Source organism: Parasteatoda tepidariorum, chromosome 3 (genome assembly GCF_982258835.1).
Source record: "Parasteatoda tepidariorum strain Cologne lab strain chromosome 3, Ptep-v5.0, whole genome shotgun sequence".
Lineage (NCBI taxonomy): Eukaryota > Metazoa > Arthropoda > Arachnida > Araneae > Theridiidae > Parasteatoda > Parasteatoda tepidariorum.
In genome coordinates this window covers 114,458,753-114,513,125 of record NC_141757.1, presented here as the reverse complement: position 1 = coordinate 114,513,125, position 54,373 = coordinate 114,458,753, and the positions used below count along the sequence as shown (strand labels likewise).

The following is a 54,373-nucleotide window of genomic DNA, read 5'->3' as shown; positions in this document are numbered from 1 at the left end:
GGCGTAGAACTTTTGGCGGCAATTGTCGCAATGTCCCAATACTGGTGTGAACCCTACTGATCCTCAAATTTATTTTCATAGTTATTGTTTTTAAAAAATGAGCTGTCATTAAATTATCACTTTAAAGATCTAGATAAAACAATTAAAAAATATGCATTTATTAATATGCATTATGCAATAATTACAAAATAATGTTTTTTATCTAGTACTTAATCTAGTTCTTGTCTTTAAATTCCTCTCACATGGTATTTAGATCTACATTTTTAAATAACTGATCTTCTCAATTCTACCAATATTAAGTTGTTTTTAACTTATGTACTATTTGTTAAATTTTTTAATGGTGCATTTGGTTAAAAAAAATTAAACCATTAAAATTTAGTTTTCATGCTCTATTTCAATATAGTATCTGAAAAAGTTTCAGGAGTTACTAACATTTACTTTGGTATAGTTTTCAATAAAGAAGAGAATATTGAAAATAAAAATTATTTTGTGTGTTCCTTTTTTTTATGATTCGGTACTTTTTTCCCCCCAGTCAGATAACATGACTCATCCTTTGGAAAGCATTGTAATAGAGTATACAGTTTTCGAAAAATGTTCCTATTATGTTTTATTTTTCTAATGTCTTAAACGTGGATAATATTTTGTTCAACAAATACTGTATTTTAAAAAAAAAAAATTTATTTACATTCTTAGAGTGATTTATTTCATTTAAACAGTAAAAAAAAAATTTGAATAAAATATATTTGTTTATTCCAAATGAAGAGAACTTTATGAGACATAATTTTTAAAGGATTACAAACACACACTTTTAAAACACATTTATTCTTTACAAAGCTTTTGTGGCAAATATCAGTAATAAGTCAGTATATCTATTAATGACTGTTATTCTTTATTAAAAAAAAAAGTCTAAATATTTAATTGAGTGGTAATCAGTAATGTAAAAATCTGCATAATATGGTGGCTGAAACTTCAACTTTTGTAATGATACTTTTAACAAATGAGGTTTTCTATTATTATAGATCGATGTTTTAATTAATTTGATAACAGTGTTGCACATTGGCTATGAGACCTCTTCCTAAGAAGATATAACAGATAGATATATTTAATAGTTTGTTTTATAAGAACAACCTAATAATCTACGTCTTACAAATAATAATGACAATAGCACATACATGTTTCGTAATTGACTAACTCCAAAAAATCTTTAATTTTTGGTGATTTAGGGGTCCTTAAATTCTAAATTCCAAAAGGTATCCTAACTTTGTTCAGTGACCTTTAAATTTCACTCTCTCTACAAATGTTACAGATAAAATAAGAATGAAAAATAAACATAGATTGCACCAGTTAAAATGGGGATAAAACCCTGAAAAATCCCTATTGTTAATAATTCATTTTTATCCAGTTGAAATTAAGTCTAACCAGTCCTTGTTGGTTAAAGCCTTAAGTTATGGTATATCTATATATATAATAAAATAAAAAGAATTTGTGTGTGTTTATGTCTGCATACCGAATTGTGAGTATACCGTCGGCACTAAAAAATGCCACATTCAACATGAAGCTAAAGGACTACATTTGTAAACTAATTACAAAGCCCGATTTTCGAATTTAGATTTTTAAATGTGACATCTTCAAATGTTTTTTTTTATTTGTGTGCCCCCCCCCCCCGATATTTCTGCAATTTGAAGCCTATCTCGTTCAAATAAAACATCCTTGAATTATTATATTTTTTTTTCATTGTAAGTTCAAACTTTTTCTTTCAAATGAACCATCTCATTTGTTCTTAGGACAAATATTTCTATTTAAAAAAAAAGATTTAAGAAACATTTTTTGCACATAATTATTAAATTGTGGCATCCATGAATATGTTGCAGATTCTAACTTTGAAGTTAGAAAAACGTATGCAGTGAACTTTTCCCTTTCATTGAGAAACAAATTGGATGATTTTTAATTAAATTTTAAATGCATTAAAAATTTCTGATTCCCTTGGCAACCATTTCTGTCAGATTATTTCATCTCTTGAGTGACACCTGCGCTTAGGGTCAACTGCTGTATCTGCTTTTATTTGGTAGTATTAAGATAGCTTATAACTCTATTAAACCTAATACAAGCTTCACTGAGAGCATGTTAAATTAATTAAGGAAGGAATTATTCTGTAACATAACAGAGCAATCAATATAACTGAGAATAGTTGAAACTGTTCTTTTTTCAGCATGTTCTTTTTTCAGCACTGAAAAACTCATAATACTTTAGAAATTTGCAGCTAATTATTAATTATTGATAGGATTTTTATCATCTTCATGAAATTTGTGGAACCTAATTGATTTTTTCACAAAAATCATGAAAATTATAACAATATTCAATTTAAAAACATGATCTCCAAAATCATAATTTATTTTATTGTTGAAAACAAATTAGAATTGCCTTTCCTTAAAAGGTTTTTCTTTTTTAATAAATGGCTAAATTTACTTTTCCTGAATAAAAATTTTTCCCCAACTGCAATTAAAAGTATGCGCTCCCTTATATATAAGGCAACACAATTCATTTTAATAGTTTTGTCACTTCAAGAGTAACTTGATTTGCAATTAGTTTATTTTAACTTAGTTTATAGTAGATAATCCATTTTCAACAAATTTGAATCATGCAATATGTACAAAACAATCTTCATGAGGCAATACAGTTTCAAATATATGTTTCTGATAATATTTTTATTATATTTATAAAATTTAACTAATAAAAACAAAAGTTTTTAAAGTATATATGTAAAAATTCAAGAGAATTATTTTCAAATAAAAATAATTAATCTTTTTTTTTTCAAAGAAAGTCATTAAACTTTCATTAAAAGATGCTTTAATTTTACTATTTAAAAGTAAGAGATAAACAAATTTTAAAATTATGTGTAAAAAGTCAAGTGTGCAGTATCATAATTTAATAGAGAATATACGACAATATGACTAGATATGCAAAATACTGTCTAAATCCTCACAAAACAAAAAGAAATTTTAGGTTTTGTGAAACTCTTCTTAAATATTTATGAGCAAAATGCCTGAAAATATAACAGCTTAAGTTGAATAACAAAACCACAGATGTCAGAACGAAAACCTCAACAGCAGAAAGTGCTCCTGTGTCATACATCATAGAACAATCAAAGTCCATACTACCCATGGGTGCAAGTTGAAAAAAAGGCCAAGACTGAAAATTTTTTGAATGAAATACCTAACATACACAATACCCCCTCGACATATGCAAACTATCTACTGTTTGTCTACGATAGGTACTCTGACAGCCACAAAGTCTGCGACAGTCTGGTGCGATGGAAACAAGAAGAGGGTAGCTTCGATGATAGCTTGTATGGGAAGTATACCAGATTGGCTGACTCAGCCACCAGTAGGAGACTTATTTAATCTGATTTATCGTAGACAAACAGTAACAAAGCTTTACCATAATACATCAAGTTTAAATTTAAATACTGTACAAAAAATATTTATCTTCTTCTTCTTCCTTATCCCCAAAATTAGCAGGGCTAAACTATGTCCATGAAATTCATCACCCGGAGGAAGTCGGCCACCATAAGTGTGTTATTAAGAATGTCCCTTTTGTCCAGACCTAGACAGTCCAGTATATGTTGGGGGGAAGCCTGCATGTTGTGGCACCTGGGGCAGTTAGGGTAGATTTTAATACTACCCTCAAAAGAAAGGGACTTAAGGTGGCCGCTGATAAGCCTGGTAAGTGCAGTCTGGTCCTTGCGGTTGCACCGTATGTTGAGTGCACCTCCTGGACTGGTGCTCTGGTACCAGTGATGTTTGGGGGGTACGAGCCAGGAAGCGAGGTCTTCTTTTTTCTTTTTTGATGCCAGCTCCATGAAGGTGAGGGAATTTGGACTTATCAGATTTTCTTTCGTCCCCTCCTTAGCCAGAGTGTCAGCGATGGCATTGCCCAGAACCCCAACGTGAGAAGGGATCCATTGGAGGTGGACTTCACGCAATCGTGAGAGGATTTTAAATTTTAGTAGGATTGAAGCACCTGTTTTGTCTCTCACCTTCCTCCAATGCGTTAAGTATTGTATGGAGCTGAGGCTGTCAGAGAGGATCCAGATGTTATTTTGATCCTGTAGTGTTAGAAGAGAATCCAGGGCAGTATCAATAGCAATGAGTTCACTTCTAAACACCGAGCAGAAATCAGGATTCCTTTTGGAGATGTTGAGGGAGACATTACTTGATTTGATGTAGACACCACTGCCAGATGATGATGTTTCTGTCTTGCTTCCGTCTGTGTACACCAGTATTGATTGTTTGGGGATGGTATTAATAACCTCTAAAGCAAGTTGCTTAAGCAATTCCGGGTGATCCAGCTTCTTGTTAACTTGTGATGAAAGGTGTTGATGGAAATAAACACCAGGTAGTCCTTCAGTTGGGTCAATGAATTGTTTATTAATGCAATCCTCGACATTTCCAGCAAGTACATTGTTAACTACGGCCTGGCTAAGTGGGCTGTTCTTCTTTAGTCTTTGGTTGCTGCTCCGCCTTTGTAGATAATCTGCTGTTCTGTTTTGGTGTCCAAGGCTAGAGAGCTTGTTAAAGTATTTAGTAAGGAGATAATCTCTTCTGAGACCTAGAGGCTGGAGGTCGGCCTCAAACAAGACAATGTCATTTGGACAACTGTTTCTGAGTCCAGTAATAATGCGAGCAGCAGAAAGCTGGACTCGTTCAAGTCGTTGGAGGTTTGAAGCAGATGCACAACTATAGACTGGTGCTCCATATTCCAGGATTGGTCTGATGAGTGCAAGATATGTGGCTCTTAAGGTGGTAGCAAAAAAAAAAATATTTATTCATCTGTCTTTTGACAAAATAACAACAGGACATAAGAAAGTAGACCAATAACGTAGACCTAAAAATTATTTTTAAGGAGAGAAAAAAAAAATTCCGATTTTCCGTCTTCGAGTTAGTCTTGTTTCCGTCTATTAAATACGGTGATATGATCTCAGATCTCGGGGTTTCAATCATAACAAACGCCTTTTAACATAATATATATTTAATAACAAAAGGATGATGATAATGGTACCGTGTCATGGAGGAAACTGATTAGAAAACTAATGATTTTACATTACTGCGCAGAGCGCCATCTATTGAGTTTTAGAAATTATAATTAATATGGAGAAATATTATTAGCACCGTCTTACCTCCGTCCGCGGACATTTTCGATAGACGGAAATCCGTCCTGCGGACAGAAGACTTGCACCCATGATACTACCAAACAATTTACTTCCTTCCACTTCTGAGCAGAACAATTAATGATTGGGAAGAATCTTTCATATTTGCTGTTTACAGATTTCGTTTCATTATGCAATGCAGTCATTTATTTATACATATTTTTGATATTAAACTAGGTAGATTCTTTTTTTTTTTTTTTTTGATGAAACAGAATTATTTGTCATTAAAAAAATGGCATTAATTTACTAAGCAAAAGTCACTTCGTTTTGATAATTATCGCAGAAAATTTGCAATTATTAAATGTCTTATTATAAAATGGCTGTTATTATCAAATCTTGCTGCAGAACATTAGACATAATTCTGCTCTTGGAATGCTAATAAATTAAACAACTATGCACAGCACTAGAAAAGTGACAATTTGAAAACACTGAATTGCTAACAATATCTAAATCAATAGAAAGAAAAAAAACTGTAATGTGATATAGGGCTATTCCACCATTTAGAGGAATGTCATATTTACCAACTTTAAGAGCATATAACTCAGTTAAAAAAAATAATAAATCTAATAACTTTTGCTAAAATATATGTCATTTACATAATAACACTTAGCTGACCAGTAATTTTTGACAGAAATTAATTCATGTTACCAGCTATTATTTTGTAATTGAATATGGAAATTAAGTTGTTCTTAATGACAGACAAACTAAGATAGCAAGCTGTTGACCTTGCAATTAAGTCTAGAAGGATTTCCTTTTATTTGAGGAAGGAGCACTGCAAGAGTGAAAGTACATCTTAGCTCATTACCTCACGGATATATGGCAAAAGTACTCATTTGACAGACCACTACCACAATTTAGACATAGATCTAAAGAGAAAGGAAATTTTCTACTGTGGACAGCGACTGACCACTGTACTTTCAATTCCACAGATTTCATGAGCAGGTATATTGCACTTAGTGCAAAATCAAGGATTCAACCCCGGCCCAAAGTATGATGCTCTAACCACTAGGCTACCATTAAAATAAAGTAAAACATTCTATTTATAGTGATTCAAATGAAATTAAACTTAGGAATATTCGATTTCACCACGGGTTTCAAAAATTGAAATAGCTAATACCATTGTAATGATGAGTTAACTCATCATCCGTCAACAATGTGTTAATACTATATTTTGTAAATTTCATCAGTTTAAAAATCTTATAAAATTTAAATGTAATAGACATAACGAAATATATAACATTCACAAGTCAGTTTTTAATTTTTAAATTCTAAAATTTAAACAAAATTGTTATCTTAAATAGTACCAAATTAGAACTGCTTGATTTAAAAAATAAAAAAAAAAACACTTTGGTATATGCATAAAAAGTCTCAAAAATATGGCATTTGTAAATGAGGGAACTACATTAAAAGCTGATTTTACAAATTCACTAAAATGCCAGATAACATGTTCTTCCACTAGACATTATTTGTTAAGTTTGAAGCAGAATAAGTCAACTAACAATTTGAAGACAATTTTACAGATTAATTGTAATAAAGTATGCTTTAAACCTTGATGTATCCAGCAATGTTTTTAAATAAATGGAAATTTATTTAGAAACGAAACTTTTGCTTCTGAAGTGTTTTTAATGGATTCTAAAATGCAGATTTTCCAAAATTCACTAGACTCTTATTTATCAGGTTTAGTTTATCCTCTGAGGTATCAACTTTAAAAATTTACTCTTTAGCTCTCAAACTCCAGATTTCATTTATTTATTTTCATAAACTTAAAATCTTGTTATTACTTAGAAGTAAGAATGCAGATAATTCTGAGAGCCTAATATTTTTATCAAAATTCTTGGTTTAAAATTTCTCCCAAAATTATAAAGCTTTCTTTTTAAGTTACACTATTTCAAAATATTTTTTGGAACTAATTTTATCTAGTGCTAAAATTTTTTGATAATTTTTCCTTTACCAAAGAAAAAAAATTCATTTGAGTTCACACAATTGGATATCTGCAAATGACATCATAGTAGGTGAATCGTGCCATTTGTCGATAAAGCCAATTAGGTTCTATGCAAATATGTGATAACACTTAAAGCCAATTAAAACCACAAGGTTAGGCATAATTACTTCACAAGCTTCTCGCTTTTCAAGAACCCAATTCTGGAATAAACTAGTGTGTTAAAAATAATAGAAATCAAAATATATTATGCTACTAATAATTAATAAAACCAAATTTAAGGTGCCACTCATAAAAACTAATAACCATAAAATAATAAAAATGTAAAGCAATTTACGTTTGCTGTATTTAACGTAACAGAAAATATTATTTTTCTCAGTAGACATTAAATTATTATGACATAAGAAATAAAATAATCTTCAAAAATTTAAATTTTAACAATTAAATGGAAATCTTTTGCATTGCTCTTATGCCTTAGTAGAACAAATTAATTTTTAATTTAGCAACAAGATCTAACAATAATCAGGAAGTCAAGTAGCTAATTTATTTTAATTAAAAAAGAAAATGCAGAAATATTCTCAAGTTGTTCATTATGAATGCTTATTTCATCCAAATAGAACCTTTTCTTCTTATGAATGTAATCAACTACCCTAGATGCTTTATACACTTTTAAATAGGATGCTGATGAAAACCAAGTAAAATTGTATTTTTCATCATGGAAATGTCTAATTTTAGTAATTAAAAAAGTATTCTTCAATTTAATGACATGCAATAAAATTTAAAGACTAAGAAAAATACACAATGCATATTTACATTTTTTATTTTGTCCATTGCATATATTCAACTAAAAATGCAAGTAAAAAAGAAAAAGTCAAAATATAAGAATTGAATGACCATAATAATTTTGGCAACTAATCAAAGTTCTTTAAGAATAGATTTTGTTATACATATTTCATTACTACATAAAACATTGAAAATATGTATTTTAAAGTTACAATTCATACCATTTAATAACTGCGAGTATGGTGTATTGGACATGGTTTTGAAAGTTACACAAAAGTTAATAGTCACATCAAGTGCACATTCCCGTAAATGAGTTATAACTGACTTTTGTTTCAATTCGTCTGTCGATAATTAGCTGAAATCAGAAAAAATAGAGATTCATTTTAAATTTATATTTCTTAATAACTGTAAGAGTGATTCAGAGTTCTAATGGACAGTGCTTTAAGAGTTACTCAAATTGTAAACAAACGCAACTTTTTCTTTATTGTTCGCATCAAGCGAGCATTTCTGTAAATAAACTAGGTTCAATTGGCAGAAATCAGAACAGAAACAATAAGGATATTTATTCTAACGTTGATGAATTTTCAATTTATATTCGTTAATAACTGCAAAAATGGTTTAAAGTTTTAATGGACATTGTTTTGGGTGTTACATAAATAGAAAACAAGTGCAACTTTTTTTTAATAGTCACATTAAGCGGACATTTCTGTAAACAAACTAGTTTGAAATCAGATTAGCTCGAATCTGTCTTTAATTGGCAGACATCGGAACAAAACAAAAAAAATTAAGAAATAGTCATTTTGACAACTATTTTATGCCACATCAGAAGCCAATTTACTTTGAACAATAGAAGTCTTACGCGCTGGCAAATCATCAGGGGTCGGAATAGCATCCCCAGTAGGTAACTGTGGTACTACTGGAATAGTTGGTCTGATTTTCTGACCCTTGGCTTTGGCCATGTTGTAATCTCCTGAATCAAAGTATTTCTGTCCCTTCTGCAGTCGCTTCTGAAGAAACACTGAACCACCAGGTCTAAGAACTTGTGGATATTTTGCCCTTAATTTGGCCTCTTCACTTTTTTCAGCTTCTTTCATCTGATTTTCACTATTTTCATCCGATGTTTGTCCAACAGTATCACTAGCTTCTTTGTTATCGGACATCTCTCTAGATATTAGGAAAATTATTTAAGTTCAACCGGCCACCTTTGAAATGAAGAAGAAATTTCAAGTCGAAATGAATTATATAATTTTTAATACATCGATAATTATTTGAAATTGTTTAAACTATTAATTTATAAAATCGTTTACTAACGGAAGAATGATCAATAGGAAAAAAAATGTATACAGTAAATTCAAATAAACTCTCCTCCTGCGAAAACAAATTCCTGCCAATGACGTCACAAAATGTAAAGTTCGTTGCCAAACACCTGCATTAACTGGTAAAAACGAAAAAAAAAATATTTTCTCGTCTTTTCCAAATGGCGATCGAAATGGGCTGCAGGTGGCGTAGAGCAGTGGTGACTCTTTTCCTATGGCAACACTTCACATGCTTACCCCATTAGCGTGTGGAAAGTCATAGAGGAAGGAAGTACGTTAGTTTCTCTCTTGATTTTCATATAGATTAAAATCTTTTAACTTGAAAAACTATATGGAACTGAAAACTACATTAAACATAGTTCTAAAGAAAAGTATCACGGAAATTTTAGAAAATATTTTTATTAAGTAGAAAGGAAAAATATTAAGAAAGGGGAAAATATCGTAGTACATTCCTATGTAACTGAAAAGAGGAGGAGAGGGAAGGGAGAAGGGCTAAAGGCCTGAAACCGGTCTCTCCCCAGATGGCGTATTCGAGTGTTGCGATCGCGAAAACAAAACAAACAAACAAAACTTTTTAAATATTAATATATCTTTTTAATTTTATTAGAATGTTTTGCTTTATTTATTCATGCAAATCATTTCTAAATTAAAGTAAATTGTGAGTTACTTACTTGGTGACATTTGCGCAACGATTGACGCAAATGCAAGGACGCTAAAAATGCGTCGAGCAACCAAATCATGTCGTGGTGATGGTAGGTATCCATACATTCAGTTTCAACTGGATAAGTATTACCAGAGATGTATTATATCAGTCAGATTTTTAGTCACCACAAGAAAAATAAAACTTAACGGGTATAAAAGGCATTAATGCAAAAGTCTTCTGATAATAAACAGCGCATGGGCCTATGTAAATAAGCGATCACAAGGCTCGAATTCGCCATCTGGGGAGAAAACCGGTTCCATGCATTTGACCCTTTTCCTCCTCTTTTCAGTTGTTGTTGTTGTCAATATTTTTTCTTTCTTGATATTTTTCGTTTTTAATTAATAAAAATATTTTTTAAAATTTTCATGATACTTTCTTTTGGAACTATGTTTAATGTAGTTTTCAGTACCATATAGTTTCCTAACTTAAAAAAGGTTTTAATCTATATGGAAATCCAGACAGAAACTAACGTACTTCCGCCTTCTTTGATTCTCCACACGCTAATGGTGAAAGCATGTGAAGTGTTGCCATAGGTAGAGAGTTCTGCTCTACACCACCTGTAGCCCATTTCGATCGATAATAAATTGTCGTGGAGAATTACTCACACGAAGTTAGCAATTTCGCTTCTTATAGTATCTTAATTTTTTGGCGAAATGAAATGATAATTTTATTTGTACAGACACTTAAATTAATTCCTAACAGATAATGTACTGCTAACTTTAATAACTTGCTGTGCTGTCTCTGAATCAGAGGACAGGATAAAATTATAGTAGAGAAGCCTTAACTATTCTTAATTGTAGTAGTAGAAATTATAGTAGAGACGTCTGCTCTTAGCAGCATACTTTTCAATATTTCATTTCTTGGACAACCCTCATAGTCACTCGGTTCATCAAATGTCCTTGCAAATCCCGTGTTTAGAAAATCAATTTTATATCCAAAAACTCACTTTAAACAACAATTAATATTTAGATCTGAAGGTCCCCATCAAATTAAACTGAGCACATATTCGTTCTTTTTTAAAAGTAAACATGTTTTTCTCACAATTTGAAGCTTTGTTTATTCCGACTTCCTTTTAAATAACAAGTAATTACTTTTTTAAATGAAGGAATGTTAGAAAAATAATAACAATATTAGAGAATTATAGTGTTAAAGAAAAACTATTAATTTAATTTGCATTTCCTTTCTTGTTGACTTCTAATATATTGCATTATTTGTGCACAATTATTTCATTAATATAATAATGATTCTTTTAATTGCCTAGAGATTTTCAAAATCAATCCTATTTTCTTTTTCTTAACAAAATTATAATTTAGAGGCATTTTTTTCTTTTTTATGTTTATAACTGTAACAATCTTTGAAACTGCGAACACAACACTGCTGTTTTCAGAACACATACCTATCACAATTTAAAAGGGCAAGTTATAATTTGATTAAGAGTAAAATTAATTATATTTGTTTCAGCAATATTTAACATACTTTCACATCTAAATAGAAGTTAAGTATATAACATTAATAACTTGTAATTAAAATTTCTTAATTAAATTTACAATAAAATCTAAATGAAGAATTATTTGAACTAAAATATCTCGTGTGACTTAACAATTCACACTTTCTATAATTGACAAAATGGAGGAATCTAGAAATTCTCAGTGACAAAATTTCCCAGTAAAGAAATTGATCAGAGTACAGTATTCAATTTAAAATGTTGTAAGATGAGTAATTTCTTGTTTACTTGAATCAAAAACTAAGATAAAATTTTTATGCTGTCAGTTAAGAATTTCAGTAATGTTAATCAATCTGATTAATTACTGATAGTTAGGGCTGCAGGTTTGTCGCGGCGCGAATTTCCGCGAAATTGTCATCTTTTTTTTCTAAAATCCACGAATTTCTCAATATGTCTTGACTTGCGCGAAAATTGCTTACAATTTGATTTTTTTTTCATTTTTTATTTATTATTTTTATTAAACAGAATTTTTTATTTTCCTGAACCTTAAATTGAACATGTAAAATTGATTAGATATTTAGGGGAGTGAATCAATAGCAAAATGACATGAAAATAGTTCAGAGATAATCACAATCTTGTCAACTAAAGTGGTCTTTTTACACTTAGGGAGGGTAATTACCTTCCTGAAGTCAGTAAGAGTACAAAAGAAATTGGAATCACAAAAGAAGGAAAATGTTATAAATCAAATCTTTGACAGAAAAATTGTTATACATGCTATTGCACTGGGCAATAAAATTTCTACTGCCTTTCTACAAATCCAGTTAATTTTTACTAGGCGGCTTCTTGTGAATTCTTAAATATGGATCAGTTTCTTTGATGAAGGGGGGGGGGGCTAGTAGTTAGTAGGAACTTGTAACTAGTAGTTTGAATGTAGAATGTTTGAGTTTTCGCAGCAATTACTTCTTACAAAGCAACGGTCAAGGAATTGCGCGTTGGTGAAGGAAAATTGATCGAGTTTTGGAAATTAAAGACCGAACGCTCCAAAATTGGCATTGATGCAGAAAGATCGTTTTCTAAGTATAAAAATGTATTAAGTGATGAAAGACGAAGGATAAATGAGAATAATCTGACAATGTACAATACTTTGAACCAAAATTCTGTTCATTTAAAAAAATATATTAATATTGCTTGAAATTCAAAGAAATACTTTTGTTGTGTATTTTTAAGCTTTTTTTATTATTTGCGCAATTTCTGTCTTTTGCATCATTTATATAATAAATTTTTTTTATGTTTAGAATTTGTGTAATTTTCAAAATTTCCCGTGAATTTGGGGTCTTTTTTCCCGCCACAAACTTGCAGCCCTACTGATAGTGATTCAATGCTATACATTTATGTGTCCTAAATTTGTTTCAAATTTATAGTTATTCTAAGTTTTTATAATCTTTTAGGAATAGTTAGAATAATATATTTAAATTTTTGTAATTATTACAAATTTTTAATTAAAACGAAAACATTCAACTGATAGCTATGTGAATATACTAACAAGAGAAATATGTTCAAAACTCTTATGAAGAAAGTAAATTTTTTTTTATTCCTTAAAAGTGGAATTAGAAGATTAGGTTGCAAATAATATTACGTGGCATTAAATAGACAATCGCAGCGATGGGAAATAATAACAAACTGAAGCAATAAGATATTTATTTATTTAAAAAAAAAACTTAATTGATTTTAAAATTATGCAGGTGGATATGGAAGTAGAAGTTTCGAGCTGAAAAACAAATGCCCATTCCTAAGAGTTGCCAGACGTAAATGAGAAGAAACAAAAGTGATTTGAAATATGAAACAAGTTGCCAATGAAAAAAGGAATATTAAGGCTAGAGTGATTTTTATTGTTCTGCCTTTCATCTTTATACTTGTTTCACTCTCAGCTACAGTTTTTTTCTAATTTTGCTTCTCGCCTTCATTTGCAGTTTTTCGTTGGAAACTTGGCGTTTTATATTTCAAATTACTTTTATTTCTTCTCATTTACGTCTATTTTTGAGCACTTGAAACATGTAGACTTTTACTTCCTTCTGCATATTTTTGAAGCCAAAGAAATTTTTTGATAAGCAATAATAGGTGGTGCTTACTAATAGCAGTAAAAACTAACAAATATTTTTAAAATGTAAATATTACAGATTTGTTTCTAAATGAGATAGCTTTATTTCGAATACTTAAATGATGAGGTTGACATTTCACTCTTTCTTGGAGTAAGTGGGTAACTGATATTAAATTCGTGCTAGGAAAATTTCATTTTTTGTACGTAATTTGTTTCTAATAGCATGCACTTCATAAGGAAAATTGTTATTTTTGTATATTATTTTCAGAGTAGTTAGTACCTCCTAGATGTTTGTCAAATATCAAATTTTAAAAAAAATATATATATTTTAAGAAATCAATGATTTCTGAGTTATTTTATAGTTGCTGTAAACAAAGAATATTTTGTTCCGCAAAATGTGGTTCGTAGACTATTTCCTAACTTCTTATGAAGTTTGAAATAAATGTTCTCAAATTTACTAAAATTTTTAAATGCCTATTTTTATTAAGGGCATTAGGTTTTGTTTCAAAGCAAACTGTTCAGGTTACTTTTATACTGCAAAAGCTTGATACAACGAGTATAGCACATTACAAGAGGTCTGCTATTACAACAAATTTCTAACTCACCATCAAAATGTCAATATTAAAATTTTTAATAATAAAAAATTGTATGTTTATGATTAATTACTAGCCTTCTACTAAAATTTTCTTTTATGAGAACACATTATACAAAAAAAGTTTATTAACAGTTAAGGTTATTCAGCATTATATAATAAAAGGTTTAAATTGAAGATATTTTTATTTCTTGTATCATTTGAGAAAATGAAGAAATTTTCCTTCTTACTATTATACCTCTTATTTTTAAAAAACAATGTGTAGTCATATATCAATCCACTGCCCCTTTATTTTCAGTCTTGACAACTTACTAATAAAATCTACATTCACTGTTATCAATGACAAATTTCAAACACCATTGCAAAAACTTGTTCAGACATTCTTATCTCATTGTAGACAGTTCCTTCAAAAAGTACCAAGTAAAGCAGTTAACTTTAAATCGAAATAATTGTTCAAAATAAAAGTAACAGAGATATCGATAAATTTAGAACCTTTTTTATAATTATCTTAACATTAAATATGTATGTCAGCTTATAACAAGAAGCTCCATATAACAATAATTTCATTCACTATTATGAATGGTTGTTATAAGGAAGTTTTTTTGTATACCATTTTTATTGTGCAAGGTTGGAATTTTCTTTTACAATACTATATTATCCTGGTTAGGGACACCTTTACACATTACTAGCTTAACAAGTAGCCAAGATGTATATAAATTCTTGTTCACAACAATATAAATCATTCTTATCATTGTGAATGAAGCCAGAGTAGCTAACGTTTGAAGATTGTGTCAATCTCTTTTGGGACCTGGGTAAGTATTAGGATAATTTATATTAGTAGTACTTTATTTTTGAAGGAGGAGGATCCCATGGTAATTTAAAAAATACCTAAATCTTACAACTTTCAGTTCAGTAAATGTTTCATTTCATGACAAATAGCCATTATTTAATTGGTAAATAAAGAAGTTCATCTTTAAAATTTCCTGAAGTTATTATTTTTTTTAAAATTGGCCATTTAAGTACAAAAATATTAAATGATAATTGTAACATAGTTAGCAGGTAAGGAATATAAAGGTTGATAACATTTTTCACAGAAGCATGAACATAGCCTGAGGAAATGAAAAGTGAAAATAGATGTAGCTGAAATCATTCAAAAAATTTTTGATTTTTATACTGATTTATAATTACATATTTAAGTTATATTAAGTTTAAATAAAATATTATAAAACTTAAAAATATGTAAGTCTCATAACTGTGCAATTCTTTTCTTTTTTACATTTCAAGAAAGGTTATAACACTCAGTTTTATGGATGTTTATATTATTTTAATTATTAAAACAACACAGCAATATTTTGAAACATTTTAATGAAAAACTTTAAAGACAATAATGATGTAAAAAAAAAAAATAATAATGATGGTTTTCACTTTACCAATATAAATTGTAAAAAAATGTTTGTTTTTTCACACAATGAGAAAATGATATGAAAAGGATATACACAGTTAATAACATTTACAATGAACACATTTTTCAGATTTCTTCAATCTTTTTTCTCTTGCTATGATTAAGCTCAAAACCATTTTCATCATCGCTAAGCTTTCGCTTTGAATCTGAAATAGATTTCTTATACAGAGTTTGGATTTCTTCTGGTTCAATAATTTCCAAATCATCTTCTTCCTCAATTTCTAAAACAAAAACAGAAGCAACTAAAAACCATTGAACATGAAATTCCTGGTTATAATCACAATTGTTTTTCCAAAGCTTAATAGTTTTAAAAAAAAACAACTGAATATTCTGATTATCTTAAATTGAAAACACATTTTTATCTAAATACTCAAGAGTTAAAAATAAACATGAACATTAGTAGAATGCTTTTCAATTACAAAAGGAAATTTTTTAAAAAATTAATACGTATGGAACCTTCTTAACCACATGTATATATAATATATACATGACTATATATATGACTATACATATGTCCGTAACTGAACAAAGGAATATAATTATGGGGCTAGTTGGAATGTGGTTCAAGAATAGTTTTTAAGTACTAATAGTAAATATCAGTAATTAACAAATAGAGTAAGATTACTTCTGTAAAGCAATGCTCATTTGGGTTAAAGAAATATATATGGCCAAACTTCTTAAAAGAACAACTATGATAACAATTTACAAATGTTTAATTAGATCTACTTTAACTTATGGTGCAGAAACTGACATAGAGAGAGAAACCCTGGCAATTTCTGAGAGAAAAATCTCGACAAAATTTGCAAAAAAATCTAGACACACCTAAACTCAGGTGGTTGGACAGTCTCAAATGTGATTTAAAAAAAAAACATTGGATAATAACTATATGGAGAGTCAAAGATAAGGTAGAATGGAATCAAATTTTGAAGAAGACCAAAGCTCAACTTGACCTTTACTTATATTATCAATACTAGCAGTTCTTAAGCATACATTTTATAATTACATGTTTCTGATTCTTAGTGTACTTTTGAAATATAACCTTCTATTCTGCATCTCAGACGAAGCAAAGCCAAACTAACAAAATTTTATTATTTAAACTTTATTGTCATTATTTTGTGGTTTACAAGACTTTCATACTTTAAAAAAAAGAAAAAACTTTAAATTTACATCAAAATGAAAATTTATTAAGTTTTTCAAGTGATAATTTAATCCTTTTGTAGGCCGTTTAATAAAACAATAGCATTTAAGAAAATACATTTTATTTTCCTGAATTCTGCGTACACATTTAAACTTCCAAATGGGAAGTGTAGTTACAAAGGAACCAATTACGGTGATAAGGAAAATTAAATTTTAATGGTGATTATTTGCTGTGAAAAGATCCTTTGTGCTATAATTCCTTCATTGTCTACAATTGCAAACCATCTTTGGAAAAATAATATATGACACTGGAAAAACAAACATGCTAATTATATGTTATCGAATGAACAATAGATGGCATCACAAAACTGAAGCAGGAATAAGTGTTCTCATTGTTAATGTAGCAACGTAAAAATAAGAGTTTTGCATTTCCTACTAATGCATTTTGTAAGATCATGTAGATGGGAAGTAATCTTCCAAAGGCGTTTAAAAACTTCTGGAGGTTTGGTGATACAGACGAAGGATAATTAAGGATTAATGTTAATAATTAAGGATAATGTTACCCATATCATTCTTTTCATTTGTTTCATTTATCTCTTCTGTATGAGTTTCAGTTTTCTTTTCTTCCTTTGTACTCTCTCCAGCTTCTTTTTGCTGCTGTAAAAGGTCATCTACATTTGTTTCGATTTCAAATTCCTGATCTTTGAGATCTGGGCTAAAAAAAAGGAAGTATGTTAGGTTCAAACAAATTCAGAAAAATAACTTTAACAAGTAAATTAAACTAAATCTCCTTTCATTCCCACCCTGACCCTCCCCCCCCCAAAAAAATGTGCCTTTTCTTTACTCTGTTGAGAATAGTCTACCTATTTTGTGTTCACTATTTACCAAATATTATTTTCTGTAAAAAAGTTGCTCTCTAACAGAATAAAATACAATAACATTAACAATATAAACATACAATTTCTAATAAACAAAAGAATATCACTTACTCCCACTTTCCATGATTAAAACAACCTAAAATTTTATTTAAATAAGTCTAAAAACTAATGCTAACCTTTTGAGTTTTTACATATGGGAAAAACTGGTGTAGTTCTAGGTTTTTTCTATATATTATTAAGGAAACATATGATTTAATAAACCTGCCTTGAAAAAATGGTATAAATATTCTTTGTTGTATCTTATTTTCTATGTAATGTTATCTTACATTATATGCATTTCTCAATAATCTTCTTGGAGTTTAATAAACATTTTGACTGATTTTTTTTATAGTACACATACGTAAATTCATAAAAAAAAGCTTATTAGCTTTAATTTGATCAATTTTTACAAATTTTAAATAAATAATGAATTAAAAGATAACCAGAAGATCTTTATTATTAATTTAACTATCTAAGAAACAATTTCTTAAAAAAATATTTTTTTCAAAGTGAAAAAAAGAAAGGTACGTCAGCCTGATTCCTGATACTTCTTAGATTAAAAGGACTGAATTGTATAAACAAATAGAAGAAAGTGCTGATCACTGTTGATATGTTACTTAAGTACCAAGGGGGAGATTTTCTATCTGCTTACTTTTGCCGACAAAGCGGAATAGGAATCTACGTAAGTCCTTAATTATATTTTAATTGTCAAAAAAATATAAATTTGATAAGTAATTAAATTAATAATAATAAAAAAACACTTTAAAAATACCTTAAGGTTTTAACTACTTTCTGTGGTAAAAAATTTCTTCTTTCAAGTTTTAGTGTTTCCAGATCACAATTAGTTTACCTGCTTGTTACCTTTTACAATAAAACATCAGTGAATGGCAAAAATAAAAAATTTCTATAGAAGTTATGATTTTGAAACTTACTAGAACTATATAGACATAAATTCTCATATTTAGTTTATCATTGCTATAAATAAATCTTATGCAAGCATATGGAAAGGGAATTTGCAATCTTATGACAAAAAGGCTTAAAAATCACAAAAAATAAATAACACATATTATTCGAAAAACCTTTTGCAGCTAAGTTTAATTAACTGAAGGTGCAAAACTTACTCTGAAGCTAAAATGAGAAGAACATTATAATGCTGCAGAAAGTCTTCACATTGTAATCTACTAGAGGGAGCAAGACCAAAATCTGACAGGACTTTATCCAGCATAGCATCTAATAAAAATAATTCATTTTTAATGGAAAATATAAATTTTTTTAAAAAAATAGTTTAGAATATATGGTCCATAATTGCAAGATTAAAACTAGAAATTATACTTTAAAATTTTATAAGAATTTTAATTCATTTATTACTTTACGCCATTTATTAGAGAAACCGTAATAAATGGCATTCATGAATCGAACATATTCAATTGGATCCTTGATATAGCTTTTTTATAAAATTAGTTTGATAATACTTTTTATTATAAAAGAATAAAAGGTAAAATAAATAAGTTAGTAAAAAGGTGTTTAATAAATTTAAGACAGATAAAGAATTTGAAATTGTTTAATCTATCCAAGAAATGTATATGTGATAAGTGTCAAAATGTATTCACATTTATAGAAATGTATACAAAATAGAAATTACAGTATAAAGTTTAATTAAAATACTAAATGAATTTTGATAATTTTCCGATAATTAAACACAATTAACAACTTGTAAGAATTTGTAAAACATACTGCTGAAAAACTACAGAATAAATGATGAAACAAAATTTAAAAAAAAAAAAAAAATAATAAAAAAATAATAATAGTAATAAAATAATGTACATGTTGGTTATTTACTTATGTATAATATTTTATTAGAATTTATATTCTCAATGAAAAAGGTACTTAAGTATCATTTGAAATTTTTTTTTTCTTGCAATAATAAACTACTAATTTTACTTCTAAAATCATTCCTCCAACAACGCAGCTTTAAATACATTACTGATTTCAGCAGTTCACACATTGTGTGTCAGGTTGTTCATTGAAAAGTCCATATTGAAAGATTTGTCCATAAATAGTCTCACTTATTTGTTTTGAAAATTTAAAATATATATCTATTGAAACATAAAATTTTTAGATTGCAACAAGATTATTAAATTTAAAGACAGTAGTAGAAATAATACCTTCCATATCTTCTGGATCACTCGAAATAAGAATTTTTCCTAAAAAAGAAACGATATTAAAAATAAAAATTACCATATCAGAAAGAAAATAAATTTATTAGGATATTGAAAAAAAAAAAAAAAAACTGCCAAAATGAAATTCAGGTATAATTTGAAATTAGTGGGCTTTGTCAATCTTTCCTTAAATTATAAAAAGCATTTTTATAATGAAATCTCTTTCATTAGTATTCAAAACGGGATTATAGGATCTTTGTTATATTCATCACTTATCTTTAATAAAAAGTGAAAATCCTTGTGAGCATTATATATTGTTTAGTAAAATTACAAATTCCATACAATATTAATTTTATTTATTGCATTCGGTATTGGAATTTGAAGAAAAAAAAATAATAACTTAACAATATGCAAAGATTTGTAAAATAAATTACCTGATCCATCATTTATTACAACATCTGGTTGTGCCATGAGTAATTTTTCTTTCAAAACCTAAATAAATTAACGAATTTAAAAAAAACAAAGAAACTATATAACTAAAAAATACAAACAAGTTTTAAAAACCATAAATTCACCCTATTATTGGACAGACATCAAAACCAAATAAGCTCTTAATCCAAAGTTAGATAATACTATGCTGAATACACACACAAGAATTTTTACGTTTCGCATATACGATTTAAAATTAAATATCACAATCAAACTTCAAGCATTTCTAAAATCAAATAGTGTGATTTGTATAAACAGATTTTAAAAACAAATACAGTGAACCATAATCTGCGATTTCAAAACCAAACATTTACATTTCGATTTGTATTCACACGACTTCAGAAACATCACTTGAAGACTGTTCTGACTGGAAATTGTTGCAAATAAATGTGTTTAAATTAAATCCTTTGTTCTTTGTGTTTATTTTTTCGAAAGAAATTTTACTTTCTCACTGATTGCTTTTGAGGATACTATCATAATAATTTAAAAAGAGTAAAGGTGAAAGTAAATTGCTCAAAAAACTATTTTAAATATCTTTGGATAAACTAATTTCATGGTTGAGTGCAGAAAATATTTAATTTGCTTAAAAAGATGTGGCAAAATATGCACACAAAAAAAAAAAAAAAATCAAAGAGTCGAAACTTTGGATCGCTCTCTTGACCAAAGTATTGGGATCTCATTTCCTAGATTGCAGCTACACATTATATTTTGAGGGTCAGAAATCTGAATTCAGTTGAAAAAAGGTTTGTCTATTCAGAGGAAGTATGGTTTGTGTCTGATTTTGTAACTTAAAATATTATCTGCATTATATAATTAGCATATTTGAAGTCACTCTCATGAAACATTAAGATTGAGTCGAAACATTATGTGAATATTCAATCATTAGATCAAAATTTATTTAGGGTAGTTTTGTGGTGCACTATACATGTACAATATAGCCACTTCACATTATAACAGCCTGTTTAATTTGGATAGTAGTTTTTTTAAGCAATCTTTTTGTAATATTAATCTGTTTCAGTCTCCTAAACTTATTTCAGCAAAAAGATGAATTTTGAATAACAATAAATGTGATTATTACAAAAACCAGCACATATTTACCTTGTCATTCAAAGTACGAATGGTGAGAGTTTCCACATTTAACTTTACAATAACCTAAATTAAAATAAACGAAAGATATACAACAGTTTCATTCAAATAATATTTTATACAAGACTATGTAAATGAAACTATCAATATTGGTAAGTAGTTATGACGGGAGACTAACGAAAAACATTCTAGAGACATTAAACAGAAAATAAAGTAGAACTAATGTTTTCATTCTGCAGCACCTTTTTCTTTCTGGGCGATTTGTTTTTATTGCCAACCAGTTTTTGCACAAGACCTACTTAATTCAAGATTTACTTTTAAGATGAAGATAAACTTTCTTTATTGCCAAATATATGTTCCATAAATAAAAAATATGGCAGATCTACTTTCCCTGTGGCAGAATTTTTTTGAGCTATCAGTGACAAAACTTTAGCAATAATATCTTTCCGCAAGATATTTTTATTAATAACAAACATATGTTACTAATTCAAAATAACAAAAGCGCCGTGTTTACAAAACAAAAAACACTATAAATTTTTTTTAAAAATTAAACATGCAATAATTTTGTTTCTAACATTATGGTTGATATTCTCACATTTTGTATATAATCAAAATAAAAAATAAATGATCCTGAAATGCGTAGTAGTAATTGCCAGAAAAAAATAGACGAAATCACACGAATCGGACTCCTCAAAAAGGGATTACTTAATTGCGTGTTTCGTTTGGAGTTGTTGTAATAAATAATAATCTACGAAAAATATCAGATTTAAAATCTAGGGAGAAATCAATAGCAATAACAGTCAAAAAATCGTGGCCTTAAAAAGTAAATACACGAATGCAAGATTCGAATTCCCCATATTGTTTGAAGTATATCAGGATATTTAAAAACCATGTGAAAATGTATATAAATAATTGCCAAAAATACAATCAAAACACTATATCTATGTACGAAATGTCTATCGGCGTAAATTGAGAGTGCCAAAAAGTGATTATCATAAATCAAGTTTAATGTGCAAATTTCTGTAGAAAAGAAAACTTTTGCAAGAACTCTGCAACAATGTCGCTGTGCAATAGTTTTGTTACCACTCTGCTCACAATTTCATAAAATAGGACAATATGCATACACAAGACTATTACCGTAATTTCGCAGAGATATGCCATAGCGTTTATGATTTAAAACATTAAATTTTAATATGTGCAGGTTATCTAATGGGACATCCTATCAGTTTATCATTTTTTTTTACCACTATTTTGTTGACTTGATTCTCCAAAATTTCATTATTACTATTCATCTTTTGAAGTGATTTATTTTATAATTTACAATCAATATTAATTTAAAGAGTTATAATTCAGCTGAAAAACAGTTTGCAAGAATGCAACAATATTGCAACTGACGATCTCCCTTTCACCCAAACAAGGTGTGTACGAATTTCTACCCCGCGAATAGTCTCTTACAAGAATTAATGGCAGTACGATCCCATTTCTTCTGCTGCTGGTATGAAGAAAAAAACAGAGTGAAAGAAAAATATGCAAGTCATAAACAAATTATTGGAGTGAAATGCTTAAAAGATCTGTCTTGAAGGTCAAGTTTATTCCCAGTTTTAGCTGAAGGTCAACTTCCTTATTTTTACTTGTATTTTTATTGTATATATCTGAAACTCTGAAATATATGATTGCGAAATTTAGAGATGATTGAGTAAAAAGTAATATTATGATGAGCATGTGGATAAAAGAGGAATGCGTGAACTTAATTCTATATTTAACATTTATTTTAACAATTTTTATCATTTTACAGTCTGTTATCATTTTATAGTCTTATCATTATCATTTTATAGTCTAGCTTAAAATTTCAGAAATTTAATATTAGTAAAAAGAAACGAGATGCATACATAAATGTTTTGCGTATTACAATTTTGAGCTAAAAAAGGCTTATTTTGTTTTATTTAAATATTATTTTTGAATAATTGTAAGGATTTTTAGCATTTAAATCTTTAATTTAAAAACATTTAGGTATTTCAAATCAAATTATGATAAAGCGAAATGATGCGATCGAGATTGTTCTATATGGTACAATTTTGTGCCTAGTAAGATTCTTTTCCTCAATTTATTGTATTTTGATAACTTATTTTTATTACATTTAGGTTATTAATCACTTTGTTTACACATAATTTGAATATTTTAAATTGGCATTCATTAATATAACGTTTGTGTTGCATTTGAATTGCGCGCAAATGAAAAGTGAAGATTAAAATTATCGAAATACATAAATTTTGATTTTAAGTAAGATCACACATAATTATTTATCGTAAAATATTTATTTTAATTTTCAAACGCTTATTAGTTTATTTTGTATGTAACTTGTTTTTTGAAACAGATGTGTTAACTCTGTGATCATTCACGTAAAATTTTGTGCACATATTTGATAATGCGGTCTTTCTGATGAAAAACTTTTCCTTTTTAGTAAAATTTTATGGGTGCAGCAGAATAGTTTTTTGCTTTTTCTTTTATTTCCTAAGAAATTTATTGTTCGAAATATCATTTACAACACAGAAAGTGATTTGACAATAGTTTTTTCAGCTTATTATATGATATAATTTAGTATGATAAGAAAGGTAATGAAAAATAAATCAAACATTAAAAAAAAAAAAATCTTACTTCGGGTGTTTTCGAAGAGCACACCAGACAATTAGGATTAGGTTTTTCCAACTGAGAAGAGGGCAAAATTTTTCCGCCAATACCAGATTCCTTGAGCCATGCCTAGAAAGATTAAGTCTTAAAATTTATTCTGTGAATAGTGAAGACTTTTATAAAAATTAATTTTATAACAGAAAAAGGGGGAGTGGTCCCCTATTTAATCATAGAGAAAAAAATAAAGAAATCTTTTCAGATAAGTTTTTACAAAATTTTAGACACTTTTGCTACAGCACATATTTAAAATGTAACAAAATGAATTTTTAGTTTTCTAGAAAAAATAAAAGATTGCTAAATTACGGTAATCCAATCCCTACAATTAAGTAATGCAATTAAAAAGTAATAATTTTCTTTTCTTAAAAAAAGAAAAAAAAAAAACAATTACTGGGTCTGATGATCAGCATTCCCAAACTAAAAGAATGGTTATTTTGAGGCAAGAAATTTACAAGAATGTTAAACTTTATTCTGATTTGAGTTGACATTTAAACTGCATTAAATTTAAATATTTAAACAATAATTGTAACTGTTCTTAGAATTATTTCCCCAAGCAATAAGTGTTCATAACTGTGGTGAACAAAGCAGAATAAATTTATGTTTAGAGCAGAACTATTATTATTAACTGACATGCAATATAAATGTACAAGTTGCATGAGCTGTTTTATCACCAGCTGCTGTTGTTAACATTCTTTGCTAAAGAATGTATCATAAACTTTGTTATTTAATCATAATTTCATTTTTCACAGATTTAGTTAGCACAAAAAAATTATCAGTCATTAATAAAGATAGTAGCAGTTTATTTATTAAAAGTTACAAATACATGCATCAAGGAAAAATAACAATTTAATTCAATACTCAGAATTTTTAAATTTTCATCCTCAGATGTTAATAACAAAGGAAAAGAACTTTTTTAGATACATTTAAAATTTGGTTTTAATTTTGCTTACATTAATTTGTTGGTATCCTTTCCCCCCCCCCCACACACACACTCTGGGAAATTACATGCCTCAGGTGAAGCATCATAACTTATTATTCACATACCCTTTGCAATTTTTGGTGTATTTGATATGCTATAGAGTTTAAGCGGAATCACTGAAAATCCTGGATAGGTATGTTTTAAAAAGGAAAAAAAAAAAAAATAATCCATCAAAAAATAAAGGGCAATTCTCCAATATGTCAATACCTTTCAAGGCAAGATTTCCAACACTGGATAGAAACAAAATGTGTATTATACTATTTTTAAAAGATCAATAATACATTGTATATGTTAGGATGAATTCAATAAATATATACATACACCTAATGACGAAACATAAATTTAGAGAATACAGAAATCGCTTCCAAAGAAAACATTTGCAACTTACATTTTTACATTTTGTAAAATCTCTTTTCAAGACTTTAATAATTTGTAGAACAATCAAGCCTCCAATAACTGCATTTGTAGTTGCAATAGCGGGGATAATGTTTCCAGCAATAGCTATAAAGATTGCAATTTTAGTTTACGCCAACACTTAAAAGAATGAACATACAAAATGCACAATTAAACACAATTTACCTTTCACATCGAACCTGCTTTTCTGAGGTATGCTAAAGCAATAGGAACGTAAATTAGCACATGATGCAATGAAATCCATGCTATCATCATCATCCTGCAAAAAAAAATTAGTGAGGCTGTTCAAGTTGTAAACTTAAAAAAAGAAAGAATATGAAATTCATATGACATAAAATACCTTATCCCAAATCAAAATATTATCAGTACCAGATGCTTCTAATTTATCTTTCAACGCTGTTAAGCTCTTGCAAAACATTTCTCCACATTGCTTAATGCTCCAAACCATTTGATCTTTTATTTGGGCCTCTTCCATTTTACTCGAGCTAGCAACTAAGATCATAATTAAATTAGTTGAATAAATAAATCAGGAAAATTAAATAAATCTGGAGAAAATGAAATTACTTTTTTTTTTACCCAAAATATACTTAAATTAAGGACAAAAGATATGCACAAGAACAATTATTAGTTACATTTTAATACAATATGAGGGTTTTATATAAATAATAAGAGTCCCCAGATCCAATTTACACTTCATTTGAATAGGTTAATATGAATATATTACACTAATTAGTTTCTCAATTCCATATACTCTTTTGAATTGAAAACCTAAATTAAGGTTGGTTCAATGTAATCAAGTTGATTGATGTAGTAAGAATGACCCTAAAGTTTAACAAATGTTTTATTTTTCCTTCTTATCTGTTTTTGGGGACTTAAAAAAAAAAAAAAAAAAACACAAGGTTCTTAAAAAGAAAAGAATTTCTAAAAATATTTTATAATAATTGATTGGATAAATCATAATTAAACTGGAGGCTAAGAACATTACTAAATATAAATTTTGATGTCCCACTTATTTTTTTTTCTATTACTGAAAATGTATGTAATGCTGAAAGTTGACAAAAATCTACAAAAAAAGATTTTTGGTTAAAAAAAAAAAAAAAAAAAAAAAAGACCAGCATTGAGAATTTAATTTATATAATTAAGGGGAAACATTGGGATGATTAAAAAGACTGAAAATGACTAGCAAAATATTTTGTAGCGGAAAAATTATATCTTCTGGTGAAGCAATTTGTGTAGATCGTTTGCTTGAGTTTATCAACAATAAAATGAAATTAAAATTTGATAAAAAAAGGAATATACCAGCATCAGGTAAATTATCATATTCCAAACGTTGTGGTCTTTTTCTTTCTTTCCATAGATTATCCATGCTATTTAAGTAGTCAATATCCTGTCCAAAAAGCTGCAATACAAAATTTTCTCAATAAAAAAAAAAAAAAAGATAGGCAATTTTTTATAAAATATCAAGCAGGTAGTAAACCCCCCCCCCCAAAAAAAAATTTTTGAACTTGGTAATTATAGGTTAATTATGTTTTTTTTTCGATAGAAAAAAATGAACAAAATATGATTTAACGAGGAAAAAAAATCTTCATTTAACATGAGCTATTGTCAAAACAAACTGAACAATCATGATTTCAGTATGCACAGGTAATCTCAAAATACAAATACAGTAAAACCTCTATTATGCAAAGTAATTGGCCTGGTAACAGTCACTGCAGATTATCACAGCATCAGCAAATTCTGCTACTGTTGTAATTGAGACTGTACCCATTTCAAATAACTGAAATATTCAACTTCTAGAAACAGGGTTGGCAGGTTTTTGACATGTGACAGCTTTTGACGGTTTAAACCATAGTTTAAACCGTCACGTCAAAAACCTCACTGTCAAAAATGTCAAAAACCTATATTCATATGTGAAATTTAATTAATACATAAAATTTATATATTTTTTTTATAAAGGATAGTGTTTCTAAATATGTTCAAAAGTTATGGAAAAGACAAGAGAACTTTTGGCAGATAATGAAAATGAGTTACTGTTGTATGGATGTTCAGCTCACTGGTTGAATTTAGTTGGACAAGCTCTTACTCCAGAAACAATAATGAAACAAGTCGTAAAGATTCAAAAGTACTTCTGAAATTGCCACTTTCCAGCAGGTTTGCTTAAAGAATTCCCTGAATTTTTAAAACCTCAATTACCTGGAGACACAAGGTGGAACAGTCAACTTACATGCATTAATACTTTTTTAAAGAATATACCATTTTACTTTACAGATTGCAGAAAAATATGAAGAGAAAGTTGATGCTGACATTTGTAGATTGGTAAATGACTACAATTTGTTTAAGCAATGAAAGGATCTGTTCTCGATGTTTCAGCCAGTTGCTATTGGTCTAGAAACCTCACAAAAAGATACTTCTTCGCTTGCTGATGCATGTTCAATATGGCTGTCTCTAATAAAGGACGTTTCCTTGCAACCACATATTTCTGTAATTCAGAAGAGAATGAAGGAAATACTTAAGCCCTTCTATTTTTTGTCCTATATGTTACATCCAATGTATAAGGGAGAAGGTTTGTCAGATACACAAAGTGAAGGTGCTCGTATTTGGTTTGAAAAAAAAATTGTGGGTTGTTTATCATTTGTAATAGCATTTGAAGGTGAAGCATCACCATTTCCATGTTCTTATTTTTCACCAAGTATGAAAAATATGAAACCAGTAACATGGTGGAAGGCTATAAGCAAATGTGAATCTTTTAAGTCTGGTCCAGCTTCCGAATTTGTAGAATTAGCCATACAACTTTTATCATGCCCTGCCAGTTCTGCTTCAATAGAACAGATGTTTTCCAGTTTTGGACTAATTCGTTCGAAACTCCGTAATAGATTAGGAACAGAAAAATGTTAAAAACTAGTTATGTGCTACCGTATGCTGCGAAGAGCAAATGAACTAGACCAGGGATGGCGAAGCAATGGCACGCGACACAATATTTTGGGCACGTCACCGATCACAATTGTTATTGCACTATGAATTTTTACTCAAATGTTATTACACTATGAAGCATATGTAACAATTAAATTAAAATTCACAAAAAGCAAACAAAATAATAAGCAATTATTAATAAAAAATTAACAATTAATGCTAAAAAACAATTAATAACCATAAAAAACAGGCTAACAATAAATAATTAGCAAAAAAAATCAACAGTCCTGCTTAAACTAATATCTTACAACCTAATATAAGTTATTTGTCATCTAATCTGCTACAACGGAAGACCCATTGATGTTGCTTTAAGTTGAATTACGCCTATAACTGAGACATTGAAAAAAAAAATTTTTTTTCAATGTAAATAAAGAGTTTTGAGTTGATAGTATCTAGTATTATTATTTTCCCAATAATCATGAAGTCAAAATTATTTGACGGCACGTCTGTGACTTCATTAAAAATTCTTTTAGAAAAAATGGCACGTTGGTGTATAAAGGTTCGCCACCCCTGAACTAGACTATTGAATTTTGAATTAAATTTCTACTGCCATCATTTTCATTATGTAGTGTGATGCATGTTCTAATTTTTAAAATTATGTATTTAATTAGGATAATTAAAAAATTTCCATAATAATTTGTTTAAATATTTAATGGATCAGTGACTGTAATGTTCTTCTGCTTAGTTTGACTTTTGTGATTGGTTGTTAGTTTTTCAGAAAAATCAGTAATTCTGAATTTTAAATCTTAAATTTTTTTTAATTCATAGTTAACATAAGACAATACAAATTTAAGTGCTTTCTGTTAAATACACAGAGTAATTTGTGTCGGTTTACAGTATATTCAGCCTATTCATTCACTATGCTGAAAATTTAGTTTATCCAAATACTTGTGAATTTCATTTTGCTGAATACTATATAGTTTTGTTGAATATCTAAATATTCAGCTGTTGAATAATTACTTCTCGCTTTCAAGATATACATTAGTTGTATTCTTAATACAAGTGGGAAAAAAAATTGAGATAAAAATTGTTTTAAAATGATAAGTGCAATAATTATAAATAAATATAATAAACAATATGAATTATATTTATCATTATTCATAAATATAACTACTTTTAAATTCAAATTAACATACTGGATAATAAAGATATTCGGTATAACATTAAAAAAAAAAATTTGTACACTTGTATCAAGTTTGTACTTATACAACATAACTTGTAAGTTCCTTATAAATATTAGTTATATGTTCCTTATATGTCAAAAATGCATAGTAATAAACTTTTAATTTTCTTAAATATCAAAAAAAAAAAAAAAAAAAAAAAAAAAAAAAAAAAAAATTTTTTTTTTTTTTAAATATAAATATTTAAACAATTTTTGTGCAAAATTTTTCTGCACGTGCATTTGAATATAAATTTCTGAGATTTTAAATCTGTTTTTTTTTTACCTTAATTTTAATTAAAAAATATTTCTAAACCTGCTGATTACCTATAGTATAATTAAATTTTAATATAATGCATGGCAACTGTTGGTAGTTTTGAAGTTTATATATTTTCTTGGCAAACTTCAGTTTTTGACAGTTTAAACCAGTATTATACCCTTGTCATGTCAAAAACCACTTTTTGACGTCAAAAACCCAACCCTGTCTAGAAATAAGATTTTTTTAAAAATCTATTTTCCTAAATAAAAGGAAAATCAATTCTTCTTCAAAATTTTAGTGCCATAAAGTATTTAACTTTAACATTGCAATTTAAAAAATGTCTTTGTCAAATAGATATACAAGTATTTTGTTTTAAAATTCAACTAAACTATTGCTTCAGTTTGAGCTATTTTTTTTTTTTGGAAGAAATCTTTTGAATAAAGCACCATCTAATCATGTATTGTTCAATGATTTCATTTATTTATATTCCTTTGCAAAAATATAAGGCTCTTTAAATTTTATTTGCATTATAATGTTATTTTTTTTACAAAGATATTTTCTTATTAACAGAAATTAAAGACATGATAGTCAAGTAAACTATGTGGAATAGTTAAAATAACAAGATGGATGAAGCAACAAAAATTACAAATTTCGGATTTGTTTGGCAACTCAAAGCAACCAACATATTCATCGGTAACATAATTTTATGCAGTCGTGCAAGACAAAATGTGCTCCTTATTTTGAAAGTCTCATACATAGTCGTATTATGCCAGCATAATTAAATCTAGAAGGGGGGGGGGACTTTCAGAATCGACCCTGGTCAATTGAACCATTCAAATAAAAGAGGTTTAGACAGCAGAGGTTCTACTAGTACAATATTAGATGCAGTAGATAAAAAAGTAATTTTTGGAAGATTTTTTACTTAATTTACTTTTTAAAAGCAAGATTCCACAAATAAAATATACAACTATTCAGAGTAAGTATGTTTTGGTGTCTGATTAATTTAAACCATTGCTTGCACTAATTTATTAGCATTAAAGTTAGGTCATTGAACCATTAAGATTGAGTCTTGGTACATGAAAATCAGATTATTAGAACAAAAGTTGTTCATAAATAATTTTCAGGTTGTTCATTATTTTTTTGCTAACTATATAGCCAAAACCAATAATCTTTTGTAATTTTCAAATTTTGTTAAATTAAAAACAATCGTCTAAACATAATTTAAAATAAAAACTTACAAAAATTCATAATTACTAAGATTTAAGTAGATGGGAGCTGAAAAGGTCAATATGTTCTACTTTTCTAAATATAAGCATTAGTATATACTCGCTATATATACTCATTCAGTTAATAAGTCCTCATTATATAAGAACGTGAATGTTATAATCAAATCCAACAAAAAATTAAAAACTTACACTTACATTAGTTTATAATGGTGAAACTAATATGAAATTTTAAAAAAAAAAAAAAAAAGGATATTTAGGTAAAAGAAAAAAAGATCAGTGAAGTTTTTCAAGTTACACTACTGTACTGCTAATTGTAATTCATAAAATTACAATTAGCAGTTATGTAGCATAACTGTTCCAAGAACTATTTAGCATCCGAATTGAATAACATGACTTGTCTTACCTTCTTGAAAATCATAATTGGATCATAATTAGATTCTTTTGCCCATTCCCTAGTTGAAACGCGATGGACATTTCCGTCTATTTGTGGAGCTGTACCTGTAAAAAAAAAAAAAAGTATACACTAAATTAAGTAAATGGCTAACATGCAAGATGCCTTGAGCAACCTGCATTTTCATTCCTGCAATTCAGGCATGAACAGTCTTAAGTCAAACTGAACTAGGAAGAATAAATCAAAACTTAAAAAAAAAAAACCTAAGAAATCCTACCTAATTCAGGATCAGCCATATCGGGAGATACTTCTTCATCTGCATCTGATTCTCCAAAGAGCTGACTATAATTTAAAAAAAAAAACTTTAAACACTTTGATACATTGATTACTAATTTGAAACAGTACAGCTTTTAGCAATTTAAAATTTGATAAAATCATATTAAAAACTTTACTCCTTTATTCATAGAGAATTTCAGGTTTATTGAGAGGTAATATCAAAAGATAATTTGATTCATTTAATGGAGACTATGGTCGTCCATTGATTTATTGTCAACAAGTCTGTTTTACAAGCGCCTGTTTTTGGACACCTATTTTTGGAGAGGTAAAAAAAATTCAGTTGTTATATTGAAATGAATGACAGAGATCGAAGGTTTTAATGAGAAATTAAAATAACAATGCACCTACAGAATAGCAAATAAGACTTCATTTTTTGGTTGTTACAGGGAAGAGTTTCAATAATGGTGGTTGTATATATACTTTGTCTGGTGGTACAGTAATGGTGGTTGTATATATACAGTAATGGTGGTTGTATTATACTGTTCTTATTATAACAGTGGAATAATTCAGTTATTAATAACTATTATAAAAAATAAATCAAATAAGGAAATCAAAAATATTATCCCCCTAGCCTTTTTGTTAAAAAAAATTCTATGCATAAAAAAGTAATTAACATAAAAGTTGACTCGTTTTAGAGTAAAATGTGGAATAGCATGAACATGCCAATAATTGCTAATTATTTTAATATCATTACTTCAATCAATACTATTTTGAATTTTTCTTAAAAAGAGAATATAACATCTCTTATTTTATAATACAGTCGAATCTTGTTTTAGCGAGTTCCTAAGGACCGAAGCATTCGCTACTCAATAATGAAAATTTGTTATACCGATATTACGAATTTCTACATTAACCAAAATAGTTTTGTTACATTGTAATTTTTCGCATAAAAAAATGATAAATATTGCATTTAATGACAGTTTTGATCTATTTGTACTCTACATGTAGAAAATATCAAATCAATATTTTAAAAGCTCTCAAAAACAATTAAATTAAAATGCACAATGGATTTATTATCACTCACTTATCAGAAATTACGTAATCCATATTTTTTTTTCTGCACAAATGATTTAGAACCAGTAGAAATTACAAACTCCTCCAAAATTATGCAAATTTTCGAACTAAGCTTAACTGGAAATCACTCTTTTGGAAAGCCACATGTATTTTTACTTCTTCAAACATGAATAGGATGAGGTTTAGTCTTTTCAGGTCCCTTCCGCGTCTTTTTTGACATGTCTCTTTCATATCAGAAACTTTTTTTTTGAAGATGAGGAAAAATATTTGAATTCGGAGGTCATTGTGTACTTTTGAAGAACAGAAAAGTGTCTTGATCATGAGCGAAAATGAGAATTGTTGCTTATTTCCACCTTCGTTAAATCGGTTTTACCAATTTCGTAATATCGGTATTTTTAATTCATTGTTTTGATGGAGATTCATTTGGGGATTCGGAAAAAATTCGTTACATTGCAATTTTCGCTATTTCGGATTTCTCTACAGGGTTCCCACTCTATGATGAGATTGAAATTCAATGACTTTTCAAGGACCTCAACAAAATTTTCAAGGACCTTAATCTAAGACCAATTTTAAAAATTATTCTCTTCTATTTTACTAGAAGCAACAATGCTTGTTGTGGCAATAATTAATTTCAAATATAATACCTCAATGATTTGCCAATATAGAGAGAAGAGAGTATATGTATTATGGACTAAAATTTATAATTTTTTTAAAAACAACCCTACTGGTTTTACAAATTAATTCACAAAATCATTTTCAGCACAATCTATAACTAATGGTAATGAGGTGTTAATGGTGAAATCCTTTAATCCTGTGTATTTCCATGTGAAGGCTGCATGAAAGACAGAGCTAAATCTTAGGTATTCCATATTCCATGACTATTCCATAACCCCTCCTCTCCTCTATTAAACATCGTTTCTGAAATTATTCATCCATAATTTACACAACCTTCTCTAAATGTTATGCAGCAACAATTCTTTCTGAAAATAAAAATTAGAAGGAACATATCCCATTTTCACCATGTTTAAAAGCATTATTCGTTATGTGTAATCCACAACTGCCAATGAATATGACCTGGTAGGAATATTTCTCTTTTAATTCACACTGAAGCTTCTAATAGAATTTCCAATCGACATAGGGTCCATCCATGGATAATTGAAGTATTTTAGAGAGCTTTTAACCATCATCCACGCATTTGTAAAAAGAGGACAAAATATTTTCTGCAGTTCCATGACCCATAAATTGGGAGGTAAGATACTTAGTGCAAACTTTATTATCACTTCCTTACCATAATGTCCATCTGCTTAGATTGTAGAGACTGATTTAACGTCTCATCAAAGAGTACAGTGTAGCAATCAACATTCTTCAGCTCATTTATAAGAATCCCTTTGAAGTATAGTGCCAATCCAAAGGAGCCCAAATAGGCTCACTTTGTGGCACTACAAAAAAATTGTCTCGCTATACAGCTATCAGCAAACATTTTGGAGAACAATTTACTAATCCCTTCACAGGAGTTACATGAATAATTACAAGTGATGCACTTCAGACTCCAGAGAATTTCAGCATCAAGCACATTCCTTTTGACCAGATAAGACAATGTTACCTCGGTCACTAAAGTTTCTGTTTCACATGGGGCACACAATGTTGAAGGAGTATTTACACCAGATGAATTAGATGTTGATGTCTTTGGAAAAAGAGAACTCAGGGCATGAGACTGCTTTTTTGTTTTACCTTTCTTTCATGTGTGATTTCAGAGCAGATTCTTCCATTTTCGCGATATCGATCTCCTTCATGCATAATCGGCACTTGGCTCTGAACTTCTTTTCGGGCATCGATAAAATCCATTCTTTATAAGTTTGATTATCTATCCATTGGGGATTAAAATAGCACTTCCCAGGCATAACTAGTCTAAACTACATAACACAAATACGAAGCCGTACCTTTGCGAATACGCTTTACAATAAAGTTTTGAAATGACGCAAACGTAAGGACAAGTGCGGATGGTAAAACGGCAAATTTATTGAAAACTACAAGGTACATATTGTTACAAAATTCGAGAGTATTCCAGTTTCGATAAGAAAAAAGAAGATCTAAGCATATGCGACAGAAGATGAAGTGGAGTCTCGCCCCGAACGTATTGTCTGCTGTGCTCCGCGCACTTGGCAGACACCAAGACGCTAGGCCCGGTTAGAAACAGTGGCGTTAAAAACCACGTGAGAGAGTTCGGGAACAAAGCAGAAAGAACGGGTGTTTTATAAAAAGGGCCGCCGGCAGTATTGGACAAATTCAAGGACCTATCAAGTTTTTCAAGGACCTAAGACGTTTTTCAAGCACTTTCAAGAACCTAAATTTAGCACAAAAAAAAATTCAAGTACTCTCAAGGACCGTGAGAACCCTGCTCTAAAACGGGATTGGACTGTACCTAATAGTTTTGATTTATACCAGTATTAGCCTTACATGTCCTTTTCTCTCCACAAATTAACACATTTAAATCTTATCATTAATATGCAATACAAAAAGTTGCTCTTGCATGTAAAAAAGGTTCATTAAGGCATGTATTTCATAGAATAACATGCCTGGAAAGGCACAAAAAAATTGTGAGATTTTTCAGGTCCTAATACAAACATAAATTACACAAGTATATGGAATATTACTATATGGTATAAAACAATTTTTTTTTTAGTTACATTCATATTTAAAACTGCCACAATGAATAGTATACATTAACAAAATAAATTTCAAGGCAGCTAACTCAATATAACTTTAAAACTAGATTTTAATAATAAGGAAAATCGACATAGAAAATTTTAATTACTTGAAAAGATGTTTCGCCCATACAATACAATGTACAGGTTCAGACGGTGTATTCCTAATAGTACATCCAGGATAAGATTTTTGAGGCTTCCTTGGTAAGCACTCAAAACATTCTGAAATACCCTGAAAGTAATGATGACCACTAGAGTATATATATTACATAAATTATACAATTAGTCAAATGATTTTAATCGGTTACCAAAACATGCTAAGTTGAATTATTACAGGAGTTCAATATTTCAAGCAAGAAACAAATTATCTGGGTTGTTACAGAAAAGTCTTTCGAGGAATAAGAGACTGTGCAAAAGCAGTTACGAAATAACATTATGACTTAACTGCTTTTGTACAATCATCAACATTATAAAGTAATATTCTACCGTTTAAATAATATCTATTTTCTGCCCTTATAACATTAAACCCTTCATTCTACCCACTACATGTTCTTCATTCTGGTTATAGTTCTATTTATTCGCAAAGTACTTGCGATAAGTATAGTAATGACTTGTCTTATAAGAAACTTTAAATAAAGCACCATAAAATACAATTTTATTAACACCTTTTATAACCGTGAGATTTTATTCCAATATTATCACCTCCAAGTTCATTTTTTTTATGAATATTTTTCTTTCCTACTTTCGCTTTAAAAAATATTTTTATCTTTGTGCTCAGTATACAGGGATGAGATTAGCCAAAAGGCAAAAAAGCTGAATTTCCACGTTATTAAATTTTATGCAAGCGCAACCCTTTAATAATAAATTCCAGACAGTTTAAGGTAATAAATAATGTGTTGACATACAATTGTGTACTAATCTATTATTACATAAATGATTACATTGCTACTTAACATTTAGTGAAAATAAAAATTACCAATTGAAAAAATAAAGCTGTAAATTATATTTTTCCTCAGTTCACATAAGAGACAATTATTACTTGAAAAACTACCTGGTTTAGCAAATTAAAACTACTGAGAATATACATTAATATTTCATTTCTTTTAATAAATACTGTTATGTGATTTATAGCAAATATATCAGTAATATTACTTTTTAAATTATATTGAAAAAAAAAAAGCTTTAACAATGGACCGAATCATTATGTTCATATTATAATCTAATCTAACTAGAGCCCTTTGAAACATATCAATAACAGTGAAGTAGAAATATATAGTAACTCCTTAACATACAAAAATTGCGATTTTAGTTTGAAAAATTACATGACAATCAGCAACTGTTTAGATAACTGTTTTTTATTTGATAAGAATTTTGCCTTTTATAGCATAAATAACAGCAATTATAAATAAAATTTTAATGATGAATTAATTAACTCTTTTTCCAAAAAAAAAAAAAAAAAAAACTTATTAAATCCCTTTTTAAGTGATTGCTTTTGTTTGCTATATCTTTTATGTTTGCTATATTTAGTCGTTAGTCCATCTTGTGACAAATCCTATTTTTTCTTCTTTGCAAGCACAGAATGTAAGTTTTGAATATATTCCCTTCCAGTTTCTCTGATGTTGTAACACTTACATATGCTAAATAATCGTCGTTAGAAAAACAGTCACCTTTATAGTAACTAATTAAAAAAAAATAATTTGCTTCTTACAAGAATCACAACAGTTGATCTTAAAAATTGCGTGAATATGAATAACAATGATGGGTTTTGAAATCACATGAATATGAAACTAGATATACGATTTTGAAAATGAGGAAATACAAACTGGGATATAGCACAGAATGTAAGTTTTGAATATATTCAAGCACAGAATAGTTTGCAAGCACAGAATGTAAGTTTTTAATATATATTCCCTTCCAGTTTCTCTGATGTTGTAACACTTACATATGCTAAATAATCATCGTTAGAAAAACAGTCACCTTTATAGTAGCGGAATACTTATAAAAAAAAGTGAAAATAAAAAAAATAAAAAAAAATTCAAGAGATAAAAGTGAAAAAAGCGGAAAAATCTCATCCCTGAGTATAATTATCTATTTCTAATCCATTTGTTACATAAATGTTAGATTAAGCTTAATTTTTAAAATAATGGGTCTGATTGTATTGGAGCTGCAAAAAAATTTGTATTTATGAAGGTAGTGCTGCACATTTTCTATGTAAATTCTGCTACCAGGTCAACAACTTAAATCAAATCATAATTATAATCATGAAAGCACACCCTACAAATACTACAGAATTTCTGCAGTCTTAGAATATATTTTTATCTAATGTTATCAGTTATTTCACGTTAAATATATTTATATTTTAATAATTCATTAAATTATAATATTTTAATGAATTAAAAATAAAAGAATATTTCTTACCACTACATATAAATGATACTACTACATCTAAATAATTTAAACCCATATATATTGAAGGTCATATTGAGAAATGGTTGTAGTTATAAAAATTCTATTAGTTTTAACATTTTTTTCTTCAATCTGCTACCAAAGATAAATTAATTTTGGACAAAACTCAAATGGATGATATGTTTAAATAAAAATACAATGATAGAATCTTTCAAAAGCAATTAAATACATTAAAATTTTTTTACACAGACATTATCATACACTAACATATAACTAAACATAACTTTAAAAAAATTTCAAATGTTTATTTCAAAACAATAAAAGATAAGCACCTAATAAATATGTGCAAATGGCACACATTTTCTTTTCTTTCTATTGTAGGAAATATGGAAGAATTTTTCATTTTTTAGAATTAAAAAATTATTAATGCTATCAATTACGTCAGGAATTTTTAGTTCTACGTTGCTTGTAAGTTACGTCAAATTGAATTTCCGGTGTACATTTTACGTTATCTTCAACAAAATTTATGCAATAAGAGAATAAAACAGTAAATCAATTTTGACATTTCAACCACAAGTCAATAATTTAACTTTGGAATATATATGACTGTAATAAATCCCAAGGTGGTCCGGTAACTGAGTGGTAGCGCATCGCGCTCCCGTGCCACACGTCCTGGGCTCGATCCTCGGGCCGGGCAAGGTTGACGCAGCCTTTCGATAAATTTCAGTGGGTCGATAAATGAGTACCAACACTGGGGGTTCTGCGTTCGGCTGACCACCTAACCGGAACATCTGCTCCTGCACCCCAGAAAACTGAGATGGGCACAGTAGGCCTTGGCCCTCTATGGGCTGTGGCATCACTGAGTTTAGAATTTAATAAATCTCAAGTTCGAGTTGAATTGATAACTCATGTGATTATCATGCAGGAGTTATTTCTCTGAATTACAAATGAAGGTTAAAGTAATTTTGTCACTACTTTTTGAAAGCTTTTCATGATATTGGAAATCTTAAATGCAACCTAAAAAATTTATTTATGGTCAACAAAAAGATTTTCGACGTGAGAATATAATGGGCCCAGGCCTTTATCAGTTTTGATCTATATGATACAAAGTTGGGAAAAAATTAACTGAAATGAAAACTTACTTTCTTATAAACAGTTACTTGACCAACGTAACCTGCAGTTCCACTTTCAATAAGAGGTACACCAGCAGCCAAACACATTCGATTGACGTGACTGCGTGCGGCTGAAATATAAAAATATGATAAATATACAAAAATTAACTACACTAAAAATTATGCATTAATATATAACCTGCTTTAAAAAAGAACATAAAATGTTTGGCTTTCAAGTAACCACAATGAATTTTATTTTTATATCAAGTGACATTTTTTTATTAAAATATATTTACTGTGCAAATGCTGTGCTCTTTGACTAACTTAATGGATTTAAATTAAAATAACTTAATTGAAATTAAAATACTTAGGAAAATTAATTTGACTTTAGAATAAGAATTTTGATGTTATAATTCTTGTTTTCCCTTTAATTATATTGAAATAAGCTTTAAAAAAACAAAAACAAATTTCTGCTACTGGTTAAGTAATTTTTTTTCCAGACAAATTTTAATTGGAAGACAGAGAGCTACACATTGACGATTCAATGGCCACAGTATGTTTTTGAATCACAGGGGGGTGGGGGGAACTTTCCAAGCAGTAATTACAATACCAAAATTATTCTGTTGTCTAAGAAACTAAGGCATGGCACTTCCATGACCCTTGTATCCCAGAATAGATTGTTGCAAGAATGCTTTACTAAATAAATAGTGATAGATAATTACTTTTAGGTATTATCAGGGGTCTGTCTAGGTTTTTCTGAGAGGTACCTATTTTGTGAAAATTTAGACATACATAATTTGTGAAAAATTAAAAATTATATTAAAAAATTAACACAAAGATTTGGATTAAATTTTAAGGGATACAAAAATAAAATTTTAAGAAAAAGTATTTTGTGAAACTATTGTTTTTCCCAAAGTTGAATTTGTGAAGGTACAGCTAAACGGTAGAAATTCGGCCTGGACAGACCCCTGATTATAAAAAAATATATATTCCTCTTTAAAGTTTACAATAATTATAAAAACATACCAACATTATCCAATGCATTTGCAACAGCTGAAAACTGGCGAAAGAAATCAACATCATATTCAGACCTAGGGGCAGACAATAATATAACAAACAGCATAATAGATACAATATTGCTATATATAATAACAATGTTGAAACAGACTAGCAAACTGAATAAAATTTAAGATAAAACTTACTTGGTTATTGAATCATGATATGCAGTAATATTGGCTTTAGGGTTAAATTTCAGAACACTTTCTTTGGCAACCTAAAATAAACAAAGGCTATTTATCATTCTTTAAAAGAAAACATTTATTATGTTCCATAATACCAAACGACTTTTCAGAAAAATATTATTAAATAGTCACCGAAATTATTATTTTAAATCTGGAAAAGAAAAAATATTCCATAATTTTTTTTTGCATTTATTCATCCTTCCTCCAAAGTTATCCTTGGCCCAACAGCCCATTGTGAGCCTCGGCCTTGCTTAAAAACTTTTCACAATTCGCCTTCTCCTGGAAAATCTTTCTTTTCAGGAAAGTCTTCATCCACACAGTCTTTCCATCTCTTTTTGGGTCTTCTGTTGGAGTGGGTCATATTAGAAACCCTCACTACTGTTCGTTCAAGGCTGATTATTATAAGGTGCCCTTGCCCATCTCATTCTACTTAATTTCATAGATTTTTTAATATTCTCCCCTTCAAAATTACATCTTTTTCTCCTGACATTGAGAACAGCACCAAAGAAGGGTTCTCAATCTTCTAATCAGAGAAAGTTAATATATTCCTTTTTGTTAGGGTCCACGTGTCTGAGGTATAAGTCAAGACTGATTTTTTTATCAATACCTTGTACAGCAAGATCTCCATTCTTTTTTTAATCAAACGGGACTTCAATCATGATTTTAAAGCAGCTGATTGACTGCTATAATCCTTTCGAAGATTTCTGGACTAATATCTCGATAGTTTATTTTGAATCAGAAAATTTTTACAGATTCAAATTTAAAAGACTACTTCGAACATTTTAGGGATAGTTTCCTTTTTACCACAATACACATACCATAAAATACAGATAAAATGCACTGACTCTAGAAAGTACCCATGTGTAGTTTCACACAAATACTGACTGTCAATCAGGACCAAAAAAGAGCCCACGCCCTTACAACAACACAATTTAAAAGTTCTTATTTTAAGAATTGTTTCCAAAAAATGTGAATTTGTTTCTAAAAAATAATTATCTTGATGTTTAAGGGAGAAGATTATTGTTATATCATAAATGAGCAATAAGTGGAGGGGAAAGGGCTAATCATGAACTGAATTGAAGATAGCGAACAGAAGTGCAAGCATTAGTAAAGTCCAGGAAGAAGAGAGGGGGGAAGTAATTCTTCACACACAGGATGGTTACCATCTCCTCCTCATTTTGCGTAAGCAGATCGTTTAAAAGTTAACATGAAAATGTTTTACTAGTCAAAACAAGGCAATTTCTTAACCTTAAAAAACTTCCAATGTAGTGTATTCTGGGCAAATATATAGCAGGCCATTGCACTAAAACATTGAAGATATAATTTTTTATTTTATTTTATAACCATTGTTGAACAGCCAACCCAATTTTTTTGGTTTACCACAACTAATGTTCAACTCAGTAGCCTTGTAATTTTGAACCTAATCCAGGAGACAAAGGAATTCCTGGATAAAGTATTGTGAGAAATTTTGTCTTTGAGGAGGATTTTTTGATGAAACTAATCCGCATTTGCGTTACATGGAGATAAAAGCCTCCCATGGTTAGCCTGACAGCAAGGGGACTCTAAACCATGATCCGTCTACCACTGAGGATATTTTACGTTAGCACTGCGGTCGGTGCAAGCCATATGCGGAATTCGTGTAGACCAGCCATTGCCGGGATTCGAACCCAGTTCGCCTCATTGGAAGGCGAACGCTCTACCCCCTGAGCCATAGATAGAATATTTAAGTAACAAGTTAAGTAATTACATCACTTATGCACGCACCACAAGTACAATCCAAATTTCATATTGACAAATCCAGAAAAACATGTGCAGATGTATAATCAAATAAATCAGTAACAAAAAAAAAAAAAAACATGAACAACCTACCACAGCTTTTGGTCTCCCAATATGTTGCTTGTGAAATAAAAATTGCCTGTTCAAGTTACTTAATTCAATAGTATCCAGATCAATCTACAAAATATGAATACAAAATTTGCATTAGTAATATTGTTGCAAACATCTAATTCTCGTGGGACAAAATATAAACATATGTATATTTCTATATGTATAAATATGTTTATGTATATATATGTTTAAAACTATTTCATACTTTTTTTTTTTAAAGATATGTGCATTATATACGAATGTTTAAAAATATATATATGAGAGATTTCCAAGAGGGCAGCAGCTACATCTCATTCTGTCATTCATTTCAGTTCCTCGGGGGGCACTGCCTGAAAGGCGCATAAACTTGGCAATTATTTTGGCATAGATACCAATATGGAAATGTACAGAGCAGCCCTGCCCTGTGGCAGAATTTTTTCGTGCTCCCTATGACAAATCTCTCCAGCATTAATATCTTTCTGCAAGATACTTTTAATAATAACAAATACATATAGGTTACTCATTTAAAGTAACAAAAGCGTCAACTTCAAAAGAAAAGAAAACAATTTAATTTTTAAAATTGAATAAGTAATATTTTTTATTCTATTATTATAAGCTATCTTCTCGCATTTTATAGGGAGAAAATACACGCATTATTTTCTTCTTTCTTTGTAAGTCATCATCAAATTTTTAAAAAATTAAAAATAGTGAAATCCATCCAGAACAGTAACTAAAAAAAGAAAAAAAATCGACTGGGAAATCTCGCCATATTGCACTCTTCAAAATGGGAGGGATTGCAAACTTGTGTCCTCATTTCAAGATTCAGCTGTTGTTATAAATATCAAATTAAAAATATCGGATTTCAAAAACTATGTGGAAATCAATAGCAATAACTGCCAAAAAAAAAAATAGAACGAATATTTCTGCAAAAAAGAAAATCAAACTTATTACTTCATTATTTTCAAATGAAAATAGAAAAATTACAAGCTCTTTTTTTCCCACTCCGATGCGCAAGAATGGCATACAATTTTGAAGTGAAAATAGAAGCTTACGTAAATTTTTGCAGAGAAGAAAACCAAAATTTTTTACTTCCTAAATGAAAAATCTTTCTGCAAGAACTCAGTAACAATCTGTGACAATGTCGCTGTGTCACAACGATTCTACAGAACAGTATTATCAAAGAAGCAGTACTATTAACCAACTAATTAGACACATAGAATTTTTGCATCTTTATTTAGATATTAAGAAAGAAGTGGAGGCACAGGCAGTGAATAATTTCTGCTTTGCCAAAAACAAAAATTATTGAGAAACCAGTGTTTTCATCATAGAAAAAAAATGGGTGAGAATTTCTAACTCTTTCTCAAAAACAGGGTGAGATTTCAGAAAGTTAGTGAGATTTCTAAAAACAAAAAGACTTGAAAGAAAAAATTTCTTTTATTATAATACATTTTTAAAATCTATTTTTTAAAGCATTGAATATTTTTGCTGCATCATCATAGAAGATTTTGCCTTTACTACGTATTTGTCCATCTTAAAAAATTTGCATAAAAAATTTGAACGTCTTACATGAAAAAACATTTCCTACGTTAAACACGTGGTTGCAGAGAAATGTATTCTGAAAGGGGTTCCGTGGTTCGAAGGCAGGGCCGGATTATACCTTTCGTAGGCCCTAGGCACAGAGCCGGATTATACCTTTCGTAGGCCCTAGGCATAGCCGTTTTTGCCCCCCCCCCATTCCTCCCCTCTTTCCCCGCTAAAATTTTCTTGCATATTTTTTTTTTACATTTTTATTAATATGGGTTTTAATTTACGAATTTGTTTATCTAACTTTATCTGCAATACCGACATACTGCCGATATTGCAGTTGATATCGATAATACCATTTTTGGTGAAAATTTACTCTTCCGATTTAGAGGAAAACTTTGTAGATGAATTTTTACTATTTTCAAATTTGTATGAGCATAAATCTGCACAAGAAATGTTGAAGGCTCAAATTAAAGATAAACTTGTGAATACTTTTCCTAACGTTCACATTGCATTAAGAATATATTTGTCGATTCTTGGATCAAATGCAGAAGGAGAAAGATCTTTCTCCAGATTAAAATTTATAAAAAATTATTTGCGTTCAACAATGAATCAAGATCGTTTGGCATCTCTCGCACTTATGTCTATTGAATACGACATTTTGCGTAGTTTGGAATTCGACAGCATAATACAAGATTTCGTTGAATCCAAAAATCGCAAAAAAGTAATATATTAGATCATAAGATTCTGCAAAATAATTTATTACCGAAAAATATTATATTTTTATTTGTATCTTCATAATTTTGTGCAAAATACACTTGTTGTTTTTAAAGCTAAATTATTTTGGTCAATAAATTTTTTTCTCCCAAGTTTTTCGTAGGCCCCTGAATTTCGTAGGCCCTAGGCACGTGCCTAGTGTGCCTATAGGATAATCCGGCCGTGTTCGAAGGGGTTGTGTTCTGTTGTTCGAAAAGGTTCTGAACAATACTGGTAAATAGGGAAGCTATATAACAGGGCAAATGTTGAAAATAATGAATGATCCAGAAAGAAAAGTGAAATGGATTTTATTCTAAATGGCGTAATTCGAAGCTTTTTCCAAAATGCGAGAAATTCGCAAATTTTGAAATTGATTTGTAGAATGCACGAATTTCTCGCGGTAATAATTTTTTAATGCGAGAAAGGAAAAAAATATGCGAGATTCTCGCGTTCTCGCGCTATAGTGAAAACACTGGAAGCAATCATGGGGGTTGGTGAGCGGCAACCAACAGGGAAATTAGGCCCTTAGCAATACAAAATTAAAAAGGAAGGCAAATTCAGTTCCAAAAGAGAAACCTCAAAAACAGAAGCAAATGAGCTGGAATAAATTTGAGTGGCGAACATTGACATTACGTTCTTCTTAGTGAAAATAATTATTATATATATTCCAGTAACTGATGCGCAACAAGAATTTTCGATTGTTCGAATTTTATATCCAATTTAGCTTAATTTTCAAACAATCGAAATATTAGCTGAAAATAGGCATTGTTTAAAAAAAAAATCACACAATAATATCTAAAAATTAAGATTATTTCCAAATATAATAGGTACAGTTTAGAAAAATTCTATGAATTCGTAACTGGGTGAATTCCGAACTAGCCGGCTTTTCGGTCAATAAAACCGGCTACCTTTACAACAATAAAATCTTATTGATTAAATTAAGAAGAAAATCTTTTTTTGTAGAAAAAGCTTATTTTTAATGATTTTGTAAGTATGAACTACGTAACTATACAACAAAAGTGCTTGAATTTGCAATTAATTAAGAATCGGATTTAAAGCTTCAATAAAGAAAAAACAGCTAAATATAACACAAACCACATATAGGACCTCAAAACCAGTTAATACTAAATTTTTCAATAGTTCACAACCAATTCCGCCGGCCCCAACAACTAATATTTTACTGGAATGAATAAGTTCTTTGACATTAGTTTCAAGCACTCCGTGTATGTGAACCGCCATTTTTAAATAACTTCAACAACAACTTGTGATGCCACTGCTGCTAATTCCAAAACAAAACTTTAGGTAGGATGTGCCTTAATAAGGAAGTGGTAGCCGAGAGATTATTCAGAAATCACTGAAAAATAAACGTATTCCTTTAAAAATCATTGCAACTTGATTATTCAGACTAAAATATTTCTAAATGATGTTTTAAGACTACAATACTGCTTTCTGGCGCATCTCTTTATTTAGTTTTTCTAGGAAATACATATACTACTACTACAAAGAAGTAAACTGAAGAAAAGAGAAGTAAAAATTAAAATAAACACCGTCTGATTTGACCCTTATAATATTTTTTGCCAAATATTAAATATTACTCAGAAAAAATGTCAGACAAGGATAAGATAAAAAAGTACGACTATCCTTCGTCTGAGACTGGCGGTGTTAGACCCTTAAGTATCAGAGGTATTTTTGAAAATGAAAAATATCGTCTTTCGGAGGAATTCAATGATGAAGAACGAAAATGGAGAAAGCAATGGTTGAAAGATCAGTATTTATCTGCTACTGAACCAAGACCAGAATCTGTTGAATGGATTAGAGAGACGAGAAATCCTATCCGAAGAATGCTGTCCAAGCCATGGCAAATATTGGAAGCCAAAATGGTGCCAGTATTGGGTCAAGCCTTTTCTGGTAATTTCAGATTTATAGTTCCAAAACTCTTATGTGGGCTTGGAGCTACTTATTACTGTTGGTATTATTTCAAGTATAATCAGAATGATTGGACCCGAGCATATGGACCTTATATGCAGATGCCTAAACCCATAGCGTTTCCTGGAGATGATAATTTCCCAATGCAACGAGAACGATTTACACCTCAGGATTATGATGACCGTGGCTTTAAAATTCGCACTATATTCCGTGACTGATTCTAATTAATCATTAACTATAGCAACTGTAATTAAAGTTTGTTTAACGATTCACATTTATTAATAGTTTAAGAAATAAAAGTTATTCTACATTAGCATTTATTTTTTTAATAATAGAATCACCATGGTTTAAAAGAAAATAAAAAGGTACTTATTGGTTATAGGAGCCATGAAGTCAAAATCATAAACACGTATTTACATTGCAAAATTCTGATTTACACAAGTTCTATGCAATTAATAATACACATACATCTGTATATCAAATACGGCAATATGACCATCATTGATGGTAATAATACATATGGAATGAAATAATATTGTTACTACAGTCAAACCTATTTATCTCAAATCTCACGGGAAAGGCAAAAAATTTGAGATAAAGAGGTTTCGAGTTATATAGGTACTTTACAAAACTAAATTTAATTAAGAAATTCTTTTGAAAGTGCTTTAATTGTTTTTTGTAGAAAAAATAGGCATTTCTTTAACTTAATTATACCACATACATATATTTACATAAAATTTTTTAACATTTAACACTAAAAATAATTTTTCAAGGATTTTTGACATATAACTTTATTTTTTTTTATTATTCTTGTAAGGTTAGAAAGGGTACAAATCTCTCATAGCCAACCTTTTCCTGGAAGTCAAGAATAGTTTATAGGAATTCTGCCACTTTCGCATTCACTTTCTGTCTAAGTTTTTCTGCAAGGTACCTATTTTGAGAAAATTTAGATATAAATTGTGAAAATTAAAAATTATGTTAAAATTATTTTGAATGCATTTTTTAACGAGCTAATTCTAAATCAATGTAGTTTTTACATCTCTTTTTTTTTCGGTGGTTATCACAACGAATTTCTGAAGTTTTAAAATTCCCAATACTTTCATTTTGACTAAATTATGATACGTGAATTTCAACTTTTTAGTAGTGACTTTTTAGAACTCTTTGTGTCTAGTTTATAGTTAACCTGAGTGACTTTTCGATCGTGTTTTACGAGGCTATTATTTGATTTCCATGTGTTCTTTAAAATCCCGATCTTTTTTAATACATGTATTATTACCACTCACGAGTTTTGAATTGTGTAGCATCGTACTGTTTTCTAAGTACTCTCTTTGCCTTTGGTATTTTTTTCCGGTTTCTCTAATCACGTATATCTAAGTTTAACACGTAACTAAATTTTAAATCGTTTTTCTCAGTACCGTATCGTTTCTTTAAGTATTTTTTCCTATCGTTTTTTCAGCAATTATTGCTATGCATTTCTACATGATCCCAATATTTTTAGTATATTAATATGACACTGAAATGGCGCATTTACATGTGCCCCTTATATGTGTCGCAAATAAAGAGCGCATAAATGTAAGAATCATCGCAAATCTAAGAGTTTTTTTTTTCTTAATTCAGTTCAGCAGTTATTCCATTTTAACAGTTATTGCTACGCTTTTTCACGGGATTTCTAAAATCTTGATATTTTTATACTGGTATTGTAACGTCTTGCGATTTTCGAATCAGGGATTTTAATGATCAATTTTGACTTGCTTTATTTGTACCGATTTCATCATCAATCCAAGTTATTATTTTTATTTTTTAATCGTTTTTCTTTTAACTTAATATTAGATATTTCTACTTTTTTTTTAATCTCAATATTTTTAACACACTATTAATATAGCACGCGAAATTCGAACTTTGTTTTTTAAACTGTTTTTGAACTTTATTTCCAAATTTTTTGTAGCTTAAGAAAGAGCTTAAATAACCGTTTTAAGATTTAATATTCATAAAATCTTTTATTATTCATTAAATATAAATGCCCTAAAGCTAAAATTATGCTGAACAGAATCCGAACTGAATGTTAAATCTTATTTAGAGCTATAGAAAAATAGTTTTGTTTTAAATCATTTTAGACCGATACAATTTCTTTAATTATAATTTAATTTGTGTTTATGTTGCTTAATAAAATATTTATCTTTTTTTTTTAGTTTCATTTATGCATTAGAGGCAATTTGTTTTAAAATGAACTTTTGTATCACGTGATATAATGATAAAACCATCACTTTTCAGCTGCCTTTATATTTTTTTCTACAACTTTTTTTTTGTTAATAAAAAGCACATATTTTATATTGGAAAAGTATCAGTTTGGTATTTTTCAGTTTTAAATTAATTTTATCATTTGAAAGAACTTAATTTTATGCAAATATTTACTAAGTTGACTAATGTAAAAAAAAAGAAGAATTGAGATAATAATTTTTTTTTTATTACTTAAAAGAATTTAATTTAATGCTATTATTTAATTTAGTTGGAAACGGTAAAAATGAGATGATAGAGCCATTCCATTTCCATAAGACAGAGTTTTATTTTTATAAATATGTAACAAAACTAAGAACTGAATGATAATTACAAGTATGAAAAATTGCCTCACATTTACAGAGAAAAAAAAAAGGAATACTTGAAAACATATATTCGGATTAACGGGAAATTTTTAACTCTTAAAATTTGAGTTAGTTAATTCAACGAATGAATAAAGCCACTATTTTCGTGTCTAGTGTTTCTTGGTAATTCACAGATGGCAGCACCATAAATCTTGAAAACATTTTTTAAAAAAAATAGTTTTTATAATTCAATATAAGAATTTAAATCAATTATTTCAATTTTAAAACTAAATCCTTCTTTTAAAAAAAAGAAATATCTAGCCAATAATAAGCTATTGAAAAAAAAAATTTAAATTAAACTAAATGACATGCAATAGAAAAACTTACAGAAACAAAACAATAATTATGCTTTTAAAAATCAAAATGTATTGTGGCACATCTCCTACGCAATGTTACGTCTTTCATAAGTGCCATCAACGCTTTTTTATTAGGATACTAAAGACGCAAAAGCACGACTAATACTCATTTCTCAATGAATAACAATTATTATATGAATTATTCACTTTTAACCTTTCAATTCTTCCCAACTTTTAGCTCAGTTTGTTTCAGTTTTGCGTTGTCCAAGCAAGTAAAAGAAAAGAATTTTCATTCAGAAATTTGTAAACATGTGCGATTATGACAGCTCACACGCTTGATCTCTCAATTCTAGCCCCCCGGAGGCGCATTCTGTTAAACCGTCACTCACATCGGTGATTGGAGATCTGGGAAGAGTGAGTTCGATACTGGCGGCCGATAGAACTACCAGAGTGTATACGCAGCAAGGTGCATGTTAAATCTGCCGCGACTGGAACTTTGAAGAGAGAGGTATCAGCTCAGGCGTTGGCCGCATCATCTGACCACGGTCAAACTTAAGTGGCATTCTAATCATAGCCGTCAAAAAATAGAGACCTAAAAATGGGGATAGGTGTTTGGCCATAGTTGTGGTTCACTTGTGAAACGGGAACTGTATAAAATTCTGAAATATTATTTTTAGGGCAAGGTTTATTTTAAACGGGTTCTAAAGTAAAGAAATACGCGTAATATTTTAAGAAAACTCTAATAGATGCTTACATAGTTATAGAACATTTTTATAAAGTGTTTAATTCTGTCTTAAACGAATAAAATTTGCAAAAAATTGCATGTGAGACGCCTCTTTATGAATTTCTAATAAATTTTTCACAGTAGGATTATTTGAATTTTATAATCTGGTTTTGAGACAAAGATTGAGCGTCATATTTTCCAAAAATTCAAGCATATATGCCAATAAAAATTTTTAAATAATTTTTAAAAGATTTGAATTTTTTCCAAAAGAAATATATTCTACAAAAAAAAATTATGTGGCGGACATTTTAAAAATTTCTCATAAACTCTGCAGGATTTAAGGAAATTGGTTTTAAATCAAAGAACAGTCGATATGTTGTTGTTGTTGACGTATGCCTGTTTAGGCAGAGGGGGTGCGATTGTTCTTGTTTTTCAGTGGCGCCATCTATGGCTAAGAATTCGACTTTTGCCGCACCATACGTCGCACCCGTTTATAGGGCGGACCCATTCATACATCCACAGATAGTAATTTTGACCTGAATCAGAGAACGATCGATCTCCAATCCAGTACCCCCAGAACAGTCGTCATATTTTCCGTAATATGCTTATAAATGCCGAGAAATATTTGTAGGACGAATTTCAAATGTGAAAACTTTGTCAAAAAAGAGTAAAATCTGCGGAAAATGCCAGCTGGATTTTTTGTTCATACTTAAAACAGCAGGATTCATCTGAAACTGGCACTAAATCAAAGAATGGACGTCATATTTTCCAAAAATTCTTATATAGTTCCAGAAATATTTGCAGAACTTTTTTCAAAAGAGTTCATGTCCAAAACAGGAAATATGAGGAAAATTTCATGTGTCGGACAGTTAATTAAATTCTAATAAGGTTTTGCATAGCAGAATTCTTTTTAAACTGTCTCTAAATTAAGGAATACACGCCATATTTTCCAAAAATACCCATATTGTCCTTGAAATATTTGTAGTACAATTTTAAAGTAGTTTCATTCCGTTTGGCCGAAAACAACGTCTGCGAAAAATGCCATTGGAGTGTGGCGTGCACTCTGTTAAATCCTAATTTTTTTTTTCAGATCATATATATATATATATATATATATATATATATATATATATATATATATATATATATATATATATATATATGTATATATATATATATATATATATATATATATATATATATATATATATATATATATATATGTATATATATATATATATATATATATATATATATATATATATATATATATATATATATATATATATGTATATATATATATATATATATATATATATATATATATATATATATATATATATTGTCCATTTATGAGAGTTATCCTTTTACGGGAAGGGTACCCTAACAACGAAGTTTAACGCCGTGAATTGTTTTTAGAATATTTACAAAGATATAGAAATAAATAAATAATCTACAATAACTATCTACAAGATATTGATTTTATTTATGACGATTTATATTTATTTATGGAGGATATTTATTTATGACGTATTAACTGTCTACAAGGATATTTCGATAAAAAAGAATATATTAAAAAGTTTGATATAAATACATAATTCTAGCTGTCGCTACAGATAAATGAATACAATTTTGACGATTTTAGATGTATGATACCGAATTGGAGATTTTAGTCCTCAGTCTGTTTCAATTATTAGATTTACATCCCCAAACACTTACCTATCACTTGACAGGAAACGTGGTTAATATCTCCTTGAAAATAAACTTCCTGAAATTCGCAGGGGGAAAACCTATGGAGTTGATTATTCACAATTGATCAGCTATCAAATGTCTGAATAAATGTTTCATTTATATGAACACCTCAAAGATTATACTTCTGTTCTCTTATTTTACGCCAGCTGTGTTAATACCGTCTTCAAATTGATAAGAATGTGAAAGAAATTTTTAGTTGGGAAGAAGCATTCAGAGCATTTAAGACGTCATTTCAATCTAAGGGGTCTCATAATCTGTGTTGTCCAGATGAAAAGATCAAAACATTCCGCTGTCCGAATTATTTCACAACAGCAGTATCATTTTCTCTCCTTTGGAAAGATAAGGCAAGGGGACAGGAGAAAGAGTGATTCTTTGGTAGTGAAATAACTTAACAATATTTTTAGTTGTGGATAAGGCAAAAAATTTACATGCTTTAAAAATGATGAAAAGTTGCATATTTTTCTTGCAATTATTTTCTTAAATTGTCCCGTTTGAAGAGATAGAAAATAACGTTTCAGGGTAAAAATGACTGTCCGCATCCGGTTACGGGAGTGTCCGCCTTGCGGAGAATGTACATAATGTTTTATTCAAAGAAGATTTCAGGGGAATTTAAAATATGTCCGTATAGAGAGGCGTCAGTTTTGCAGGGGTGTCCACAACAAGAGGTTTCACTATATATATATATATATATATATATATATATATATATATATATATATATATATATATATATATATATATATATATATATATATATATATATATATATAATAAATAAATAAATACAAGAAAACACTAAGAAAGTTAAGAAAAACAATAAGTAACATTTATTGCGCTTAAGCTGCAAGTAAACAGCACTCATTAGATAAGTTCAAAACGAAGAATAAAACAAAGAAAAATTATAGACATATGAAAAAAAGGGGGTGGGAAATAATAAGTAAAAAAAACAACAAGCAATATTTTATTTAAAAAAAAAAAAAAAAGTGAAATGTTAATTAAAAAAGCCGGAAAAAAAGACATAATCTTTTCTTCAGCCCACACGATTATATCCGCAAAACAGAGTGCTTTCTGATATTGTATCAATAAAGCCAAAGCAAAATATATTAATACAATAGTGTGAGGAGCACTCAAAAAAAATTTTTTATAAAATAACTACATAAAAATAGATCATAAAAAGTAAATATAACATGTAAAAACAGATAATAAAATAAAATAAAAAGAAATAATAAAATAAAAATAAAAAACACTATTGTATTAATATATTTTGCTTTGGCTTTATTGATACAATATCAGAAAGCACTCTGTTTTGCGGATATAATCGTGTGGGCTGAAGAAAAGATTATATCTTTTTGTTCCGGCTTTTTTTCCGGTTTTTTAATTAACATTTCACTTTTTTTTTTTTTTTTTTTAATAAAATATTGCTTGTTGTTTTTTTTACTTATTATTTCCCACCCCCTTTTTTTCATATGTCTATAATTTTTCTTTGTTTTATTCTTCATTTTGAACTTATATATATATATATATATATATATATATATATATATATATATATATATATATATATATATATATGTCTACATTTTGAACTATATTTATGTATAGTTCAAAATGTAGAGAAAACATGGAAAAATTAACAGAGCAATGAAAAAAGGGAAAAAGAAAAAAAATTCCGATAAAAGGAAATTTTTTTTTATAAAAAGCCGGAAAATAAAGGATATAATCTTTTAATCAGCTCACACGATTATATCAGCAAAAAGGACTGCTTTCTTATATTGTATCAATATAGCGAAAGAAAAATATATCAATACAATAGTGTGAAGAGCATTCAAAAAATTTACAACAAATAAAATAGAACACATTAAGTAAAAATATCACGTAAAAACCGAAAATAAAATATAAAGAAAAAACAGAATAAAACATAAAACGAAATCTATAAAGTGAGTAGCGAATTCAATCAATTGAACTTCAAGAATGATTTTAAATATTTTCGTAACAAGATTGCCAGATTACAAAATATGAAAACAGAAGCACAAATTGAGGTAAAAGCGTAAATAAAGGGATTTTCTTTTATAGTGCGTTCTTACTGCAGTATTGAAGTGCGTTTGATTAGATTAATTAGTTACCAAGGATGGGACCGAAAATGGATGTGCGCAAGTTAATATTATACTGGATAATTGGGTATACTATAGCCTACGTCACAGGTTGTGTTAATTCTACTAAATTTAACCCATGAACGGCATTTTCTGCGAGCCTAACTTCAAGCCACAAATAAACGAATGAAGTGTTTGATCGTTTAAATAGTTGCTCCCCAGATTTTATTGCATTATAAAGAAAAGTAATTGATATTCGATTTTTGATTAATAATTGATTTATGTGGATAGTGGCATAGAATTTAGCATTGCGTCATGGTAAATGTTATTCCTACTAAGTAGAAGTAGTTGTGTTTTTTTTATATTATACCCAATTTAAATAAGTTGACAAGTTTCTTTAGGAAAAAACTAAAATAAAATAGAATCGAGAAAGAAACATGAATTGCCTGTTTTGCACGTAATTTTAGCCATGGATTTGCACATTTTAAAAATTTTATAAATTAACAAAGAAGTTTCTTAGTAAATTTATTTACAATAATATTTAATTAACTCAATGATTTAAAATAGAATTT

The 54,373-nt window shown here is 28.9% G+C and overlaps 4 protein-coding genes across 4 annotated transcripts; 1 reads left to right on the top strand and 3 right to left on the bottom strand.

The window, feature by feature from the left end:
• Nucleotides 1-3,520: 3,520 nt before the first annotated feature.
• Nucleotides 3,521-5,309, bottom strand: LOC107442407 (uncharacterized). The gene is made up of 2 exons (XM_087160265.1): nt 5,260-5,309; nt 3,521-4,769 (listed from the first exon to the last, which is right to left on the bottom strand). Exons 1-2 carry the CDS (start codon nt 5,307-5,309, stop codon nt 3,521-3,523), a joined length of 1,299 nt encoding a protein of 432 aa, XP_087016391.1.
• A 2,638-nt stretch (nt 5,310-7,947) lies between these two features.
• endos (endosulfine alpha) lies at nt 7,948-9,700 on the bottom strand. The gene has a single exon (XM_016075459.5). The coding sequence runs from the start codon at nt 9,086-9,088 to the stop codon at nt 8,741-8,743; it is 348 nt and encodes a 115-aa protein (XP_015930945.1). The 5' UTR covers nt 9,089-9,700; the 3' UTR covers nt 7,948-8,740.
• A 5,727-nt stretch (nt 9,701-15,427) lies between these two features.
• On the bottom strand, nt 15,428-45,661 carry Uba2 (Ubiquitin-like activating enzyme 2). Its single transcript, XM_043054091.3, has 19 exons — nt 45,470-45,661; nt 42,098-42,181; nt 40,190-40,260; nt 40,014-40,078; nt 39,018-39,118; nt 35,580-35,701; nt 31,692-31,756; nt 31,427-31,521; nt 26,709-26,808; nt 25,750-25,901; nt 25,575-25,668; nt 25,384-25,496; nt 23,987-24,088; nt 21,344-21,397; nt 20,191-20,248; nt 19,763-19,801; nt 18,719-18,827; nt 17,244-17,395; nt 15,428-15,764 (listed from the first exon to the last, which is right to left on the bottom strand). The coding sequence occupies exons 1-19, from the start codon at nt 45,611-45,613 to the stop codon at nt 15,610-15,612; spliced, it is 1,875 nt and encodes a 624-aa protein (XP_042910025.2). The 5' UTR covers nt 45,614-45,661; the 3' UTR covers nt 15,428-15,609.
• Nucleotides 45,662-45,778: 117 nt separating this feature from the next.
• ND-B17 (NADH dehydrogenase (ubiquinone) B17 subunit) lies at nt 45,779-46,613 on the top strand. The gene has a single exon (XM_016075458.5). It carries the CDS (start codon nt 45,979-45,981, stop codon nt 46,516-46,518), a length of 540 nt encoding a protein of 179 aa, XP_015930944.2. The 5' UTR covers nt 45,779-45,978; the 3' UTR covers nt 46,519-46,613.
• Nucleotides 46,614-54,373: the final 7,760 nt, after the last annotated feature.

What these genes read in the sequence shown, in the direction of transcription:
- LOC107442407 (XM_087160265.1), bottom strand. Translation starts at nt 5,309, where the DNA reads ATGAAAGATTCTTCCCAATCATTAATTGTTCTGCTCAGAAGTGGAAGG. An exon ending in CTGCTCAGAAGTGGAAGGAA is followed by an intron (nt 4,770 to 5,259) that starts GTAAATTGTTTG and finishes TGCACTCATCAG; the next exon opens with ACCAATCCTGGAATATGGAG.
- endos (XM_016075459.5), bottom strand. Translation starts at nt 9,088, where the DNA reads ATGTCCGATAACAAAGAAGCTAGTGATACTGTTGGACAAACATCGGAT.
- Uba2 (XM_043054091.3), bottom strand. Translation starts at nt 45,613, where the DNA reads ATGGCGGTTCACATACACGGAGTGCTTGAAACTAATGTCAAAGAACTT. An exon ending in TGGGCGAAACATCTTTTCAA is followed by an intron (nt 31,757 to 35,579) that starts GTAATTAAAATT and finishes TTTAAATTATAG; the next exon opens with TCAGCTCTTTGGAGAATCAG. An exon ending in TATGGCTGATCCTGAATTAG is followed by an intron (nt 31,522 to 31,691) that starts GTAGGATTTCTT and finishes TTTTTTTTACAG; the next exon opens with GTACAGCTCCACAAATAGAC.
- ND-B17 (XM_016075458.5), top strand. Translation starts at nt 45,979, where the DNA reads ATGTCAGACAAGGATAAGATAAAAAAGTACGACTATCCTTCGTCTGAG.